General features: G+C 42.3%; 3 protein-coding genes across 12 annotated transcripts in view; 1 reads left to right on the top strand and 2 right to left on the bottom strand.

Moving 5' to 3' along the window:
• Positions 1-6,897: 6,897 nt before the first annotated feature.
• LOC114554313 (DDB1- and CUL4-associated factor 1) lies at positions 6,898-39,877 on the bottom strand. Of its 5 annotated transcripts, none has more exons than XM_028576068.1 (31): positions 39,650-39,877; positions 39,211-39,407; positions 37,817-38,001; positions 36,354-36,460; positions 35,293-35,366; positions 34,070-34,183; positions 33,072-33,209; positions 31,971-32,579; positions 30,188-30,289; positions 28,002-28,160; positions 26,704-26,883; positions 25,460-25,569; positions 23,987-24,086; positions 23,688-23,857; positions 21,751-21,875; positions 21,586-21,662; positions 20,015-20,179; positions 19,467-19,622; positions 17,986-18,651; positions 16,643-16,920; positions 16,315-16,513; positions 15,842-15,924; positions 15,530-15,614; positions 13,667-13,900; positions 13,072-13,165; positions 12,536-12,640; positions 11,977-12,050; positions 11,400-11,489; positions 10,603-10,764; positions 9,989-10,112; positions 6,898-7,214 (listed from the first exon to the last, which is right to left on the bottom strand). In XM_028576068.1, the coding sequence occupies exons 2-31, from the start codon at positions 39,244-39,246 to the stop codon at positions 7,147-7,149; spliced, it is 4,869 nt and encodes a 1,622-aa protein (XP_028431869.1). In that variant the 5' UTR covers positions 39,247-39,407; positions 39,650-39,877; the 3' UTR covers positions 6,898-7,146. The 5 variants fall into 5 exon arrangements, with proteins under 5 accessions (XP_028431869.1, XP_028431871.1, XP_028431870.1 ...); XM_028576070.1 differs by having other exon boundaries at positions 39,211-39,293; XM_028576069.1 differs by having other exon boundaries at positions 39,211-39,270.
• Positions 39,878-55,612: 15,735 nt separating this feature from the next.
• LOC114554958 (ribonuclease) lies at positions 55,613-56,065 on the top strand. Its single transcript, XM_028577067.1, has one exon. It carries the CDS (start codon positions 55,613-55,615, stop codon positions 56,063-56,065), a length of 453 nt encoding a protein of 150 aa, XP_028432868.1.
• A 4,152-nt stretch (positions 56,066-60,217) lies between these two features.
• Positions 60,218-65,567, bottom strand: part of smpd4 (sphingomyelin phosphodiesterase 4) — a 27,269-nt gene continuing 21,919 nt past the window's right edge. For 5 of the 6 annotated variants that reach the window (XM_028575567.1, XM_028575569.1, XM_028575568.1 and 2 more), the window contains 4 exons: positions 65,368-65,567; positions 64,862-64,993; positions 64,348-64,476; positions 60,218-61,841 (listed from right to left, as the gene is read on the bottom strand). The exon at positions 65,368-65,567 is cut by the window's right edge and continues 25 nt beyond it. In XM_028575567.1, coding sequence (XP_028431368.1) covers positions 61,521-61,841; positions 64,348-64,476; positions 64,862-64,993; positions 65,368-65,567 — 782 coding nt within the window. In that variant the 3' untranslated portion in view covers positions 60,218-61,520. The remainder of the gene's footprint in view (positions 61,842-64,347; positions 64,477-64,861; positions 64,994-65,367) is intronic. The other variant, XM_028575571.1, reaches the window with a different exon arrangement.

Genomic DNA, 65,567 nt, shown 5'->3' with positions numbered 1-65,567 from the left:
ATACTGTATCTGAAGTCTCTTTTATATAGACCTTAGTGGTCCCCTAATACTGTATCTGAAGTCTCTTTTATATAGACCTTAGTGGTCCCCTAATACTGTATCTGAAGTCTCTTTTATATAGACCTTAGTGGTCCCTAATACTGTATCTGAAGTCTCTTTTATATAGACCTTAGTGGTCCCATAATACTGTATCTGAAGTCTCTTTTATATAGACCTTAGTGGTCCCCTAATACTGTATCTGAAGTCTCTTTTATATAGACCTTAGTGGTCCCCTAATACTGTATCTGAAGTCTCTTTTATATAGACCTTAGTGGTCCCATAATACTGTATCTGAAGTCTCTTTTATATAGACCTTAGTGGTCCCCTAATACTGTATCTGAAGTCTCTTTTATATAGACCTTAGTGGTCCCCTAATACTGTATCTGAAGTCTCTTTTATATAGACCTTAGTGGTCCCTAATACTGTATCTGAAGTCTCTTTTATATAGACCTTAGTGGTCCCCTAATACTGTATCTGAAGTCTCTTTTATATAGACCTTAGTGGTCCCCTAATACTGTATCTGAAGTCTCTTTTATATAGACCTTAGTGGTCCCTAATACTGTATCTGAAGTCTCTTTTATATAGACCTTAGTGGTCCCCTAATACTGTATCTGAAGTCTCTTTTATATAGGCCAACTGCCACTTTGCTCATTTGAAAGCCATGATGTGTCTCTCTCATGGGCGGGCCAAATTCTCTGGACGGGCAAAGCAGAGAAAGGGGAGGTAACCTTTCCCCTTATGACATCATAAGGAGAAGATTCCAGATCGGCCCATCTGAGCTTTCATTTTCTCAAAGGCAGAGCAGGATACCCAGGGCTCGGTTTACACTTATCACCATTTCTAGCCACTGGGGGACCATAGGCAGGCTGGGGGAACTCATATTAATGTTAAAAAAACTCAAAGTGAAATTTTCATGCCATGGGACCTTTAAGGTAAAAAAATAAATAAAAAAATCCTAGTTTCTTGGTTTTCTCCTGTTCCTAGTTTTCCCTCGTTTTCTTTTTTGGTTGATCGCCTGCTACTTAGATTGTACGTTTATTTTGTTGTTGTTCATTAAATCATTCAATTCTCCATTATCTCCTCATCTTCTCTCACTGCATTTTGGGTCCAAACCTGCCTCACCCTGACGTGATTATACTTTGTTTAATATTGTTACCTCCAAAACTAAATGAAAAATGGAAATAAAATAAACCATACAAACTTGGTCACAAAAATAAAACATTTTTTAACAACATGCTCTTAAAGTAATACAATGAAGTCAAAGTACCTGTAATGGGGACACAGTGTTAAACATGCAGCAACTCCATCTTCATGTAAAAGACAACACATTCACCAACATTAACCACTGAAGTATCACTATTCTGAGCAGCGGTGGAAGGAGTATTCAGATCCTTTATTACATCAGTAAAAGTACAAATACCACAATGTAAAAATACTCTGTTACAAGTTAGTAAGTCCTGCATTGAAAATGTTCCTTCAGTAAAAGTTTGTAAATCTCATCAGGGCAATGTAGTTAAAGTATTAAAAGTAAAGAAGAATCCTCCGATTTTAGAAAGTGTCAGGGATCCAACCAGTTGTGTGTTTAATGGTCTAATAGGGCTGGGCGATATCGAGAAAATCAAATCTCACGATATTTTTGACCAAATACTGTATTGTAGTGTTGACTATTGGTGCTTTCACAAAATATTTACACAATCAGAGTTTTGATAAATAATCATCAGTAATGTGGATATAATGACTAAGTGAGTAAAGGCAAATAATAGAACAGTTGGTCAGAAAATGACATCACTTTACTGTAATGCAGCATTTAAAACCAGGAAAAGACCACACTCATGCCATATTATGATATTACGATATCCAAAATCTAAGACGATATCTAGTCTCATATCACAAAAATCTGCTGCGGCATCAAATACAGATTCTCTTATTATGGCTTTGTATTAAGTGTGACTTTAGGTTGTAAATGGCCACAACACAAGCATTATGTGCATAACGCAAATGTGCATAAAACCCTCCATTCACAACCCAAAATCGAAGACGATATCTAGTCTCCTATCACGATATTGATATAATATTGATATATTGCCCAGATCTATAATCTAATCATTTCAGCTGGACTTGTAGGCCACACCACGTGGCTGAAAAAAGGCTGAAAAACGGCACACGCAGGACGCGATCCTGGCTCTCCTGGGTAAAACTCCTGTGGTTTACCCATCCGCAGACTTACGTCCCTTCATACTACTCGCTACGGCAAAAATTCACACGTAATGTAGGTCAACGGTGGCCGAAAAACGCGCTAAAAAGCGAGTATGCATCTTGATAACGCGCCAAAATGGCATACGAATTGGCGTGTCATACACACGCCACTTTATGAGATCAGTCTGTCAAATCTGGTTAATTAAATTAAAGGCAAATATATGACGTGTGCCTCTGAGGTGTAGACCCGGTGACGTTCTGTGCCTGCCAGAGAGACAGCCCAGGTTTCTCTCCCCCTAGTCACACCTCTGCACAGCAACAGAGTCAGAGACTGGCCCGCGTGGCCAACAGCCTGAGGGGTTGGCCTGGGAAACGTGAAGTCAGCTAACAAAAAAAGATCAGAGTCAGCAATATAACATCAACAGAGGTCTTCCCTGAGGAGGAGGTCCTTAGACTACAAAGTAGCCAATTGGATTCTTAAGCAGCATGTCCTGAAAACGGTTATTGGAGGATTTCTTTTTTTCTCTCGTTTGGCAGATATAAGGCAGCACTAGACAAAGGAATCTTCAGTAAGCCGTCTGGAACTTATTCGGGGTTATTTTGTGTGTGTTTAACTCTTTTCGAGCACATTAAACTCTCTCTTTTTTTTTTACATCTGATTCTGACTCTTGTGGATTTTTCTAAGACTTTTGGGGATTTTGTCATACTTTGAAGAGAAACAGGAAAAGCATTTGAAAAGGGGCAGTTGGCATTTGTGGTCGGAGCCATTAATCTGGCCTTGGCGTCAGATTATAATTTACTACAATTTACTACACTTATTGTGACTGTTATTGCCACTGTTCATCACCCCCCCAACCGGCAGCGTCAGACACCGCCTACCAAGAGCCTGGGTCTGTCCCAGGTTTCTCCCTGACAGGGAGGTTTTCCTTGCCACTGTCACACTAAATGCTTGCTCTTGGGGGAATTACTGGAATTGTTGGGTCTCTGTAAATTACAGAGTGTGGTCTAGACCAGCGTTTCTAAAACGGGGGAACGTGTACCCCTAGGGGTACTCTGGAGGACTGTAGGGGGAACATAAGATCTTTTGCAAAATGTTTTTCAGTTACAAGGATGTAGTTACTTCTACTGTTTTTTTTTCTCCAAGTTTGTCGCTTTTTTCAAAGTTTTTGTCACCATTTTTGAAGTTTGTCACCTTTTTTTTTGAAGGTTTTGTCATTTGTTTTTTCCTATTGTTGCCTTTCTTCCTTACTTTTTTCTACTGTCTTTTTTCAAAGTTTTTGTCACTTTTTTCAAAGTTTGTCGCTTTTTGTTGCCCCAGTGTTGCCTTCCTTCTTTCTACCTTGTTTTTTTCCGAAGTTTTTGTTGCTTTTTTGAAGTTTGTGTCTCTTTTTCCGATGTTTGTTACTATTTTCGACCTATTCTTGCCTTACTTCCGTCTTTTTCCAAGTTTTGTCGCCTTTTCCCATCAGCATTTAAATGTTTTCCTGGTCCAAGGCTGTTGTTTAGTAAATCTATCTCTGACATCACTGTATTCTTCCACTTTATATGGACTTTTTTTCTACCAAAAATTATTCCCACTGGTTAGGGTGTACATGGCTTAAAACAACTGTTTAAAGGGGGAACATTATTGAAAAAAGCTTGAGAACCATTGGTCTAGACGTACTCTATCTGTAAAGTATCCTGAGATAACTCCTGTTATGATTTGATACTATAAATAAAAAGGGAATTGAAATTGTGTGTGCAAACATCTGAACGTGTAAAGTAACTAGTAACTAAAGCTGTAACAGATGAATGGAGTAAAAAGTCCAATATTTCTCTCCGAAATGTAGCGGAGTAGAAGTAGAAAGTGGCGTTAACAGAAAAGACTCAAGTAAAGTACAAGTCAACATTTGTACTTGAGTAAATGTACTTAGTTACATTCCACCACTGATTACAAGACAAGGCAAGAGTTTCCAGAAGGGAGAAGGGTCTTTTATTATTAAAGTAGAACTTATTAAATGAACTGTTAACCATTTACAACACTTTACACAGATTTATAAACAATGCAATCTATTATAAAACTGTAGATTCTATGGCTCGGGAAATCTGCTGTGGCATCAAATACAGATTCTCTTATTATCGCTTTTAAAGTGTGACTTTAGGTTGTAAATGGCCAACACAAGCATTATGGGCATAACGCAAATGTGCATAAAACCCTCCAGTCACAACCCAAACTCTGGGATCACAAATTCCTTAAACCCTGACTAAATGTTCATCAGCAGCCATGTTGACTGGTCTACCGCCAGAACGATCATTACCGAAGAAAAGAAAAGAAAAAAGGAGAAAACAAAACACACTCTCAATCCAGGCTCCTCGCAGCTTTGTGAAATCTGTTGCAGATTGTTTGACGCAGTTTCAAAAAGAGTTAAAGGAACATGCCGACTTATTGGGACTTTATCTTATTCCCCGTATCCCCCAGGGTTAGATAAGTCCATACATACCCGTCTCATCTCCGTGCGTGTCGTAACTCTGACGCCCCCACCGCTAGCCTAGCTTAGCATAGATCCTGGAAGTAACCAGCTCCATCTAGCCTACTGCTCCCAATAAGTGACAAAATAATGCCAACATGTTCCTATTTACATGTTGTGATTTGTATAGTCAGAGTGTGTACAAATAACAAGGTCACACGACACACAGCCATCTTCTAACCGTATACATACTGGGAACTATATTCTCAGAAGGGCGAAGCACTGCAAAGTCCCAAAGTCCCAATAAGTCGGCGTGCTCCTTTAAACGATAACTTACAAAAGTTAACATCCGTCTGTGGGCTCAAATAGTCAGTCACTGTTAAATACCGGCTGTGTTGTGAACCTGTAAAGATGACACGCACTAAGGGTCAAAGGTCGACCGCTCAGTGATGAGGTCAGCTCACTGCAGAATAGAAAAATTGTTCTAATACAAAATATAACTTTCCCACCTTGTGTTTGAAACCTTTTCACAGCTGATAATGAAATAATCGGAGGATAATGTCACGTATCACAATATCACAAATGTTAACACCCCATTTGAAGTAACAATAAACGGCATAATGTAATATAATTTATTACATTCACATGTTTGACTGTATTTTTGATCCCATTTAGAGGGATATTTATGTTAGCCAACATTATCAGCTGCTACAATCCTCCAAGCATTAGCCATTGCTCATTTACAACACTGGTTTTTAAACACTGATAACTCAGTATTTTCTCTAAAATAATCTCGCTGCCCATACTAACGTACTAAGAGTTCTGCGGGTTCTCTGCTCTCAGAAAATTGAGATTTTAAATGCATTTGGTTTTTAACCAAAAGCACACCGATAATCTATGGATTTTTCGGCGGAGTGCTGCCAGTTTAGCAATTAATTTATATTATTTTTAATTAATTAACAATCAGATTTTTCGCGACACGTAAAAGCTATCGACCCCTTTAAAGATGAGCTAAAATAAATTAAAGCAAACCAAACAAAAAGTCAAAAATAACTTAAATTAAAACAAGATTATACGACACCGCCACATCTCCGTTGTCCTCGAATAAATGTATTTTTGTTTGGGGAATTTTGTGGGGAAACTATATACAGAGTTAATGGTGAAAGTGGCTCATGGTGTCCCATGCACCAGCGCCTTTCTGCAGAAACCTGCGTTGGATGTTCGGGTTGACAAACTGCTGGGTTTTCAAGCCCGGCAACGGCGACGTGGATACGCCCATTTCCTCACAAGGACGGGATTTTGATTCTTCACAAGACACAGAAGTTGCTGTTTTTACCATGTGCATGGAAACATTTCCATTTCCAGGTAACCTCTGTGAGCCAACAGCATGAAGCAGCCCACCAGATCCAAGGCCAGGTTCATTGGGTAGATGCTAGATTGGATCTGCTGGACATGTCGACGGCCCGCCTTATTTTTGCCCCTGATTGGCTAAATCCGTTATTCTTACCTTAACCAATCCCCAGTCCTCATGCCTAAACCTAACTACGTCGACATGTCTAGCAGATCTGATCTAGCATTTACCGGGAATCTTTCTTGGGACTTTACATTTTCTCTGAGTGATTGAACTGGTAACCACGTTTTTATTGGCTGAAAAATTAGAAGAGCTAAATGAGCCTCCGCAATTTCTGTAGTCCCACGCTGTTCACTGCCTTTAAGTGAATATTTTGGCTTTTATTAAAGAAGATCGTCAAAAAAAATACATACGTACGGAGGACTGTTGACTGTGGAAATAAGTTGCCTGTAGTCAAACTCTTCTACGGAAGTAAGAAAAATATGTTTCACCAGAAAGTGTGGCGAGTGGATAAAACAGTTTCATTTTTAAATGTACGGCTCTATGTTTTGTGTTTTTTTGTTGTTGTTTTTTTTAGATTAAACCTGAATGATTAATCCCTGGGAAAACTGGACAAAAAACGATGAACTTTCCGTGACATAGGTTTCCATTTCTCTGTGGTTTTGGTAAGTCAGTGAATGCGAGCTGTGAGCTCAACAGTGAGGTCCAAGTTCGATAACAAAACGTGAAAAAATGCGTTTCGTTCCGAGCAGAAAAACGTCAAATATTCCTTCAATCAGAGGCAGAGAGTTAAACATCATATTAATACTTTTCTTTCACAAATACTTTCTCTTAATGAAAGGAAGCAGAAAGCCAGGTCAAGCGAACAGTCAGCGTTTTCCATCTGAGCACCATGCTCTTTGGGAAATATTTATTCATCATCACGGTCATCTCTCTAAATATTTAGAATATATAGAGAGCTAATATGATAGACTTTGCTGTTGTCCTCAATGACATTTTTCAGTGTAATCACCATCCACTTGCCTGATTTTATGAGAAATTATGGTTAAAAAGGGGGTGTGGTGGGTCCTTGTTGAGGTTCATATTTTCAGCAGAGGAGGATCTTCTCCCAGGTCAGGAGAACCATCTCGCGCTGAGGGCCCGAAAGATCTCAGTCTCATCATCTGACTGTTCTGGGTAGTCTGCAGCATGAAGACACACACACACACACACACACACACACACACACACACACACACACACACACACACACACACACACACACACACACACACACACACACACACACACACACACACACACACACACACACACACACACACACACACACACACACACACACACACACACACACACACACACACACACACACACACACACAATATGCACTTAGACTGTGTAATTAACTTGCATTTTAAACCAATTATACTGTGGCTTACACTAAAAATCCTAATTTCAAAAAAATGAACATGAAAAGAAGGAAAATCAGATTTGTTTCCCTTATCAACTAATCGATTAATCGTTACAGCTTTACTCTGATTCAAACTCTGGGGTGTCTGCCCGTTCAGTGCAGTTTGTTGAGAACTGTCAACAGGATTCTGGCTGAGCCTGGGGGGTGGGGGTTGTTGCATGCTTCCAAGTGCGTCCAGAGCATGTGTGCATTGTGAAGCGGTGAGAAAATTGGCTCACTGAGCCATTTGTTCACTCCCCTGCCCCGCTCAAAGGTGGTCCCGGCTGCTTTTCAAAAAAATTGTTCATCCAAAAAAAAAAAAAAAAAAAAAAAAAAAAAGGGAAAAAAATGTGGTGTTGTATTCATCAGATGAACAGTGCCTTCCCTCCCTCCCTTCATGCCCGGAACTCCGCTAGCCGCCGGATGACAGGCTGCATGGGAAGGGAGGGCGGGCGCCGTTCATCTGCACGTACTGTGCTGCAGTAACACAGAGACCACCTCGGGCATGCTTAGAACTCATGGGGCACGTTCAGCCCGGACAGAACGTAGCAAAACGTTTATTTAAACTGACACGGTGGTGTGTTGAACACCCTGCTGTGTGCGCAATCGCACTCCCCTTGTTTTGTTTCCACAAGTTAAAGGACAATTCCGGGGCAAAATGAACCTAGGGGTTAATAACACACCGAGTCGACCGTTCTCTGGGATATGTTTTCATGCTAATCAAATGTGACCCGTTTTAGCACAAACCGCTAATTAGCTTATAACGCTAGTCGTCGGGGCACTGGTAAAGTAAAAAGGAAATCTCTATTTCCACACCACTAACAAGGCTCAAAACAGCACCAAACTTCAACGGCCCCTACATGTAAACTGAAGCACTGAGAACTTTTGTAAGTTCTGCACTGAGAACTTTGTAAGTGTACAGACAGTTTATTAAAAAGATAGTTTATAAAAATGGTACCGTTCACATATACAGGCGAGCGCCATCTTGGGATAACGGTCACGACCAGTCGATCGACAAACGCTGTGTAACCAGTAACGTAGCTCAAGCACGGCATTCGTCGTTCGACTAATCGCATGAAAACAAATCCCAGAGAACGGTCGACTTGGTACACGTGTTATTAACCCCTAGGTTCATTTTGCGCCGAATTTGTCCTTAAACATACTGTCCACGTCGCTGGTGATTGGGTAACACCTCTGACACACCCACCAAACGAGAGAAAACATACCTCAAAGCTCATTGTACACCGTTCCAAGGAAACCTGTTGTTCAACGCGGAAACGGTAGCAAAATGATGCACACCTTTTAGAGATTGAACGTGCCCCTGGTGTGGGAGGCACTGGAGCCAAATTGAAGCGGGATAGAGCGGGAGAGAAGGAGACGCTACAACGTTTGAAAAATTCGCTCCTGGTTCCATCCAAAAACGTTGCGCTTATGCTCACCGCTCGCATGCTCAGGTCCGTGGTGTGAAAGCAAACTTCACCATTTGATTATTATTAAATCATATAAGCAATATTTACAATTTATTCATGCACGTAACCACGTGAAAGGGCCCCTCAGACGGTCACCCAACCATTTTACAAGTTTATGAATCTAAGTTTCCCTTTACACTTTAAGTCAGAGCTGGTCCACCAAGATCTCGTCTGAAAATGAACCCTGATCTGAGTTTTCCCTGTGTCTTTATTCTCTCCTCACAAGGGGGTGTCTCCTAGTTTCTAGACAGAAACTGTCAACTTCACAAAAACACACACGCAAGGTCGGGACCTTGTGGTGCAACTTCCTTGTCTGTTCTGTAACTCTAACTACCATCCCTGTGTTTCTGCTGATCTGTCTAGTACCCAATGCACTCTTATGCCAGTCCTTCCAGAAAAATGCGGAGTTTTTTTGTTATTGTTGTGGGCAAAAATCCTTGATTATGCGGCACATTTTCTTAAAAAATGCGATTGAATATGCGGGATATTTATGCAATGTTATGCGATGAAATTGCGGGAACTTGCAAAAACTGTGGTTTGATTCCCCCAACACCCTGCTTTTCGATGATGTTCACGTCGCGTAATTACGTCACTTCATAATGTCCCATGGCAACGGGAAAATGGCTGCTCTTGTGTGAAGTAAACGCAACATTTTTCATCTTTCTGCTAAGATATATGTGACTTTTTTGCAACAAAAATGCGGGGATTATGAAATCATGCAAGCCCCTCATATTTTGCGCGGAAATCTGCAATTTATGAGGAGAAAGTGTGGCGTATTTGAAAAAAATGCGCCCCCTGCATAAATGTGTGTACTTTGGCTGATTATGCATTGAATTATGCGATTGCATAATTGCGTTTTTCTGGAAGGATTGTAATGCCATAAAGGCTTAAACTATTGTTAAAGGCTCAAGCTTATCCTTCTATGGTCAGACACATTTCCTTGAGCCACTTCCTCAATGACTGCACACAGCTCTTTTATGAGCACCAGTACAACTTGAACTGCTAATATTCTACATGAACCAACAGTGTTGCTTACACATCGAGTCCCATCCGTCATCACTTCGGTTTGAATGTTCTGAGTCTGCTGATTCATCATCATCGTCGTTGTCGTCATCATCACTGTTGTCGTTGCTGCTGTTGCTGCCGAGAAGATCTGCGATCTGAGGGGGGGAGGAGTTTAAAAACACTAAACATCACAGCTGATCTTCTACAGCAAAACACCTGGAACTGCTGAGAGATTACAAAAAACATCTGGACATAGTTCTGCATTTAGAGTACATGATAAGAAATTAGTTACATTACATATAAGACAGGTCGCGGACTGTCAATCACATCATAGCCACACCCTAAAACACCCCCTGCTTTATCGTCAATTTTGAAATCAACGAGACCATAAATGGAAGAAAATGTTTACTGAGGTAATAAATCAAGTGAGAGGTGGGTCACTTTCTCATAGACTTCTACAGAAACAGATCTCCTTTTGCAACCGCACGTGTTGCCCCCTGCTGGAATTCAGATAGAATGCAGGTTCAAGGCACTTCCGCATTTTCAGCACTTCGCCGAACCGGATGAGTCGTCCATGAATATTAACAGTCTATGGTCTGTGCATGTAGGTTATAACTCAAAAACTTCAGCTCTGGTGTGAGTTACCTCTTCATCTGTGGGAGAGGGGGGCGAGTCATCGTTTTCCGGGTCGTCGTTATTGGCCAGTTCCTCTAACAGCGGGTCCGTCTCTATGTCGTCATCGTCGTCGTCATCGTCGTCGTCGTCATCCGTGTCCGAGGAATCGTCGTCGTCCTGGTCTTCATCATCCTAAAGATGACATAGCATGCAACACAACACTGCTGAGTCAGCATCAATGTAGTCTGGATCAACGGAAGTACATTTCCAGGATAAAGCCGGACATGACAGGATGTCTGCTCTGTGTGTTGCCGCTCTCAAGATATGTTCGCAAGGTTTTAAGAAACTTGCAAACTTACTTTCTTTTCATTACCCCCAATTAACCTTTCTACTACTAAACACATTTACGTGTAATTAAATGTTTACAATAACTCATATTGTAAGTCAGCACTCACATCACATAGCCTAATGACATAACGTGCTCTGGTGTATTGGCATTTCTTTAAACCAATCACAATAGTCTTGGACGGCGCAACGGCGCCTCTGCAAAATAGCCTCAGGAAGGAACTTATTTTGTGGAACATTTGTACGTTCAAAAGCAGTTAAGCATAGTCCTCATGAATCCACCGGAGTTTAGAACGGCAACACAAAGAAAGCAGAAGGTAACGGACATCCAGCCGAAATGAGGGACATCCGGAGGAATTTCCAGCAGCACCTGAACAATCCCGGAAGTAGGACGTCGTGGATATAGACTACCAATTACCTAACCACCAAACAAACAAAAAAGGTACAAAGACCGATAGTATACTAAGTCCTGTGCATCTCACCTGATCATCGTCGTCCCCTTCTTCTGCCAGTTTGTGTCGTCCGACTTCGTACAGACGACAAACCGTGTCCAAGCTCACCGTGTCCTGGTTCTACACAGTCAACACATGAAGGACAAGCACAAACAGTGTTGGTGTATCTGTGGTTTCAAATGTGCTTTCACTAGGATTTATTTTTTTCTGATAATTTAAACTAGACTGAAAAGCAACAAAGAAATCTGGTGAAACTTCTGTTTAATGAAAATGAATAATAATGAAATCATTATTATTTAATTAACAGAATCATCAGAAAATAATCAGCAAGTATTTTATAATTAATAAGTCGGAAGTAATTTCTCAAGCAAATGTTTTCCAAATAATTCAAAGTCTGGAGAGACCCAGTGACACTGAATCATCAGACAGAGGCCATATTTAAAGATAGTTTAGTTCTTTTTTACTGATGAAAGAGAGCGTAACAATATTTAATCTGTACTTGGTTTGTCCGCTAGACTCCCATGATGCCTCACAACATGCCCGCTGTTCAGGCTACTTCCCTGACATCCACACCAGTGAGTTTGAAGCTAAAAGTTAAGGAAAGTACCTCAATGACAGCCAGGTAGCAGTCTTTGGTGTCGGTGCACAGGTCAAAGATGTTCCTCTTTACATCCACTGTGGCTGAAAAACCAAACACAGTTCTGAGTTATAAACTAAATCCAAGGTGAAACAAAAGTCACTGTCCTACACGCAACTGGTCAAAACGGGAGAAACAAATCTGCAGAGGCTTGTGGTAGTTGTCTTAATTATTCTTATCAACAAATTGCATGAAAACCCAGAACAACAACAACTCTACCACAGGTAGGCATTACATTTGTTTTTCCTGTTTAAAAAAATTCAATAAAAATCAAGGTTCAGTAGGTCACAAGTGAGGTGCCTCATTAAAAGCCTGGAAATTCTAATTCTAGGACCTTATTGTGCTGTAAAAATGACTACATTGGCTACATAGCACGTATACAGAGTGGATGCTCTTACTTACATCTCTTACTGCACCTTTAAGAAATACGTTCCGCGGCACATCTGCTACGCAAACAGTCTGCATACGTTACGCGTGCAATGTAACCACAGCATAAAATTTAAGTCTGTAAACAGGATGTGCAGCCTACCGATGGGCTTGTACTCTGTCGCATCGAAGGTTCTGAAGGATGAACCAAAGGGACTCTTCATCTGCTGGTCCATAGCGTCATCCTCCTCATCGGCTTGCAGCATTGCTGTGTGTACACGTGTGTGTGTGTGTGTGCGCGTGTGTGTGGGAGAGAAAGAAGACCAGAACATGATTCAGCACATTAAAGATGTTCGTCACTGTGTCAGAAAAAGTTAGTGTAGCTCAAAACTAGGGTTGCAAAATTCCAGGAATTTTCAAAGTAGGAAACTTTCCATGGGAATTAATGGGAATATACTGGATATTTTTAATATTGCTTGTTATAATACTGTTAGTCTATAACAGGGAACTTAAATGTAGTTGAAAAAGAAACATCTTGCAGCATAATCTTGGTTAAAACAAATTGGAATGTTTCCAAAATTCCCCAGCTAAACTTTCCATGGAAAGTTTACGGAAAATGTACGCCCCCTTTGAAACCCTACTCAAAAACACACAGACACACAGGATGGGTTCAGAACGACGCACACAGACTGCCCGTACCTCCATACATGATGGTGGCGTTGCTGTTGAAGACCAGCCTGCACTGGTCCAGGGCAGGGACAGTGTGCAGCAGGTGGAAGGTCCTCAGGTCCCACTGACACCGGCTGTCAAGGCTCACAACCACAGATTCAAACTCCGTGTTTTCCCTAGGTTTGTGGAAGACTTAGGTGCACATATTTGGCGAGGGATTTAGGGCTCCTCCTTCCAGAAAACATGTTTTTTTAATTAAAAACAATGCAATATCACAAATCTGTCAAATCGGTAATTTCTTTTATGAAAAAAGAAAGGAAAAGTTCTGATTCCAGCTTGTTAAATGTGAGTATATTCTAGTTTCTTCTCTCCTCTGTGACAGTAAAATGAATATCTTTGAGTTATGGACAAAACAAGACATTTGAGGACGTCATCTTGGGCTTTTGGGGAAACACTGATCCACATTTTCTGACATTTTAGAGACCAAAGAACTATTCAATTAAATCAAGAAAATAAATCAAAAAAATAATCACAATAAAAAATGAATGGCTATTTTCAGCCCTATTGGATCATGATGTCGCAAAAGCAGTCTGGAGAATAAAAATGCACCAAGATCAGAGGATACAATCTCTGTGTTGATGATGACCTCCAGGCCGTTGGGATGGAAAACCCCGCTGATGTTCATGTTGAACTTGTCAAACTTATGGATGGCCTGCGACGCCCGCACGTCCCACAGCACCCCGTCATTCAGCACCAGGTCGTCGGTGGGGTTGAAGGTGGCGCAGTTCCTCTTGTAGTTGTTGGCCAGGGCGGGATCGTTCAGAGTCAGAATCTTCTGACCCGTCTGGATGTCGTAGATCTGCAGCAAACGCAACCATATGAATATACAAATATAATATTTAAAAGAGAGAGGAACAGAGAGTTCGCCTAGACTCAGAGTTGGAGTAATAATCACTGCGCCAAAGTAGCAGTGCTTCGCCTTCTGAGAATATAGTTCCCAGTATGTATACGGTTAGAAATTGGCTGTGTCTCATGTGACCTTGTTATTTGTACATGCTGTGACTATACACTGTAAGAAATGATCCTGTGGTCATGTAGATTTGAATTAATGTATTAGGTAAAATATATTCAATATGATTGTGTTTTTGATTTTGAGGCAAATATTTAATTCAAGTTCAAATAAAAATGTTTGGGATAAAATCCACCCATTGTAGTTAAATAAAACATAAGCATTATATTTATCTGATCCCAAATAGAGAGAATATTGAGTTAATTCAAATCAATGTAATCAGACAAATTTTAATTGAAAAGCACTTCCTGTCAACCTAGCTAGCTAGCAGCTGTAATGTTACCCAGCATGCCGTTCGGCTGTGTAAATGTGTAGGCTAAATGTAAAATTATTAGTGTTAGAAATTGTTAAAGTCACAAATAGTTGTGTGCTATGGTGTTTTATCCTGTTAAAGAGAGTTAGTTGTGGGTTATTAATTGTCGTTATGAATTTACAACCATGAGTGAGAAGGGTACGAAGTTAACACGGCTCCCATTCTGAAGTCAGTCGCAGATCAATTTGGCCTTGGCCGTAGCGTTCTCTGCGGCAATGCACTGGTATTACGGTATATGAAAAATTCATATCATATGGGAAATTAATACCTTTATACCGGTGTACTGCCCAGCACTACTACAATGAGTCGAAAGCACAAAAGTTAATTGTTAATAAAATTCTTATTTGAGTATTTGTTAAGTTCTGTACTTTCTGGGCCGAAGAAAGAATATTTAGATTTAATTCATTGCATTGATTAAATCCAAATCGATGTGCAGATTAATGTAGATGATTATTACTCAATTACATATCATTGATATGTAGAATTAAATTAATTTTATAAGTACCATTTAAACATTAGGGAGTTTATCTTTTTCAAATCAACTCAATATTTTTGTTTAGGTTATAAATAATTCCGTACGGTTTTCTATTTGAATATACTCATATTAAATGGATAACTATTAAGGGTCTCATTTAATTAATATTTACTCAATACCAAACCATGTGAAATTTAATTAATAATATTGCTTGTAATCTGTTGCCTCATTTTTATTGAGTCGACATGGTGTATCTTTTCTTACAGTCACACAACATGGAAACATGGAAATAGGAAAATGTTGGCGTCACTTATTGGGAGCAGTAGGCTAAATGGAGCCGGTTACCTCCAGGATCTGTGCTAAGCTAGGCTAGTGGTGGGGTTGTCTGACAGAGTTAGGACACGCACGGAGATGAGAAGGGTATGTATGGACTTATCTAACTCTGGGGGATACGGTGAATAAGACAAAGTCCCAATAAGTCGGAGTGTTCCTTTAAGGGCCAAATGGAGGTAGATATGAAAGAAATACACCCACTGGTTACCAACATGGAAGAATGTGATGCTGAAGAAAAAATGAACTCAAAGGCTGTTCAGAGGCACTGAAGCGTAGCAGAACATTTTGGGTAACATACGTGTGCGACCTGGTCCTTGGTGCCGATGACTCTGTCCTGAGTGTGTTTACTGAACTCGACGTAGTGGTCGTCTACAAACGAGTTCCTGGGACAGAAAGCAAAACACCAGTTCATACACCATGGCCAACAATGGACTCTTAAGATGGTGTGTAAAGTTAAAACGGAGAGAGAGAGAGAGACACAGAGAGAGAGAGAGAGAGAGAGAGAGAGAGAGAGAGAGAGAGAGAGAGAGAGAGAGAGAGAGAGAGAGAGAGTCATTGTGTGTGTGTGTGTGTGTGTGTGTGTGAGAGTGTGTTTGTGTGTGACATTTACTTCATGCTAAAGACTCCATCCATACTCCAGAGAGCAGATAAGGGGACACTCCAAGACGCAGAGGTGAGCAGCAATTTCCCATCCTGAGAAACACACACAGACAGGTTTTAATTTGCACTCATTTAAATTATTTCATTTTTATAAAACCTCAAGAGAAAAGACTAAAAACAGGTGGGTTCAGATGGCGGATGTGAATCATTAAAGCAGCAAGAACTGGCAATGGAAAAAAGTCGTGAACACAAAATTAACATAACCTTTTAAACTTTAATATGATGAAGTTGTTATCAAACAGTTGCTTATTTCTACATCCAATGTCAGTCCAATATTCTCTCATTTAGCCGTTTTTGCTCTCTCTCCCTCTCAAGGCACTTTATTCACACAAATAAAGCTGCCTCGGCTCACACCATTGGACTTCCAGCCTTCAACCAACGTGACAGATTTGATTCTGATCCGATCTGAAATATGAAACATACCCTGGAGGGTTCCAGGTGTGTGATGGCCGACGTGTGGCAGGTGTAGTTGGCCTCCTCCTCTCCAGAGAAGACGTTATAGAATTTGAGGTGACCGGAGCAGGTTCCCAGCATCAGGAAACGCTCGCGGGCTGAGAAGGCACAACAGGTGAAACCGCTCTCGTCTCCGTCGCCCTCGTGGAAGACCGACATCGGACGAAACCTGAACACAGATTTAAAAAAAATAAAATAAATAAATAAATAAAAAAGGAGTCACAGACACCAGCAGAAAAATGATAAACTGGACTCAATTTACAGTAGCTATTTATGCACTCCTGAGTGTGTTCATAACCTGCTGAATATCAGATGTCTATCCAGACACCCTCTGTCCACGCCTCCATATTTGGGATACAGCACCCTGCTGCCCAGGCGGGCGGTGAAGTTGGGCGATGCCTGTCGCCTCTGCTTGGGCTCGGGGCAGCGGTGGGCGGTGAAGAGGGAGAAGGGGGGGCAGGTGGTGACAGGATTGGGGCAGCGGGCGTGCTGCTCCCTCAGGTACTCGGTGATGATGCCGTCGAGGCTCGGGGGCGAAGGAACGTGTCGCTCCAGCTGCTTCTTCAAGACTGGAGTCTGATCGAGAGAGGACAAATGGTTAGGAGTTGACCCTGAGTCGGAGCCAAGCTCCACATGTCACTTTTTGAATGGATAAATATTTGTTTGGACTGATCCATTTCCAATCCTGTGATTGTTCCCCCATTGCACTCAGTTTCCTGACATTACAAAGAAAATTAAACATGCTGAAAGCAAACTGTGCCTATTCCTCAAGTAGATGTTGATATATTTCACTCAGGCCCAAAATGGTGGACTGACCCACTGGCCGACATCAACAGAGCTATGCTACCATCACCCTTAAAAACTGCGATGCAGGGTTTCTTTTCTTATGCAGAGCTATAAAGCGAAATCATTTTCAATTTCAATGCAAGCCTACTTTTGCCGCTCTATACAGGAAAATCATAAGCTAAGATCAAAAATAATCAGAGGACTGTAGAGTCTGCAACTAAAGATTATAATTTTTTATTGTCATTAATCTGTCAATTTTCTGGATTAGATGTTTGGTCTCTAAATGTCTAAAAATTAAAAATGATGAAAAATGTGGATCAGTGTTTCCCAAAGTCCCTAGATGATGTCATCAAATGTCTTGTTTTGTCCACAACTCAAAGATATTCAGTTTACTGTCACAGAGGAGTAAAGAAACTAGAAAAATACTCAAGTTTAACAAGCTAGAATCAATTTAAATTGTTAACTTTTTTTCCATACAAAATGACTCAAACCGATTTAAAAATAGTTGCCTATTAATTTCATAGTTGACAGCTAATCAATTAATCTTTGCAGCTCTACGGGCCTTGTATCTTTATTGGGGGCAAAATATACAACAAACATTTATCATTTGTAATAAAAAGGCAGACTCTAAGGATTTTTAATTAATTATTTTCCTTATTATTAAATAGTGAAAAATGCTCAACATAGCCAAAGACGACCCACAGTACACTTCAAATTACACTTTGACTACCCTAATCCTAACCTAACAATCAAACAACTGGAAGGGATTATCAAAGTTGTGGCTGATGTTGTCGATCACGAACGGTTTCAGTTTTCATAAATAAACGATTGCAGACACACACAAACATCACTGACCTGTATGAAAGCACCGTGGTCAGACTTCTGTTTCAGCGCTCTAAGTTTTTTCCCTGAGTTGCACTGGGCCACGGGGCGTTCCCGCGTGAACAGAATGCGCCCGACCAGATGTGAGCCATGAGCTGCAGGATGAGGGGGAGGAAGAGAGGGAGTAGAAGGAGGCAGAGGGAGGGCAGGGGTGGACGAAGAGGAGCACGGGGGGTGAGGACTGGCGAGGGAACGAGAGGACAAGGGAGTGGAGGAGGACGCCACAGCAGCCGAGGACACGGGAGAGGCTCCGACGTGGCCGCCAACACGAGCCGCCATCCCGCCGGCAGACCGGCAAGTCCTGGGAATCACGGCGGAGGAGAGGGGGGGAGGGGTGACGCAGGAGGAAGAGTTGGGACAGAGGGATGTCACAGACAGGTTGGCCTCTTTAACGAGTGTGTTGGCCGTGTCGTGGAGCCCTTTGGCCACCAGGTGGTTTCTGATCAGCATGAGGAGCTCCTTCTCGGGGAAGGTGATGCGTGATTGGGCGACCACGTTCGCCCTCTGCAGACGAGCCAATGAGACGTCGGTGCCCATGAGGAGAGGCTTGCCCGACACCCGCTCGGTCAGATCGGCGGCGTATCGGCAGAAGCGGACGTGCTCGCTTCGTTTGTCCTGCAGCAGTGGCTCCTTCATGAGCTAGGGAGGTAAATAAAAGACAAAAAAATACATGAGTATTTGTGGGTAAAACCCCACAGCTATTGCTTTAGTTTATTTGCCTGCTATGCCCTGCTACACTCTGCAGTTCCCTGCTACAGCCCGTTATCGCCCTGCTATGCCATGAACTACTACAACTACTTATTTCTAGTCATAGTTCCATTATCTTTATTATGACTGTTATTGCCACTGTTCATCACACCCCCAACCGGCAGCGTCAGACACCGCCTACCAAGAGCCTGGGTCTGAGGTTTCTCCCTGAAAGGGAGTTTTTCCTCAACACTGTCGCACTAAATGCTTGCTCTTGGGGGAATTGCTGGAATTGTTGGGGCTTTGAAAATTATAGAGTGTGGTCTAGACCTCCTCTATCTGTAAAGTGTCTTGAGATAACTCTTGTTATGATTTGATACTATAAATAAAATTGAATTGAATTCCAGCTGTCAATCATGAAGTTTCAGCACGTTTTTATAAAACCAAATAACTAATAAAAACCAAACTGATCAAAAAAAAATCAACACTAAAACAAACATCAGCATGATCAGACCTACCTAATATGACAGAAACCATCTTTGGGAAATTTAAACCCAGTACCTTCTTAGTTAGGCCCATGTCCTATCCATTAACATGGAGGGGGCAGGTTTTATGACCTATACTGCAGCCAGTGAACGTAAAAATGCGGAGAGCCGGCGCGCAGGACGGGCACCAATATGCAAAATACACATGACGTCATTTGCACCTAAGCCCTCTTAAAAAAAAACACACACAAACCCAGGGCAAAGCCTGGATCTTGTCCTCACCTGTTGAATGTGGCTGCTGGTGAAGAGGGGCAGTTTGCTGATGATTTGCCTGACCGCTGAGCTGCGGGAGAGTCCGACCAGAGCCTTGCAGGCCAGAGCACGGATCAGGTCGGCGTCAGTGATGGGCATCTTCACCGACAGCAGAGACAGAAGCACCTGGGGGAGACAGACAGACACGGGAGTGTGGGACGGTGAGTGACACCCCTATCATATAAAGTATTCATAACTTTCCCACGTTTTCACGTAACAACCACAAACGTAAATGTATTTCATTGGGATTTCATGTGATAGACCAATACAAAGTGGCGCATAATTGTGGAGTGGAAGGAAAATTATACTTTTTTATTTAAGAAAAATCTAAAAAGTAGTCCGCCCCCTTTACTCTGATACCTCTAAATAAAATCCAGTGTAACACTGAAATCCCAATAAAATACATTTACGTTTGTAGTTGTAAACGTGGAAAAGTTCAAGGGGTATGAATGCTTTTGCAAGGCACTGTAACATCTCATTCAAGGAGAAGAAAGATGAAAGCTTCTTCCCATTCTTACCTTTATACCGTTGTTATTCTGCACCATTTGCCACATGTGGGCGAGCACGCCGTTGTGTGGAGCGGACGTCTGCTGGGGGTGGAGGGACGGCCTGAGGGGGGTGACAGCAAAAGCACCCACAGTGTTCAGGCTCCGGTCTGGAGCGCACACGCAGTTTATTATCACCTGGGGTGGAACAGGGAAGAAGACGGGAGTGTTTGGATGGTGTTAAGGATGGCAGACAAACAAAACAAAAAATGAAAAAGAAAATATTTGAATTACACTGTTGGACAAACTGATAACTGCCCTGAGAGGCTGTACTTGTAAAATCTGCAGAATTGAGTGGAAAGTTTTTGTGCTTGGGGTGGAGATGTGTTAACAATCTAAGGTTTGTCTGCAGTCCGCAGAATTAATTGTTATCAGATTATCAGTAAACACAACGCTGAGACTGAAGGGAATATCATCCCTTTGCAAGTATTTAATAATAAAAATTGTGAAAAAAATATATAATTTTTACCTCATTATGGCACTAGACGGAAAGTCCACGATTATTACAATTCCTCATGAAAGGAACATAAATGTCTGCAAAAAATGTCATGGCAATCCATTCGATAGCTGTCGAGACATGTCACTAAAAAAACAAACATTTCAAAGTGCTGGTGGCGCTTGAGGAAAAGTCAGAGGATCACCAGAGACGATACGATTCATCCTGAAATGTTTCAAGAACTGTTCATTACAATCCAATCAATAGCGGAGATCATTTAGTCTGGAAGTGGTGGACGGGCCGACCGACATGCCGCTACAGTGTTTCCTCTGATGATTTTGTAGCGGCGGCCCCCCATGGCAAAATTTCTGCCGCCACAGTATCAGAAATAGGGCAGACGCACAATGTAGTCGCGGTTGCCTTTTAAATTATCCTGCCGCATATGTGCCGATACCGTGGGTGCTCCAGAGCTCGAGCACCCACGGAAAAAAAAACTGGGCACCCACGTGTGCCAGACTGCCAGTAGGCTACATTCATTTAAAATTAAACATTGCAGTTAGTGCTAAGTGGAGCATGTGAGCGCTGATCGCAGTTACGTGTCAGTTAAACTTTTCATCTCCAATCCTATCTGTATTTCTGAGAAGTGGGTTGAAAGACAGCCTACTTTACAGCTTTATTATCGAGTTAATAGGCGTGTGCGTTTGTGTCGTCTAATATCTGAATGAAACCCTGAGAGTCCTATTATTCTAAGTTTAAAGTCTTGGTAGTGAAGTTAAATCACGCGAACATTGTCATCAACCAATGGGTGCTCTCCCTTTAGCACCAAACAGGAAGCAGCAAACGGCTAGAGCCAGTGTTGTTTATGTTTGCTATGGCGCCCTGCTAAGCTAAGCGCTAAAGAGGGAAAGTAATCTGCAAACTTTCACTCAAGTTAACAGCTAACTAGCTTGGTTAAATGAATTTAGTTGTAGTCTTGCAATTTATAACCCTGCAAGTCTTACATATTATTAACGTTAATGTTAGATGTGAGATGGTGTCAGACTTTAGTCTTTTCAAATTCTTCTGGTGTATAGTAGGCATTAGTCACTGATTAAAGCCATCTTCTTACCTGTAGGGCAGACTTTTGGATCTCTGCATCGTTGACAAACACCTCACCCTCAGCAACACCCAGAATGATGCTCATACCTGCAGCAGACATAACAGACAATCAATGCACATCCAGGACAGAAGTTCTAAAGGCTGAAACTCGGAGGAGAGACAGAGTTTTACTGACCCACAGTGGAAACAGGCGATCTGGTTTCATCCAGAACCTCTACGGTGTCCGCCAGCACCAACTGGACCTTTGGAACCACCACCAGTATGGCCAGGATGTCCAGGACATAACGCACCGTGTCACTCCTGGACAGACAGACGGACAGATACAAAGAGAGGGAGACAGAAATTGAAGAAAATGGGTGCAGTTACTTATCAATGTTGTAAATGTATCAATATAAGTGCACACAGATGGACAGCAGAAAACAAACAGCATTGAAAAAGCCTTGATTTACTGTACATAAAGCAACTGAGTAGGACTAGATTAAAATAATCTATTTTCCAATTAAAATTCATCTTTGTTTGAGTGATATTGATTAATAAAATCCCAAAATCAAGAGGTTAGGAGGAAAACACGAGATTTGTACCCAGGAAAGAGGTACTACTAAAGGGGACCAGTGTTTCAACCCTAGTCTATACCAACGACCGGTCACTTCCGAGATTGCTCCGGTGCCGGAGGTTATTCTGCCGGCTATCATATTCGGCCAGATGTCAGTTACCTTCCACTTTCTTTCTGTTGGCGTTCTAACTAGAGCTAGGCGATTTGTTTCCCTAAAAAAATCTGTGATTTTTTAATAAAAAACTTGATTTACGATTTGATTCCCCCCTTCCATTTAAAACCAAATAACTGCAAACTGTAAATATATTTTAAAAATATATATTTATTGTATTTAATTACAGTGCATCAACATAAACAAAATTGCAAAGGCAAACCCTTTCTCTAAGTGAAAAGTCACTGTGCAGTGTACAACAAAGATTGTTAAACATCCAAATTATTTATACTGTATTTGGATTAAAAAAAAATATAAAAAAATCGATTTTTTGAAAATATGAATCGATTTGACCTACCAACTCGATTTTTAAATCAAATCGATTTTTTTCCCAGCCCTAGTTCTAACCTGGATTTGTGAGGACTATGGTTAACTGCTCCTCAGATCTCTGCAGGGTAAATCCAGACAGCTATCTGTCCAATCGGAGTTTTCTGTTGCACGACTAAAACAACTGTTGAACGTACACATGCTCCACCAAAACAAGTTCCTTCCAGAGGCTATTTTGCAGAGGCACTGTGGCTCCGTCCGGCACTTAGCACCGCCTAAGATGACTGTGATTGGTTTAAAGAAATGCCAATAAACCAGAGCATGTTTTTCTCCCATCCCAGAATGCTGTGTGGACTAGCCAGACCCTGAAGTTCTTGTAATGTGAGACTATTTTAACCCTAACCACCATCTTTCTTCTAATCTTAACTAGTGATTTTGGTGTCTAAACTCAACGGTCGTCATAGCATGACGGTCACCTTTTGTCGGCCAAATTTAACTGTAACAGCCGCTAAAACAACCGTAACCTTACGGTGTTCTATACTCGGCTCACAGTCACCTTTTCTCGGTTAAACTTGTCAGAGAGAGAGCATTTTATTTCATTTTTTTCCATGGTATAGCAGTTGTTTTAAGAATGTTCTTCAACATGGCCACTCTGCTCTCTGGCTGAAGTCGAAAGTTTCACTATATTGTGTCGACGACTGCTGTAGTTTGTCAATGACTGTCATGTTAGTCCTGTTAAGTAAAAGTTACTTAAACTAGGGCTGGACAATTCATCGAAAAGTTGTTTGTACTTTCTTTCTTTTTTAGGACACTTGCATTTTACATTTAAAGTTAAATGTGACTTTTTTATAAGATGTTTTCATTCCAAAACAATGTGTGCTTCATTTAAATTGTTCGAAACCTTCAATACATAACTATAAATAGTCGTACTGCACCTAAGTACACATTTGAGGTACTTGTACTTTCCACAAAACAAAATCATAATCAAGGTAAAATGTTCAATTAATTGTGATTTTAGGTCATATTGTCAATCATTAAATATACCCAGCCCTACAACAGAGGTATCCCTTTGCAACTTTACCTGCCGTAGTACGTCCTCCAGTCGCAGGCTGTAGATATGAGTTGCAGCATTAAAGGGACACAGGACAACTTGTGGAAAACCTCGACCGGTTCCCAGTAGATCTGAGGAGGTCCACACTCAATCAGAAACTCCATCATCTCAATAACCTGCTCTCTGGTGTACGTATATGCCTGGAAACACAGACAGACAGACAAACACACACAGGTTTATATGTAAGAAGATGAACACACTATTTTATAATAAGGTTTATCAATTCCTTCTTTTTTAACATTTCTGTACAAACAGGATGATGATGATACCTTGTAAAATGGCTGCTGGGGAACAATGGTACCTCCGTCTGACGTGTGCAGGGACTGTTTGACCTGTTCCACCTTCACTGCCAGGTGAGCCTCAAAGTACCTGGACAAAGTCATCAATAACATCTGTAACACACCTGGCACTGAAAGTTTTTCAAAGAAGGGTGTTGGTGCATTTTGCATCAAGGAAGATTTAAAGGGTATTTGAGCTTTTTTTCAACCTTGACCATATTTTCCTGTGCATTAGAGTCCAAGTGACTAATATGAACAAAACTCTCGAAATTGGTCCAGAATAGAGCGAGAACGCTGTAACCGGCAGCCGTGAACCAGGCTGCAATGTTTACCATCAGTTACTTTCCGTCAGTTTTTTAAAGAGAAAGATCATTTTTGTTGAACATGAAACAGCCCCGACATCGCCATCCCCAAACTCACCAGACTCCATTTAAATAAACGATACTTTTAGCGTGTAGTCTGGGAAATTTGGCAATGGTGATTTTGGAGCGGTTAATGGTTAAACAAAAAGGATCTTACTCTTTAACAAAAATGTCCATCTCTGGGATCCTTTCCATAATGTTGTCAGACACTAAGAATAATAATCTGAGTCTGTCAGCGGCAAAAACAGAACTTTTAGTGGATGCAAACTGAAAGCTAATAACTTACATTCCAGCTTATTTCGCCGATGGCCAACTGCCGCAATCTTGCTTAATACTGAACCAATTTCAAAGACCCATCAGTCACTTAGACACTTTTCTATTTCGATGACGTTTTTATTTTTCCAGGATTTCTCTGGTGCCGCCAGAAATTCCGTCAGATGTCCTTCATTTAGGCCGGATGTCCGTCTCCTTCCTCTTTCTTTGTGTTGGCGTTCTAAACTCCGGTGGATTTCTGAGGACTATGGTTAACTGCTCCTCAGATCTCTGCAGGGTAAATCCTGACAGCTAGCTAGACTATCTGTCCAATCGGCGTTTTCTGTTGCACGACTAAAACAAGTTTTGAACGTACACATGTTCCACCAAAACAAGTTCCTTCACTTTTGCAGAGACACCGTGGCTCAGTCCGGCGCTTAGCACCGCCCAAGACGATTGTGATTGGTTTGAAGAAATGGCAATAAACCAGAGCAAGTTTTCCTCCAATCCCAGAATACTGTGTGGACTAGCCAGACCTTCTTCCGCAGCGCTGTCGAGGAAGGTCTGGCTATGCCAAGCTACTTAAGACACAAAAACATGGGAAAATAGGGTCCAGGTTAAAAAGAAACACTGAAGTTACACTTTAAGACTTTCAAACCCTTTTAGAACATCAGCATGAAGTAAATGAAAGACCAACTGAAAACTGCAGACAAAAAAGTTGACTAAATAATAAGAAGTAATACTGAAACGCTGGCCTCAATTTGTCAGACAACAGTTGTCAAGTGACCACCTTCCGTTGACTTGCATACATTTATATAACCCTCTACCGATCTATCCATCACTGCAGTACCTGCGCAGGGCCATGCAGGTATGTTTGGCTGTCTGTCGGTTGGCGAAGACTTGGTCATCACTCATTATGGACACCTCATTCTCCGTGTTAAGGATCTGCAAAGTACTGACCTACAGGGAGAGAAGGGGACACAGTTTAAGACAGGTACCACAATTAATTCAATATTATACTGTAGATATTTAAAATGCCAGAGCTGACGCCATTGGGCATTGATTTGAAAAAACTTAAATTATAATGTAATCCTAATTATAATGTAAGCCTTTTAGTCTCCCTTACATATTCTGTTATTATACATTTTGCTTGGTTAATGTTCTTTTTTATGTGCTATAATATAAGCAAAACAAAACAAAATGAAATAAACTGCGTCTGTCACCGGACTTTTAACTGCGTTGGGTGGCAACGCGAAAATATGTTTTCTAAAAATAGACAGCAAAATAGCACATTTTACACTTCTAGAAGTACAGTATATCAGTTTTGCGTGGGTTCAAGCTGTTGGATAAGATATCTGGCTGTGTGTTCTTGCTGCTACAGAGATTAACACAGCGCTACAGAGATAGAGAAGGCTGGAACGTCAACCAAGACAAAAGGATACAGATGCTATTGGGCTACATCTTCCCTACTACGTTTTGGTTTAAAAACTAATATCTTTTGCTACGTTTACGCCTCATGTCCACGCTACTCCGGCGTTTCCAAACCCCTAAAACTGAGACATTTGGAAACACTGCCGCCCCTGTTTTGGTTTGAAAACTCCAGGGTTGCTTTGTAGTCTGGACGGACACAAAAGGAGACCTTTGGTCAGTCGGTCTTATCGATTGGGTAGCTTACAGACCTTTCAGTAACAGTTCCACCTCGTCGTCGCTCCAAGTTATTAATTTCCTGTGCTTACTTTTCACCATTGTTGTTCTTTCTCCAGAGTATTTTCTCTATTTTCAACTTCTACATCCATGATTTTCAACTGCAGAGTAACGTCAGACAATCTGCTTCCTGTTTACACATGCACACGCATGCCCAGTGTGTGTGAATGGTCATGCTATATGTGTTGTCAGACGTGTTAATATGGACGCAGATTAGTTCTGCTACTGGAGCTAAAACTCTTGTGTGGACGGAAATCGTTTTTTTTTTGTCAGAAAAATGCTTAAAAAATAGTGAAGATGTAGCCTCAGGCGGTATAGTATCCCTAAAGTGTCTGGTGGTGTTAGTGTTAAAGCATTTAGGCAACGTCAGATGAAAGATTTAGCACTGACCAAGTTGACGAGCCTGCGCAGGCCGTCCTGGTGGTCGAAGAGCTGCAGCACCGCCCTGAAGGAGAAGGAGATGGAGAAGAACATGGTGGCGTGGCAGACGCCTGACGCGTGGGACGACTCCAGCAGCCACAGAGCGTAGGACACCATGTCGGACAGCACGCCATTTGGGAGCGTGCACACCTACAAACGCACACACACACACATCATCAAATACACCTCAATGTTTGAAGGGCGGCAGTTAATTATTATTTTCATTCTGAATGGATGGATTAGTTGTTTGGTATATAAAATGTGGATCAGTGTTTCCCAAAGTCCCAAGATGACATCCTCAAATGTCTTGTTTAGTCACCAACTCAAAAGATATTCAGTTTACTGTCACAGAGGAGAGAAGAAACTAGAAAATACTCCCATTTAAGAAGTGGGAATAAGAGAATTGTTTACTTTTTTCCATTTAAAAATGATATATAATATTACCATTTTTTACAGTTTGTTTTTGCCATGTTCTGTAGCTATATTGTGAGAGTTTATATTAAGTTATTAAAACAAAATGAAGCGACCCAGCTGGCATGCCAGCAGTTCACAGTCCCCCCATGAATTATTGATCAGTGCACCTCGGAGACACACTGCATGTGCTACAGGGCAGCTAGTCTTCTCTCTACATGTTCTGCAGATATTCAGTTTACTGTCACAGTGGAGAGAAGAAACTAGAAGATACTCACATTTAAAAAGCTGACAGAGGATTTTTATATATTTTATTTTTGAAAAAGTTGGCAATTCATTTAAAAGTTGACAACTTGTCAATTAAACATTTACGGAGGGGCGAGCTTGCTCTGTTGTCTTTGGAATTTACTTGGAACGTCAACAGAAGTGACATCATTCAGGAACTCATAGTGCACCTTTAAAACAGTTTGGCTTGAATCATTACCCACAATGTACTTATTCCAACAGTACTTTTAAAGAGAAGTATCTTCTAGTTGACTAATCTTTATGGTCATTAAAATGAGTTGTCGATTAATTTAATAGTTGACAACTAATCAACTTATTTATGCAGCTCTAAACATTTGTAAAGATGAACCCAATCAAACCTTTTTCACTTAGAAATGACTGAAAAGGTTTATCGATTATCAGATTCAGAAAGAATCTATTTTGTCCGTTGATCATCTACTTGACTAACAGTTTTAGCTAAACGTTAAACCCTTAAATTAAGTGCTTAAAAAAAAAACAGTGGCAGCCAAAACCTGACGAGTAAATTTGCTAAATCATCTCGGTCTGAAGGTGTAACTGCGTGTTAAGCGTACCCTCTCCATGGCGTCCTGGTTGTACGCCAGGTAGTACAAGCAGAGTGAAACTCCAGTTGCTGCCATTGAAGGCCTGGGGATCTCCAGGAGTTTCTGCACTCCTCCGTGAGTAATGAACTCTGCCGCAAACTTCTTGTGGAGGAGCAGCGAGGAGAGATACTGAAGAGACAAAGAAGAGATGGACTCAGTTTTGAAATGATGACGTGAGGTAAATGTGTATAGCACGCCACGATCAGGACCCACATTTCTTTGTTTTGAGAAATCCACATGAATGAGAAATCTACATTTTTAACTACAACATTGAGTTGACAGCGAGGTTGTGGGGTTTTTAGCGGTTCCTACTGTAGGAGTCCTGGGTTCAAGTCATGAAGGTTGAGTCTGTGTTGAATCCCAAGTAGGGCTGGACAATATATCGATATTATATCGACATTGATACATATGATATATATCGTCTTATGACTAGTCTTGCACTTTTCACTTTACATCCCACTCCATGTTTACTTCTTGATATAATGCCTTATTTGTATATTTGTATACTATGTTGATAAGTGCCTATATGTATATTGTTGTCTTTATTGTACAGTATGTGTCTATATTAATATTTGTCTACTGAATTTCTATTTGTTGAATGTATAGAGAGTTAACACCTACCAAAGTCAAATTCCTTGTGTATGTAAGTATACTTGGCCAATCAAACTCATTCTGATGATACAAGTGTTGTCTTTTCTTAGTCTCGCTTTGCCAGACCTTCCTCCACAGCGCTGCGAAGGAAGGTTAGTCCACACAGCATTCCAGAATGGGAGAAAAACATGCTCTGGTTTATTGGCATTTATTTAAACCGGTCCCGGTGCCTCAGAGGCAAAATAGCCTCAGGAAGGAACTTGTTTTGGTGGAAAGTGTGTACATTCAAAAGTTGTTTTAGTCATGTAACAGAAAACTCACATTGGACAGATAGAGAGCAGAGATCTGAGGAGCAGTTAACCATAGTCCTCATAAATCCAGCAGAGTTTAAAACGCCAACACAAAGAACGAGGAAGGTAACTGACATCCGGCCAAGAAAAGGACGGGGCAATCCTGGAAGTGGAAGGTCGTGGATATAGACTAGTCTTTTCCTGGTTTTAAAGGCTGTGCGGTAAGGGGTTTCCTGTCTATTCTTCATCAATAAGCAAGCAACAAAAAAAGAATGTCCAAAATTCACTTAAAATAATTGATCACATTCAGTGGTTGTTAGAGCTGTAACAATTCCATACGTTAGACTTCCTTAATCAAATCAGAAACTAGGCAAAGAAATGGACAGTTTCACGGTGTAAAAGATGAAACACTACTGACTAAAGCACAGCACCACCCAGAAAGGTTTTTATCTTATCAGTCACACACAGACGCTCCTTTGTGGGGAGGGGCTGGAGGCTGGAATACAAGCCAGATAGACGACTGCTTGGATGGTTTAAGGCTCAAATTAGTACTTCTCTAACTATGAAATATTATATTTACAAAAGGTAATTGAAGAGGTTGATTTGTAAATAAAAAAATCAAGCAGGTTGTGTGTTTCTCAACAGAAAATCCAAACCCGTTTTACTGCAGTTTTTTTACACTTAACTGATGTAAACAAACTTTTAAACACAATCAGGCATTTTAAAACTAGAATTGTTTCGATACAAATACCAGTATCTGAAATGCCTTAGATTCTGCCTGAAATGCAGGTATCGGCGAGTACGCGAGTCTATGCACAGTTCGATATCACGTCATTTTAAATTAAGTAGTTTCAGCAGTAGATGCTCTCCGTTAGGAGACCGAACCGGAAGCTCTAAAACCAAAGCCTACACAGCAATTACATATTTATATTATTTTTTTACACACTTCAGGTATTGGAATTGTAAAATGAAGTTTACTTTGTCTAATTTTAATAAAAAGAACAGAGTTTACTTTGATTAAATGTGTTATACAAATAAACTTGAATGAGCTTACTTGAATATTGAATCATCTAACTAGATTAAATATTAAGCTGACTGAACAGATATCTAACTAATTTCTGACTGCGCTCTCTCTTTTATAAATATGATGTAGTAGACTCTTGTACTCAAAGTACACTAAGCCATCAGATTAAAGAGCAGTGATCAGAAGACAGGCAGTCTATGGAACTCTAAATGAATAAACCTCATAACTTGTTTTGAGGCCAACAGTCTTACCAGTAGGGCATCGAAGGTGAGCTGGACATTTTTGGTCTGCCTGAGGTCGATGTAGTTCATCAGCAACGACCGCGTGTCCAGCTGCATGAAGACGGCGAGCAACTGCGGAGGAGAGAAAGATTATTGGCTCTACGGTTGATTTAAGCAGTGGGAGCAAAAATAAACGATTTAAGATGGAGGGCTGGGTTGCAACAATTAAGGTGCGTAAAATCCTCGCACTTCCACAGTGTCCTCGCGTCACTGACACAATAATTCTCACTAAACGGATCATCTGGGGGTTTGGTTACGTCATTCAGTGTTAAAGCGTAACTCTCGTCAAAATGCAACCTAGGGTCTTTTTGTGAATGGACCCGAGTCAAACTTTCGTTTAAAAGCATAATTAGGACGGAAACAACACTTTTAAGATTTACCATATTGTCGTTTTTCGGTCAGTGCTAGGGGCACTAATATGATAGCATCAAAATCACTATTTTTAAAACACTAAGAAGGCTCAACACAACATGAGACTTTGCTCCAAGTATCACCAGGGGCTCTACACATGAACTCAGCATTGAGAACATTGTTTGTGTACACAGAGTTTACTAAAAAGAAAGGTTTTAACAACTCACTGTAGCTGTTGGTTTTTCTGGTCGCGGTCCACGTAGATCTCCGAATGCAACGTAACAGGGAGGAGAGTAAAGATGGAAAGCTCCTAAAGCTTAGTTCCATATAAATGCACAGATAATTCATTGTTTTGTCGTAATGAAAAACAATATTGACCTTGTAGTTGAAAAAGGAGCCTCATAAGAAGGACATTTCCTCCTATGGAGTCCGTTCATTCAAATTCGGAGACTAGATTTGACTAGCAAGATGGCAGATAGCGTAAACAACAACTGCTACAGTGAGTTGTTCAAAACCTTTTTTTAGTAAACTCTATGTACACAAAAAATGTCTTTCAATGCCGAGTTCATGTGTAGAGCCCCTGGTGATACTTGGAGCAAAGTCTCATGTTGTGTCGAGTCTTCTTAGTGTTTTAAAAATAGTGATTTTGATGCGACCATAGTAGTGGCCCTAGCACTCCCATTCTAAAGGCCATTTGACCAAAAAACGATCTTAATCTTAAAAGTGGCAGTTCCGTCCTAATTATGCTTTTAAACAAACGTTTGACTCGGGTGCATTCACAAAAAGACCCTAGGTTGCATTTTGGTGAGAGTTACGCTTTAAGTAAATGATCAAACTAAAAAAAGAGCACTCGTGATTCCGTCTTCTTTAAAACTAAGATATCTTGCAAAAGTTGGTGCCGAAACCAAGGAAATGAAAACACATTTAAAGATGACAAGTCTGGAAAAGGTCACACGGTGCATGAGAAATGTGCACAAAACAATATGATGACAGCATCTGCACTTTAAGCTTTTAACACTGCAATGTGATGTCTGTGCCTGACAAGCAAGAGAAGTTGAAAAAAAAAACAAGGATGGTTGAGAGGCACTTATGTAAGAAATGTAACCGACAACATCACAAAGCCCTCTGCTCCTCTGATGGAGAGGAGTCAACAAAAGTTAGGTGAGCTGGCAAAACGTAGTGATTTCAGTGTCTCCCAGTGAATCTAAACGGGAGACATTTCTTCAAGAGACTCCAGTGAAGGCTGAAGATACTCAAAGAACCCACTGCAGCCTAAGGAGGAAAGCGTTTCCCCTGGTTCTGGAGACAAACCCTTTCACCATATGATCACATGTCATTATTTTAACTACTGCTGTTGTTATTTGCATTATTTGGCAAAGCAGTGGTTTGTTCAGAGTCTCACCTCCTGTAAATCTCCGAGCGGCGTCAGATACTGCAGGATGAGCCTCTGCTCCATGGCGGGACTCAGCGGCGAGAGGCGGTAGTCGGAGCCGATCACCATGGCGCTCATCTCGGACCAAGAGGCGCTGTTGGCCGGCTGGTCGCTGTGGTCGCTTCCCTCCGCCTCGTCCTCGGCCCTGCACGAGGACGTCGAGGCAAAGTTGAGTTTCTGCTTCGCCTTCCTCCCGTTCTCCGTCACCGCCCGTCTTTTCCGCCCTCGTCCCCCCTGCCTGTCCTCTGCCTCCCTGGCGGCGGCGGCGGCGTCCGGGCCCGCTTGGTAAACAAAGTCTGGGAGCAGTCGCGTTGAGCTGCCACCTCCGCCGCCGTTTTTCTGTCTCGAACTGAGAAGCGACAACGGTTTGGAATTGGCCTTCGACGCCGGCGGGCTGCTCTCTCCGTCTCTCTCTTTTCTCTCCCTCTCGTCCTCTCCTGCATCGTTCCCCTCCATCTTGTCATGCTGGTCTGTTGAGACGCTCGAGGTTTTGAGATTTTTGGGTGTTGTGGCGGGACTAATGCGACTCTTGGCCTCTTCGGTTTGCAGCTCGTGCAGCCGCTGAATCATGATTGGTACCTGGAAGTTTGAAGGACAGAAGTGATGTTATAAGAATGAAGAGTTTTGTGGGTGGTGGTCATCATATCTTATACCTAAGCTCTATTCACACGGGACTAGTATACCAGGAGACCTAGTAGTAGTTGCAGCCCTAGACTTCATCTGATTATACTAGTCCTGTGTCGCCACATTCCTCGGTTCTCCATCAAGAAATATCTCCCTTTTCGTGTCAGATTCTTTCTCAAAGGAGAACACAAGACGTGATTTACAGTACGGAGCAGATAGTGTTTGTTGTAGAAGACAAAAACCAGGCCATTTAGTTTCAGTTGGACATCTTCTACGAGAAGGTGATGTATTTTGGTTTGAAAACATTTAAGGAATCAGCAGAGATCGAGAAAACTATTATAAAAGGGGAGACCTGCAGCAGCACGTGATGTGCAGTGAATGACATAACGTTTGAATGTATAAACGTGTGTGTGTGTGTGTGTGTGTGTGTGTGTGTGTGTGACCCACCAGCCGAGCGTTCTGCTCTCTGTAGCTGGCCGCCACTTCCTGGTTGCCCATGGCTCTGGCCAGCAGGCCCGCGGCGTAGACACACAGCGGTCGCTCGGCTTCACGAGCCCAGGTGAACAACTTCTGAACTAGACCTTCCTGAGAGAGAGAGAGAGAGAGAGAGAGAGAGAGAGAGAGAGAGAGAGAGAGAGAGAGAGAGAGAGAGAGAGAGAGAGACACATTGAGCATTTATAAGCAGTATATAAACATTTAATAAATGGCTTATAACACATTATAATGTAGGTTAATTCAATTCCGTTTCAGAATCAGAAAAGGGTTTATAGCCACAATAAGTTACACTTATGTGGAATTTGCCTTGGTGAATGGTGCATACATAAACAAACACACAAACATATTACACATTAATAAATATCTGTTGCATAAGATGCAATGGGCAGATATTTTTTCAAGTGTATTTAAGAAGGGTACAGTGCGAATTAATAAAACGCTTGATCATACATGGGTTTAAAATGCCAGAATTTTTCATCCCTTCTTTGAAAAGAAGATTTTTTAAAATACAAATAAATAAAAAAAGAACACAAGCAGAGAAGAACTTGGCACAAAAGTTAAGATTAAGCAGAGCCATCGTTTCCTCTATGTTAATTTTGTAGCGGCAGCCCGCCATGGTAAAAATTCTGCTGCCACGGTATCAGAAATAGGGCAGACGCACAATGTAGTCGCAGTTGCCTTTTAAATGATCCTGCCGACATAATGCACCCCCCCCCCGTTGGCTGCCGCTCACATTACAATTTAAAAACAAGTAGAACTATTCAGAGGTTACTGGGCCCGTCCAGTTTAATTCAACATAAAGTTGTGTTGATGGAGTTTATTGTTAAAACGTTCGCTTCCTTCCTAGTCGACTATTATTGTTCGGACAGACCTGCCCCCCACTGCTAAAAGAAATCCTAAAGGAAACACTGCATACAAGTCTATAATTCATCTTTTTCTGTAGGTCTGACCTTCTCTTGGAAGACGACGGCGGTCTCCAGGCCCGGCATGATGTTCTGGAGCAGACGACAGGCGGCCGTGTTGAGGCTCAGCTCTCTGCTGGTCATTATATACGTGTCCAACAGCTGGAGAAACAAACACACAAAACATTAACAAAAAGGCGTTGGTACATTTAGATCCATGTTTCTCAAACTTTTTGACAACTCCACAGTTTGACAACCAGATCATGCTTGTTTGAAGTTCTGGATTTTCAAAACTCTGTGTCCATGAAACAACATAGCAATTAAGTCCGATTATCGGACTAATTTACTGTTGTTATAAGGTTCCAATTAGGGCTGCACGATGAGGAAAATATGCGATGACGTTGTTGAATATCACGATAACGATATTACTAGCGATAAACATATTAAAGGGTACACAGTCCTGCACTTCTGCTGCTTTCAGTATTCTGCTAAAATACAACAAAGTGCTTGTTGAGATTAAAACAAATGAAAGGAAATCATTTCCAACATCCTTTTTTTGAGCAAATTTAACATTCAATTGAACATAAAAGACACCACTACAAAAAGAATGACAGTTGCTTACATGGCAGTTTTCTGCTGATATTTTCTTTAGAGTGTCTTTAGCGATAGGTCACGGCCTTCCGCAATGCGGTTTTTGCGGCAGTTGATATCACGATAACGATTACAAAAATAAAAGATATATTGTGCAGCTCTGGTTTTAATAGTTTTTCTACTCAACTATGGACAGAGCGGATTGTGAAAGGAAATTTTAGGATTGTGCACGACCTGCAAAGACTTTGTCTGTTGCACGACTAAAACTACTTTTGAACGTACACATGTTCCACCAAAACAAGTTCCTTCCGAGCCTATTTCACAGCGGCTTTTCTACGGTGCTTAGCGCCGCTCAAGACGATTGTGATTGGTTTAAAGAAATGCCAATAAACCAGAGCACGTTTTCCTCCCATCCCAAAATGCTGTGTGGACTAGCCAGACCCTCCTCCAGCGTGCTTTGGAGGAGGGCAAACACGTATGTTCATTTTAAGGAGTAAATAAAAGTCCATTACATCCTTCAAAAGGACCAAGAGAATAATGAAATAAAACAAAATAATTGTGTGTTTGTGTGCGTGCGAGATTCATACATGCTTTGCTTTGTCAGAATGAGAAAAGAAACTTGTCATCACACTTTGAGATTAGCACAATAGTATAAAAGAAAAGAAAAAATAAGTTCTCACTGCGTTCGTGAAGTCGTCATTCATAAAGAGCATCTTCAGCAGTTGGCCCAGCATGCAGTCTGGGTCCGCTCGTCCTGCAAAGTTACACAGGAGTCAGAAACTCAAAAAAACAATGATATGAACAGAAGATTGAGTTTAGTTCAGAAAACCCTGACTGGCACTAGGGCCGCCCCCTCTCAGTCAACTAGTCGACTAATCTGGCGTTTTGGTCTCAGTCGACTACGGCTTCTTTAGCTGATTAGTCTTTTCCTTAAGAGTGTTTTTGGCGTTTTTATTGCCTTCATTGATAGGAGAGATTAAGTCAGGAAAGTGGGAGAGAGAGTGGGATGACATGCAGAAAAGGGCTGCAGGGCGGAACCAAACCTGCGGCCGCTGAGACAATGACCAAGCCTTAGTACACGGGGCTAACCTAACGCCCCTAATTAGTCATTGTTAGGCTTTTTTCATGTTGAATGACATTTTGATTAGACCGCTAATTAGCTTACAACGCTAGTATTCGGGGCACAGCGAAAGTAAAAACAGATCGCTATTCATATTCAGTATTAAAAGTAAAGAACAATCCTCCCATTATAGAAAGTGTAAAGGATCCAAACAGCTGCGTGTTTAATGGTCTAATCATTTCAGCTGGACTTGTAGCCGTTATATTGTCGGCTAGTTTACTTTAGAATCAAACATCAGATTTTATAAATTACATGTGTTTTGTGTGCAGAAATCCTAATATGTAAAGTAACTAGTAACTAAAGCTGTCAGATGAATGTAGTGGAGTAAAAAGTCCAATATTTCTCTCTGAAATGTAGCGGAGTAGAAGAAGAAAGTGGCATGAAAAGAAAAGACTCAAGTAAAGTACAAGTCACCATTTGGACTTAAGTACAGTACTGGAGTAAATGTACTTAGTTACATTCCACCACTGCCCATTATGTGTGTTAATTTCACCAAAGAGATGATGCCGCTATGGGCTGGCCCCTCTTAGTGCTCTTTGGGCACATTAACAGTCATTTCAAAACACATTTAAAAATACAATCTACTGTATGATAACCACATCACCAACACAAATCTAGTACTTTTGAAACTTTTGGGGTTGAAAATAAAACCTGGATGACGGTCATCAAACGGATCGGGGTCGGCTTTGTGATACTCTCCCGTCTCCCGCTCAATCAGCTCGGATATTCTGCAGGAAACACAGAGAGGAGACACCACACGTTAGACGTACAGTAGGGGTGGAACGGTACATGTATTGGTATTGAAGCGAAGCGGTGCGGGCATCACGGTTCGGTGCATGAATTTACACGGAGAATACACGGTATAAAAATAAATAAAACTTGCGTGCAAATTAATTAATGTAATGCGGAACTACCGTTAGATACGCGGGTTCTTTAGGGACACCTAATCTGTAGCCCCGCCTTAGCTCTGAAGCTCTTTGCTGCGTCGCCTATGTAGCCGAGCTCCAGCTATGTATGCAGTTTTAGTCACTTTAAGATCGCAAGTTTGGGAAAATGTTGGTTTCCCAGTCAGTTCCAGTAGTACAGGCGAACAGGCGAGAGAGTGGAGGATAAGACTGCTGTTGTAGATTAGTGTTACGTTTCTAGCGCCGCATCTCCGAACCGTAACTTTAGTTGGGACAGACGCCTCGTTTCTTCGGGCTACCTATATTAGCTTCAGCCAGGCAGGGAGCAGCTTTCTGGGGCCCGGGACACGTTGTGATAACGTTGCATTAATCAGGTGATTTAGTTGGTCTTTGCAGAGAACAGAGATGCTGTATTTTCTGTTTCATAGCTGATTGTCTTATTTTGTTTACAAGTTCCAGATGGAGTCTGGAGAAGATCTGGGGTACTTATTGTTTACTGTTTACATCTTACTTTGCAGCTAGCTCAGGGGAGAGACTGTATGACACTACGTGGTACAGCCTGAGACAAAAAAATGGCCTTCTGCATTTTTGATTTGCTTTTCCCTCCATTGTACCGAACTCGTACCGAACCGTGACTTCTGTGTACCGCTCCACCCCTAACAGAGAGTGTCTGACACTAAGCTCCATCTGCGTCTGATACAACAAAACAAATGATATCTGGCTGCTTTTAACCTCTCACCAACTCAGCTGTTTCTATTGCTTTCTCTCCTGTTTCTATGCCGCTTTGCTGCACCTTTTTAATAATTTATCTCGAGTCGTTATTGATGTTTTCATATTGATCTTGTTTTTATTGTTTTTCTTAGTTCTTAAGCTGCCTACACACGATAGGCGGCAAAAGCGCTTTGCGCCGGCCGGGGGATGCCACACAACTATGAGCTGCGCTACCCCTGGCGTCACACACCGCTTGGATTTGCCGCTTTGCGCTGCGTTCAAAGTTTAAAAAAACTTGTTTGCTCTGTGCGCCCTACCTAGCGGCGCGCAGAGAGCAAATCGCGTACCATGTGTAGGCTGCTTTAGCTTTTTTAAGTACCTCCGAGTAACTTTTAAAGCACTATGTAAAATAAATGTATTATTATTATGTTTTACAGCTTTTTAAACAAAACAAAACTCCCTGCTAACTTGGTAAGGATGGACACCAGTTGCTCCGTGGTGCCCTGCTGCGTTTCCTCCCATTCGTCGAGCAGCGCAGTGAGCTCCGCCTTAGCGTCCACGGCGTTGGCGACCGCCATGGCGGCCGACACGGCGGCCGACACGGCGGACAACATCGCAGCCGCCTCTTCGTCTTCTGGAGAGGACATTGCTGCCTGGAAGGCGGATTGGGAGGGGGAGAAAAGGGAACAAAAGAGTGAAGTCTGTAGAAGAGCAAACAATCGACATGTGTACACTTGCATCATGTAGCAGTGTTTGTATTAAATGTATACAGGTGTTCCCTGCCATTAGAAGTCTTGGTTGCAGCACCTAAGCTGAATTAATGCGAAATGCAGCAAAAAGAAAGAGCCAAAAACAGCAAAATAAAAGCATCAAACTACCTAAACGACTTTCCCCAAATCTAATGATTGTAGCTGGACGTCTTTAGCAAGTTTTGTCTTTAAGTTTTTTCAGTGTTATCTTTTATCTGTTCTAGCTTTTTCAACATTTTAGACATAAACTTCCGCCAAATATTGAGGGTTAAAATTAATCAAATGAAATCATTTCGACCATTTTATTGAACAAATTGAACATTGAATTGAATATAAAAAAGGAACCGATGAAAAACAGTAACAGTTACATTTTAAAGTGTAGTTTTCTACTGTTAAAATGTCCGAGTGTCTTTCGCAAGAGGTTTATTGCGCCAGTCAACATTTAAAACAAACAATATACTGTGCAGCCCGATAAACAGAATATTGAAACAATAGCTCACCTTTTTATTATTATTATTATTATTATTATTATTGTGAAATATCCAAAAGATTTGACAGATTTGGAGTCTTACTTTTTTTTTTTACTTTGTCTACACCTTTAACCTTAAAGATATCGGTTTCTACGATAATTCCGATAACGCTGCTCTTGAGTGTCTAATTCATTTCATCATTCTGTATGCCAAATTTTATATTCACGAGCAGACATTTTCTAACTCATCTCCTAGTTTTGTACCTTTTCTAGTAGAATTTAAATCTCTACTGAAGTCACTTAGATTGTTGGATAACAAAAAAAGTATTCAAATTGTGGAAACTATCGAGCTTTGCCTCCCTGAAACCTCTGACTAATTGTAAATTTATGTTTTCATGTAACTTTTTTATGTAATAATTCTGTTATTTGTTAGTTTGTATTGCTTGGTATGTTATTTGTATCGTCATAAGTTTGTACACTAGATGTTCACGTGCTATTATTATTTACTTGATTCTTTGTCTATAATAAAAAAATTTAAAATGTTAAAAAAATTATAATATTGTGCAGGCCGAGTGTGGTATTAGTACTTTGTAAAGGACCTGAATACGTCCTCCACTAACGTTAGTGCCTAATATAATACTTACCAGAAGTTGTTCGAGTGTGGCTCGGCGTTGAGGCATCACACAGCGGGCTGTTGTCAGATACTATGAGAGATATTACAGCGGTGCTGTGTGTGTGAGTGTGTGAGAGAGAGAATCAGCAGCAGCAACAACAGGTGGCCTCCTCCGGCCGAGACAGCTGGCTCATCAGAGGACACTTTCTGCTCTGTGTGAGCTTTCAGCTAACGCGGGCAACAAGGTGACAGTTAGCTTCAACTTAGCTAACTCGGCTCAATTCACGCAGCCTCATTAGCATTTCCTCTTTGTGTTAAAACACACACTCAGTCCCTCCTCCCCGTGTGTTAACGCTTTGGTAAGTTAAGATAGTGAAAGCGGCAGCGTGTTGACATCAGTCGCCTCATGTCAGAGACACACAAACAGCTTCAGCTAGCAACTTCACAGCCTTTTAAAATGTGACACTCACCTGGAGGTACGAGCCGCTTCTTTGTTGCGTTTCTCAGTTAAACTCCTCGTTGGAAGAAAATCGGCTTTTTGTTTTTGCCGGGAAAAACCCGAAAACGTTAGTGAAACAACGCTGATATTAAACGTTTAGGAAAAATTAAAAAAAAGTATCACGTTTATTTTCAAAACTTCTCCCGGCGGCTGCGCGCTGCGTCATCGAACGTCATGTCGGTCGAAGTTAGATGACGAAGGACGGCGAACCTGCTCATGGGACTTGTAGTTCAAAATGTATTTTCAGGGTATTATGTGATAAATGTACTCATTATTTTAACCAAAGTGTTTTTACATAAGTCAAAAATGAAAAAAATGAAAAAAGGAGCTTTTTTGGAGCTGGCTCCCATATCTATGTGTACAAACAAAAAACCTGTTAAATCATATGACTTTTTTCATTATTATTTTTTATATTCATTTGAATATTTTTGATTTTGTTTTGGTTATATTTTATTTTTGGTAACCCCTTAACTTCCCTGGCTTGTTTGTGTGTGATTGTAGACTCAAATATGTTGTTTAACTGCTGTGTGTGTGTGTGTGTGTGTGTGTGTGTGTGTGTGTGTGTGTGTGTGTGTGTGTGTGTGTGTGTGTGTGTGTGAATAAAGATGGTAGAAGTGGCAGAAACCACTATCTATATTTAGAATTGCAAAATTGCAACAAACAGAACTTTTTTTAAGTTAAGCTGATCAGGTTCTCAGGATATCCTTCCTTCCTTCCTTCTTTTTCCTTTCTTCCTTCCTTCTGCCCTTCCTTCCTTGCTTCCTTCTTCCTTCCTTCTTTTTCCTTAAAGAAAAAGGTGCTTAAGCATCCTAGTACTGGTGTTAGTACGGAGGGTTGAGGCCACCGTCATGTCTTGGAAGTGGTATGCACTTATGGATGCAGCAACTGGGAGCAGGCTGTCTGTGGAGCCGCCTATTCTCTTTGCTTCTTCCAACCCGGAAGTGGTGAGGGCCTCACCCCCTCCCGTGGCGACACCGGACAAGGGTTCTTCCTCCAACGTGTCTACCCCAAAGAGGCGCCGGGTAGAAACAATGGAAATCCTTAATGGCTTAAAAGATAATGAGCGGCAGTACGATGAGGGATTGCGGGAGATGGAGCGAGAGCACCAGAACAGAGAGGAGACCAGAGAGAGGCAAGAGAGGCAAGAGAGGCTGTAGAGCATGAGGAGAGGCGGCACCGTGAGGCTGTAGAGAGGGAGGAGAGGTTTTTCAGGGATCTGAAGGAGTGGGAGGAGAGGAGGGAGAGGGAGATGGCTTTCCAGGGACGAGCACCTTCACATCTTTTTGTTTTTGTTTTTTCAGGTGAGCCTTATTCACATTGTGAATATAGTCTGGCTGCTCTCAATTGGTAAAACCTTTACAGGAATTGGTTGTATACTTGCGTGTTTACCTTAACTAATTGGTAAAGTCAAATTCATCATTGATCAAAAATTCCTAAAAATACTCCCTACTTTGTCAAACTTATGAGAAATGTCACGAGGGACAAGTAGACAATGTATGTTCTGGTGTATGAATTGAAACACTTTTCTGACAAAAATTTGTTGATATTTGCTGGCTTTGTCACTTTCAGGCTAATTGTAGGGTCCGACAATGCTTAATAATATTGAACACACATTACATTTGCCAAATGGTCAAATTATTTATTTAGATTTTTTTAAATGTAGCCAGGGTCAGGGACGTAACACATCATCGCTATCCTCTGTCTCTCATCTGCACCAGAGACGGCTCCTGGAGGTGCTGGTGCTGGTCTTCGATCTCTGGGGCCCAACCATGGTCACATTCCGTGACCAACACAGCCAAGAGTGCATTAAGGACTCCCTTGAAAGGCGGTAGTCAACCTTCAGGTCACTGTGGCCATCAAAGTATAGTGCCAACAGTGGAATTGATTGATCTGGCAGTAGTTTCTGGGGCTGGGAGGATGCTGAGTGGAGAGAGAAGAGCAAATTAATTATGATTTTTTTTGTTTATAATGTTTATCTGGTTCTGTTACTATTCCTGTGTTTTCCTTATTTCATTATCTTTTCCTAACATTCATCAGAATTAGTACATGATAGATCATATCAATAGGCCTGTATTCTGTTGTCTATTGCTTGGTGTATGTTAGTGTAAAGATCAACTAGTGAAGAGCATTAAAAAAAACATGTTTCACGACACAAATATATGTTATTTGTGTCCTGAAAAACAAATAACATGATGTATTACTTAAAGTAGTTAAAGTTAGACTTTGCAACAAGAATAAGACATTTGATACGCGATTTTAGATGATGGATCAGAACGTACTGTGGGAGTGCAAAAAAAATTAGATGGAGAAGTCAAATTCAGTTGAGTCTGTTTACTCCCACTTTTTATCCACAGCTTACAGCTTCAGGTTACACTTCCAGGTTACACAGCCAAACTCACAGTCTCCCCACAACACCCCGTCTTCCCAGTGAGCTCCCTACTTAAAGGAGCCGCAATCTCCAGTGAATGTCTCTATATTGTGGGTCACCACACAGGCCCCCCCAGAATTCACTCGCAGTGGCTGGCCGGAAACCATCTCAGCAGATGAGCACTGCAGGTCCTCCTAAGGCGCAGAATGCAGGCCAAGCATGACCCATGGGAGGCGGTCAATCCAGTTGCAATCTGTTAGGCTGGCCCGAAGAGCAGCCTTCATAGAACGATGAAACCGCTTGCACAGCCCGTTGCCCTGTGGATTATACACTGTGGTACGGTGGAACTTCACCCCCAAACCCTCAGCAACTGCATTCCAGAGCTCCGATGTAAACTGTGGGCCAGTGTCGGAGGTGAGATCAGCTGGTGTCCCAAAACGGGCCACCCAAGATCCGATGAATGCCGGGGCCACTTCCGCAGACGTGGTCGAAGACAGAGGAATGGCCTCTGGCCATCTGGTGGTCCTGTCCACCACAGTAAGGCAAAACCCAGTGGAGGCAGGTAAAGGACCCACCAGGTCCACGTTGACGTGGTCGAAACACCTCTCAGGAACCAGAAACAGCACCATGGGTTCTTTGGTATGATGGTGTACCTTGGCCCGCTGACAGCCAAACATCTTTCCTGAGGCCAGGTCAGACAAACTTTACATCTACCAGCCTGGTAGATGGCTTCACACCAGGGTGGGATAAACCATGAATCATGGCCAATCTGCTGGCACCATGGGGTGGAGCTGGCCAGTGGAGACATCGCAGAAGAGCGTGGTATTGGACTTATCAAACACCACGTCCTCCAACTGCAGCCCAGTGGTGGCTGTACGGTAGGCCTGCACCTTTGAGTCAGCGGCTTGGTCAGCAGCCATAGCAGTGTAGTCGAGCCTCAAGTGCAAGGACCTTGCAACCGCCCTTGAGAGGCAGTCGGAGACAAAGTTGTCCTTACCAGCCACATGCTTAATATCCGTGGTGAACTCCGAGACGGCGGAGAGCTGACACTGCTGGCGGGCGGACCATGGCTAAGAAGTCTTGGCCATGGCAAAAGTCATTGGCTTGTAGTCCAGTCCAGAGGCCCAGGAGCTCCCGGACGAAAGTACTGTACTTCCTTTTATTGTCACAAAGCAAAAACTTCTGTGAACCCGCTGGTGTGTGTATTTAGTTAATCATCAACTTAGCGTGAGGGACTACTCCTGAAGGCCTCTTTACAGTCGACGTTCCCGACCTGTCACGTGACAATGTGACGTCAAAATCGCTGGCGCGCCAGGATTTAAAGTGCGCGACCCACTCTATTTTTTTCAGCGGTAAACAACAAAGCGGAAACAGGAAGCATGGACGAGTTTGAGGGCAAGTTTTCCAAGCAAGTGCACCAATAGCAACTGCATTCTGACTGGTACCGGATGCCAGGACTAGAGTGACCGCAAGTCTCTCTTGTAAACTTACTGGGTTAAGACAAGTTCCGACGAAGTAGGTCATTGAATGGTTATGGACCTACCTTGTGTAAAACCAAATGTCCTCATTAGACCTTCAGCAAGACGCTCTAGACCAAATCTTGATTGCAGTTGCAGAGTTTCAATCTGTTGTTGCAGCTCCTGGACTTTTTGCTTAAACGTTTCGTTCTCTTCCACTAACTCAGATGGAGTCGGAGTTACAGGGGAGTCATGCTCCAGTGGTAACGTTACTTCCATCTCGCAATCAGAGCCAGCAGTCTCAGACGCCGGGTCCGGCGGGGTAGAGGGGCGTTTAGGGCAGCGCTCCCAAACACTGCACCTTGGCGGTGGTAAACAAAAATTGTTCCACTCAAAAAGACATGGCACAGCTCCTTGAATGAGTTTTTCGACATCCTGTGGATGTTGTGATGACATCTTCTAGCTTAAAATGTCAACTGCACCAGTGTTCCAGAACTGACCAGTGTTTCTGAGCCTCAGTTTACCGGTATCCCAGAGTCTACGCCATTGTTAGGCACCCCTGAGGTTTTGTTAGGCACCTCAGACTGTGCAGTGTGGCCCCTCAGCGACTGTGCCGTTCCCCGGTGTTCCAGAGGCTCCTGTCTCCAGTGATTTGTCGGTGGTATGGCCGACTCCTGCTCCCCGTGTTTTGTCGGCGGTCCGGCCGACTCCTGCTCCCCGTCCTGTCGGCGGTCAAACCTACTCCTGCCCTTCTTGTCCTGTCGGCACCCCAGTTTACCTCTGTTCCCGTTGCCTGGTCGTCTGACTGCAACCCAGCTGACCCGCCACCTGACTCCAGCCCAGCTGATCCGGCGCCTGTCTTCAACCCAGCTGACCCGTCGTCTGCCCGGCCGTCAGAGGGATTCCGCCTTCACCGCCGGCCTCCAGAGGGGTTTTGCCTTTGCAGCCGGCCTCCAGAGGGGTCTCGCCTTCGCCGACGGCTGCCAGAAGGGTATCGCCTGCTCAGCCTCAAGAGGGTCTTCACCTTCGCTGTCCTGTGCAGCCTCTGGCGGGGTTCCTCTGGCCGGCCGCCTGTGCGTCTTCGCCGTCCTGTTTGGCATCGTGAGGGTCTTCGCCATCTGGTTCGGCCACCGGAGGGATTCTGCCTTCGCCGCTGCCTGCGGCCCCGGGCCCCGAGTCCTGCTCCGATTTTTGTTCGCTCTTTCTGGGCTCTTTGCTCCTTTGTGGACATTGGTGAACATTTCTTGTTTTTGGGCCGTCTGGTGGCCGTCCCTTAAGAGGGGGTGCTCTCACGATCATGACTTTGTGTTTCCTGTTTTATTTTGAAATCTGTTTGTCCTCCCTAGTCTTGTCTTGTTTTACTTAGTTTTTCCCTCCTGCTCTGATTGTTCTGCCCCGCCCCCGCCCACCTGTTGTAGCACCTGATCCTTGTTTGTTCATTACCTGTTGTATTTAGTCTCTTTATCATTTAGTCTTTTGTCGGATCATTGTTTCTTTTAGTGTGTGTCTGTGTCATGGAGATCTGTCGTGTCGTGCTTTGCTGTCTGATCTGTGTTTATTATTAAATCCTTGAACTGCATTTGGGTCCGAGCTTCACCTTCCACCTGACAAAAGGTTTCAAACACAAGATGGGAAATTTTGTATTAGCACAACTTTTTCCTTTTCCTTTATTGTGTTATATATCTTTTTTGTGCACGTTATAGGTTTACAAAGTGAAAAAGCCCGAAGTCCCCCCCAAAGGGACTTACCATCTCCAACAGAAAACACTGTTCACAAGCTGCTCCAAACAGCTCTATTGTAGTCCAGCCTTTACTTCATTATTATATATATATTCTATATTATAATGCTTGCCTATCTGCTAGCGTGGCACTCCCTCATACTCTGCTTCTGACTGGCTAGTAGTCCTTACCTAGGTACTGTCAGGGCATGCCCTCATACTCTGCTTCTGACTGGCTAGTAGTCTTTACCTAGCTACTGAGCATGTGCGACTACCAACAAAGATGGAACAGAAGTGAGATGTCTCACTCTGTAGCTAAAACAGAGAGCTCGACACACAGGGTGAAAAGAGGAGCTGCAGCAATGTGCAGCACAACAAAAATATGGTGTTTTTTCTTTTTAATTAAACCATGTAAACTTATTCTGGTACAACCTAATTATGAACCTGAAAATGAGCATAATATGAGCACTCTAATTTTAAACTAATTTCTGGAAGTCTGAAACACAAGTATGTAGCCTACATACTACATAACATTTCTCTAATGACTGATACAAATTGTATTCATCATTAGGGAGCCATGAAATATTAAATGTACACTTGCCTGGCATTATTTAAAACATCAGATTCAAACTCTTGAACTCTTTGTTCAAACATAAAAAAGGTTGAAGTAAACGGAGGCAGTAGAGAGGGTGACATTTAAAAAAGCCTTTAATATCTTTTTGGCTACAAATCATTAAAACATGCCTATGCTTTAATGTTTTAATGACTTTATAGCCAAGAAGATATTATAGGCTTTTTAAACGTTACCGTCTCGAGTGCCTCATGTTCCTTCAACCTTTTTAACTAGTAGGATCCCCAAACTGAAAAGCACCAGAGGCCCTTTGCTGCATGTTATTCCCCCTCTCTCTCCCCCTTTAAAGTCTTAACTGTCCTATACAAATAAAGGCTTGAAAAATTGCCAAAGAAAATAATATTTAAAAAAAGTGAAAAACATAATTTCAGATAGCTGGCAAATAAACATGGAGGTAAAGACGGAACGGGGGGAAATGAAGATGCATACGTGATGGTTAACAAAATCCCTTGACATACAGTGGTGTGAAAAAGTGTTTGCCCCCTTCCTCATTTCCTGTTCCTTTGCATGTTTGTCACACTTAAGTGTTTCGGAACATCAAACCAATTTAAACAATAGTCAAGGACAACACAAGTAAACACAAAATGCAATTTGTAAATGAAGGTGTTTATCATTAAAGGAGAAAAAAAATCCAAACCATCATGGCCCTGTGTGAAAAAGTGATTGCCCCTAAACCTAATAACTGGTTGGGCCCCCCTTAGCAGCAACAACTGCAACCAAGCGCTTTGCGATAACGTGCAATGAGGCTTTTACAGCGTCCTGGAGGAATTTTGGCCCACTCATCTTTGCAGAATTGTCCTAATTCAGTTACATTAGAGGGTTTTCGAGCATGAACGGCCTTTTTAAGGTCATACCACAACATCTCAATAGGATTCAGGTCAGGACTTTGGCTAGGCCACTCCAAAGTCTTCATTTTGTTTTTCTTCAGCCATTCGGTGGTGGACTTGCTGGTGTGTTTAGGATCATTGTCCTGTTGCAGAACCCAAGTTCGTTTCAGCTTGAGTACACGAACAGATGGTCGGACATTCTCCTTCAGGATCTCTTGGTAGACAGCAGAATTCATAGTTCCTTTTATCACGGCAAGTCTTCCAGGTCCTGAAGCAGCAAACAGCCCCAGACCATCACACTGCCACCACCATATTTTACAGTTGGTATAATGTTCTTTTTATGAAATGCAGTGTTCCTTCTACGCCAGATATACTTGGACACACACCTTCCAAAGAGTTCCACTTTTTTGTCTCATCGGTCCACAGAATGTTGTCCCAAAAGTCTTGGGGATCATCAAGATGTGTTCTGGAGAAATTGAGACGAGCTTTGATGTTCTTTTTTGCTCAGCAGTGGTTTTCTCCTTGAACTCTGCCATGCAGGCCATTTTTGCCCAGTCTTTTCCTGATGGTGGAGGCATGAACGCTGACCTTAACTGAGGCAAGTGAGGCCTGCAGTTCTTTGGACGTTGTTGTGGGGTCTTTTGTGACCTCTTGATGAGTCGTCGCTGCGCTCTTGGGGTAATTTTGGGCGGTTGGCCACTCCTGGGAAGGTTCACCACTGTTCCATGTCTTCGCCATTTGTGGATAATGGCTCTCACTGTGGTTCGCTGGATTCCCAAAGCTTTGGAAATGGCTTTATAACCCTTTCCAGACTGATAGATCTCAATTACTTTCTTTCTCAATTGTTCCTGAATTTCTTTGGGTCTCGCATGATGTGTAGCTTTTAAGGATCTTCTGGTGGACCTTACTGTGTCAAGCAGCTCCTATTTAAGTGATGCCTTGATTGTGAACAGGTGTGGCAATAATCAGGCCTGGGTGTGGCTAGAGAAATTGAACTCAGGTGTGGACAACCACAGTTATAGTATGTTTTAACAAGGGGGGCAATCACTTTTTCACACAGGGCCATGATGGTTTGGATTTTTTTTCTCCTTTAATAATAAACACCTTCATTTACAAATTGCATTTTGTGTTTACTTGTGTTGTCCTTGACTTTTGTTTAAATTGGTTTGATGTTCCGAAACACTTAAGTGTGACACACATGCAAAGGAACAGGAAATGAGGAAGGGGGCAAACACTTTTTCACACCACTGTATATTAGCGCTGCGTTACGTCAACAGCTACAGAAAATAAATTCTGCGTTATGTTACTTTATGGCAAAGAATCACATAAGATTACTGTAAAATTCCATAACTTTTCCAGGTTATCCATAACTGCCAATGATTTGGTTTTTTGGGGGCATTTTAGGCCCTTATTTTATAGGACAGCTGTCATGAAAGGGGAGAGAGGGGGAATGACATGCAGCAAAGGGCCGCAGGTCGGAGTCAAGCCTGCGGCTGCTGCGTCCAGAGTACACCTCTATATATGGGCGCGCGCTGTACCAGGAGAACTTCTGCTGTAAAGTGTAGAAGCAGAAACCAACCCTCTGTGTTATAATGCACCAGGTTCATGTTTACATTAAGAACTGAGCCCCAAAAAGTTAGTTTAAAGTACTTCTTACTTCTACATCCATGATGAAAAGACAGATGTTAAAAGATCAATTTCTGGATTTCATTAATCGATGCCAGATCACTCAAACAGAGATTGATATTAATTGGAAAATGTATTATTTGAATCCCGCCCTAGAAGGGGACAAAAAGGTTTCTTCATAAAACCAAAAGTCTCCATCTTTTTGTCTGTTCTTCAGGTCATGAAGTTAATCCAGATGGTTTTCGACTTTCTACATATTTGTTTAAACAGCTTCTTCTTAGTTTCCAAATGTATTGAAAGCTTCGGGCCACTACTGAAATGTAACCCTGCTCTTGGGTCAGGGACGTTGTTTGCCACGACGCAAAAGTGGAGGAAGCCGTTCATCTGCACAAACTGCCACAACACAAAGCTGGTTAAAAGTCGGACAGGTATCCCTTTAAGTTTACGCTATAGTTAGAATATTTTCAGGGCTATACCTTGCTGTCAGACAGCCATTTACAACCGGGAACTGACGGCGTTATCTTTGCTCTCTTCAAAGACACCAGACTCCTTTTGACAATAACAACCATTTAACCAACTAGAACACGATGGGAGTTGCTGCCTCCATCACTCACTTAGTTTATTGTGGGACTTTGGTCATTTAAAGGGTTAGTTCAAATTCATTGGGCCATAATCTTAAAAGATTGAGCTTGGTCTGGTGATAGCCAGACTAGAAGTTTCCCCTAAATTGGTGTAACTTTGTGTTGAGAACCAATCAGGTTGGTTCAGTTTGAAGAAACCAGAAGCTGTGGTTTGATGCCGAGAGGTGTGATCAGTTTGTGCGGAGATTGACAACATGAAGGCTTTGTCGTTCGTGTCTCCGCTGCTCGGTGAGTCTAAATTCGTTCATTCGCCACTTCATCACAACTTCAACTCTCTCCTCTGGATGATTATATATATGTTAAAATCAAAGTTAATAGATATTGATGTTCAAATGCTAAAAGTGGAACAGGCCGGTTGATAAAACCTGTTGATTATGAAACAATAAAGAAGTCGTTCCACAGTTTTGACGGCAGGAAATAAAAACCGATCATTGCTTATTGACGACTTTAATAACTTATTTTATCGCTTTTTGTATAAGTTATAAAGATCATAGAAAAAAACACTGACAGTAAGAAACGCACATTCATCACACTTTAGATCTCTAAGCTCTACTTTCAATATGTCGTTATTTTAATTGAAACAGTGTAAGTTATGGGGAAGAGATGCTCTCCTCTTCCCGCTCTCTGTAATCAGATTACTTGAGTTTGAAGGTAACATTGCTACCTGTTCAAACTCAAACAGTCAACAGTGACTGAAAGGTCCGAGGCAAAAGCTTCTGTAACGTTTCTATTACCGTCTTTCCTTCCTGAAATATATGAACTCAGATCACACTTTAACTACTGTTAGTGTCTCTTCTCCTTTTCTTCCTTCAGACTTTAAGTTTTCATAGAGATGAACGTCTTCATGAAACCTGATCAACACATTAACAGTTTTAATATTAATAATGATATGTTGCAGGTGTGCTGCTATCTGGACTGACTGTGTCTGCAGGTGAGCTGACACTAAATAATAATGAAAATATAAAATTATAAACATACAGTATCAAAGTGTAAACTCAAACAGTAAACCGACTGAAAAGGCAAAAGCTTCTATCAGTCCTTCCAGAAAAATGCTGAGTTTTTTTGTGATTGTTTTGGGCAAAAATCCTTGATTATGCGGCACGTTTTCTTAAAAAATGTGATGGAATATGCGAGATATTTATGCAATTGTATGCAATGAAATTGCGGGAACTTGCAAAAACTGCGGTTTGATGAAAAAGAAAAAGAAAAGTGATTTCCCCCCCCCAACACCCTGCTTTTCGATGATGTTCACGTCGCATAATTACGTCACTTCATAATGTTCCCATGGCAACAGGGGAAAATGGCTGATCTTGTGTGACGTAAACGCAACATTTTTCATCTTTCTGCTAAGATATATGTGACTTTTTTGCAACAAAAATGCACGGATTATAAAATCATGCAAGCCCCGCATATTTTGCACGGAAATCGACAATTTATGCGGCGAAAGTGCGACCCCCCCCCCCCGCATAAATATGCAGACTTTGGCTGATTATGCATTGAATTATGCGATTGCATAATCACGTTTTTCTGGAGGGACTGTTCTATATGCCTCTCCTCTGTTACTATTACTTAATAATACATAAAGCTGTCTGTCCATCTGTCTCTCTCTGTCTCTTTGGTAATACATACACTCTGTCTCTCTCTGTCACTCTGTGTCTGCCTGTCTGTCTCTATGCCGGTCTGTCTCTCTCTCTCTCTGTCTCTCTCGCTCTGTCTCTCTGCCTGTCTGTCTTTCTCTCTGTGTCTGTCTGTCTGTCTCTCTGTCTGTCTGTGCTGCAGTGTTTGTGGATGTCAGTCCAAACCATCATCAGTTCCTCCGAGGGGAGAGTGTGTCTCTGAGGTGTGCAGGAGGACAGGTCTCTGCTGGATGGAGGCTGAAGAGGGCCGTTGGTTACGGGGGACAGACTCAGTCATGTGATGAAGATCAACAGGACTTTGGGACGTTCGCTGGTTCCTCCTGCATCGTCTCCGATCTCTCTCCAGCTGTAGACGACAGAATCTACTGGTGTGAAGACAGAGCTGGGACGAAGAGCGGCCATGTCCAAATCCATGTGTCTGGTACAAAAACCAAGTACTTGTACCATGCTAGCATATTCTAACATATGCTAACATGCTCCATGTGTCTCTGTTGTTTAGCTCATGTGATCCTGGAGATCCCCACTCTCCCGGTGATGACAGGAGATGATGTCATGTTGCGCTGCAGGTCAAGATACGAAGTCCGGTCTATCCAGAGAGAGCGTGTGATTGGAGAAGAGAGGAAAATAGATCATCTGCCGCCAGAGTTCACCATCAGCAGCGTCCAACCGTCTGACGAAGGCGTCTACAGCTGCAGTGCTGTGGACTATGACATGGTGATGATGTCCAGAGAGAGCAGGCTGACTGTCAGAGGTCAGGACAACTCAAACATCGTCATGAAAACGGTTTAACGCAGGGAGACAAACAACAAACAGACACGCTTTCACAACATATCATATACTACGAAATCAGGCGACTGTCAGAACTGTAGACAGTTGAGTTTAGCCGAGATAAAGTGAGCAGCATGCAGCGACGACTGTTAAGTTTAGACACCAAAACGACTAGTTAGGATTAGAAAAAAGATTGGGTCAGTTCCTCCGTACATATGGAATATGTAACTGTCGAGAGGAAGTCCAAACATGCCCAAACAGGGGGAATGAGAGTGGGAAACACCAGTGCAGGGGGAATGAGAGGGGGAAACGCCAGAGCAGGGGGAATGAGGGGGGAAATGCCAGAGCATGGGGAATGAGAGGGGGGAAACACCAGAGCAGGGGGAATGAGAGGAGGAAACACCAGAGCATGGGGAATGAGAGGGGGAAACGCCAGAGCAGGGGGAATGAGAGGGGGGAAACACCAGAGCAGGGGGAATGAGAGGAGGAAACACCAGAGCATGGGGAATGAGAGGGGGGAACGTAGCAGAAGATATTCCTTTTTAAACCAAAACGTAGCGATGTAAATGTAGCCTCAGAGACATCACAGATTCTGGAAGTCCTGAAATAGAAACACATTATTAACTCACTCTTTTTGTCCACAGATCCTCCTGCAACCACCTCCCTCCCTCCTTCCTACCCTCCTCCTTCCTCCCCTCCTCCTTCTTCCCCTCCTCCTTCCTCCCTCCCTCCTTCCTCCCCCCCTCCTTCCTCCTCCTCCCCGCCTCCCCCTCTGTCTGTTTTCAGAGTATTGCTCCACCTGCTGGTCTTCTGTCTGTACTGCATCTCTGCAGGTGTGATGGTGTCCATCTGCTGCAGCAGGAAGAAGACAGGTGACACCAACACCGACACACACACTCACACACACACACACACACACACACACACACACACACACACACACACACACACACACACACACACACACATCCATGAAAACACATAGATAAACACAGACACACACACACATACACACACAAAAGGGGAAGTTGAGACGTTTGATGGTTATTAGAGTCGAGGTGTTTTAACACCTAACACTGGCTTTCTTCTAAATGAGGCGCAGCGAGAAACAAAAACATGTTGCCCAAATCTTCTCCAGCACACAAACACTTTATTCACCAACAGCATGGAGGCCCAATGGTTAGCACTGTGGCCTCACAGCGAGAAGGTTCTGGGTTTGAATCCAGGTCCGGGCCTTTCTGTGTGGAGTTTGTATGTTCTCCCCATGTTTGCGTGGGTTTTCTCCGGGTGCTCTGGTTTCCCCCACCATCAAAAAACATGTACTAGGTTCTCCAGTGTGGGCTCTGTAAATGGCTGCCCACTGCTCCCTTGAGGGATGGGTTAAAGGAACACGCCGACTTATTGGGAATTTAGCTTATTCACCGTAACCCCCAGAGTTAGACAAGTCCATACATACCCTTCTCATCATCGTGCGTGCTGTAACGCTGTCTGACGGCTCCAGCAGCATCAGGCCATCACACAGATCCTGCAGGTGAATGGTTCCAGTAATCCTACTGCTCCCAATAAGTGACAAAATAACGCCAACATGTTCCTATTTACATGTTGTGATTTATAAGTCTGGCGTGTACAAAAAACAACGTAACATGAGACACAGCCGTCTTCTAACAGTAAACAAACCAGGAACTATATTCTCAGGCGGAAGAATATAGTACTTGGGCGGAGTGATATGCTCGCAGCAAGCCTGTCTGAGAATATAGTTCCCGGTTTGTTTACTGTTAGAAGATGGCTGTGTTTCATGTTACGTTGTTTTGTGTACACGCTGTGACTCTACAAATCACAACATGTAAATAGGAACATGTTGGAGTTATTTTGTCACTTTTGTCACAATTGGGAGCAGTAGGCTAGTTGGAACCAGTTACCTGCAGGATCTGTGCTGGGCTAAGCTAATGCTGGAGCCGTCAGACAGAGTTACAGCACGCACGGAGATGAGAAGGGTATGTATCGACTTGTCTAACTCTGGGGGTTACGGTGAATAAGCTAAATTCCCAATAAGTCTGCGTGTTCCTTTAAATGCAGAGAGTGAATTTTGCTACGTGTATATGACAATAAAGTACCTTTAACACTGAGCCCTAAAATATGTACACATCGAATCTGAGAGTTAAACGGTCTTTACAGTTAAATATAGCCGAGCGCCATGCAGCGGCGTTTAGACACAAAAAAATGACTAGTTAAGATTAAAAAAAGATGGTGGTTTGGATAAAAAACCCTCTCGGGACATCAACACCCGTTTCGTGGGTGAAAGTCTTGTTAACGTTTCTGGAACACGAACATCATCATCATCATCCTCACCTCTTGGCTCCGCCCACAGGAAACCAACCAGCCGTCTCCATGGAGATGACCGAGCGTGATGATGGTGTGGAGTATGATGACGTCACCACTGAGCATGCCCAGTGAGCCGCTCTCTGTCCCGTGTGTCTGCTGGTGCCGATAAAGCTTTGATTCAAACATTTACAGTTGAATAAAGAGTTTGATGCAGTAAAAGTGTTCTTTCTTTGCCTCAAACCGACCGAAAACTGGCCTTAAACAAGCCGTAATATAACAGAAAATCTGGCCATAAAATTACCAAAAACAGCCCGGAAACTGACCGAAGACTGGCCGAAAACTGAGCTTTTTTTGTGCACAAAAGGACACAAACGTCAAGAAGAAATGACAAAGGACAGACTGAAAACTGACAAAAGCAAATTCAAAATGTAATTATTTTTGTCATTTTTTCTCAATTTTTTGTAGGTTTCTCAAGATGTTTTTATCGACGTTTTTGTCATTTTTTTGCGTTTTTGTACCAAGAATTATGGGGGCCTTATGTTTCGATTTGTAATATAAAACAGTGTTTTTCATGTTTGTCTTTTTTTTGTAGGTCATCATTTACAGTCAGCGTCTGCACTGAACAAAGTGTGAAAACGCCCTAAAAGTAGACATCTTAACTTCCTCTTTTACATTTCCTGTGTTCGTCTTTGACCGCCAGTGAAGTGTGTTTAAATCTGGATCAGTGTGGGCGTAACGCCTGGACCTGTAGCTGATTGTTTACTGTATATGGAGATGATATTCAGCTGTTTCCTTCAGACCCAACCTCTCTCTGTCGCAGGATATAAAACAGCAGATGATTACATTTCTAATTCTCTTCTCCTTCAGACTTTGCGCAGTTTAGCTTTTACATACATTTACTTTTACACTTCATTTAATCCTTTTTACTGAACGAAAAGCAGAGGACTGAAGGACAGAACTTCTTCTGTTTTTGGATCTTTGCACCTGAAGCTTTTCTGCACCAACTCTTCGGTAAGAAAACCCTCTCTGACTCTCTTCTCTAACTTTATTTTTATTCTTTATTGTAAGAAAAGTCTAAAGTATGTGATGAATCTGCAGCTCTTCTCTAATCTCTTTGCTCTGTTTGAACTGAACCCAAACTGTCCGGTTGGTTTGAGGCGTTTTTGTTTGTTTTTTTCTCGAAAAATCACTTTTTTTAAAAGGTTTTCTTTACTTAATTTTAGTTTGCTGCACGCTTTTAATAAAAACCCTGAACACAATATGTGATAGATTTCTCTGCATTTTGTAATAAATCATTACATAATGCTGCGGATCTTGCAGAAGGTGAAGGGTTGTAATAACACGGTGCATCAGTCTAAGTAATAACCAACCAGAACTGATGTTTTCTTCTCTTTTGGCTTTGAAAGACTTTTAAAGAAAGAAAATCTAAAAGTAATAGATAATATATACTATATAACATAATAAAACCTGTTTCACCACAACATATTTTAACTGCTTATATGTCATTGTATCTTACACACATTTTGAAATAAGCACACAAACATGGAAACGATTACAAATAAAATGATTACAGTGCAAATCCTCCATCATAACAGCAATGCTCCAAGGTCCAAACGCGCCTGGCTTTTAAAGGGAATGGGAGATGATCTCTGATTGGTTGATTGCATGTTACGCTCAAAACACACCTCTGATTAATGAAGACACTAAGAACAACCCTTTAGAACCATGCGCCCGGCGCACGGAGCCTTTTTTCCACCGTCAAACTAGCAAAAGTGGATTTGGAAACGCCCTAAACACATCTGCGCCAGGCACTTCACGCCGTGCGCTTAGATCATTAAAATAGGGCCCTATATGTTTAACTGTTTCACTTTTTTTTATTACACCTTATTACATAATGCGTTGTTACAAGGTTTTTCTCACTTTGTGTTCCCCAGACAACCATGAAGATCTCTGTCATTGCCGGTGTGCTGCTGCTTTCTGCTGCCGTGATCTCTCTGGATTTTGTGAGAGAAGAAAAAACTCTGGCTGCAAAGTTTATAAATCAGCATATCAACGAGGAGATGAACAATAACGACTGCACCAAAGTGATGAATGACAGAGGAATCACGGACTACAACGGCAACTGTAAGCTGATGAATACCTTCATCGGGGCGCCTATTGGAACCGTCAGAGACATCTGTGGGACTGGAGGACAGAAATACTTTAATAAAAAGAAACCTGGCGTTCGTGATCTCAGAAAAAGCCGAGCACCCTTTAACATTGTTGTCTGCAGACTGAAGGATGCTACTGCCGCTCCTTGTGAGTACGAGGGTGCAGCTTATAACAGGCACATTGTAGTCGCATGCGATGTTAAAGGAGATCCTGTTCACTTTGATAGGTTTCTGTCTTATTAACCAGCTGATGAATCAGTGGAACTTGGGTCTCTTGTTGAATAAAACCCATCTGACAGTTTACACTTGTGTCTGTTTTTTTAATGCAGTCCTGTTTAATCATTGAGACATCCATGTTTGTAGTCTCTTACAGCCAGACCTTCCTCTACGGCGCTGTGCAGGAAGGTCTCGCTAGTCCACACAGATGCAAATAAGCTCATTTCCCAAAAATATTTAGCGATTGCTTTAACACCACAGACAAAAACACCCTCGACCAATTAAATTAAATGTCTTACATTCTCTGGCAGCTCCAGTCGAGTCGACACTTTGGACGGTTTGAAGAAACTGTAAGTTGCTTGTTTGGAATAACATAAAACACAAGACTTTCACACACTCGCACAGAAGTCAGTGTCAGACCAACCGTCAGTGTGTGTGTGTGTGTGTGTGTGTGTGTGTGTGTGTGTGTGTGTGTTAACATAGTATGAATCTGCAGCACTTCTCTAATCTCAGGTTTCTCATTTTCAACACGTTAAGACCTTATTGCCACTTCTTGTACAGGTTTTCTTTTTATGCTTTTGTCACTTTATAACTGTGTTCTCCAGATAACCATGAAGATCTCGGTCTTTGCTGCTGTTCTGCTGCTCTCTGCTGCTCAGATGCTATCACGTTTGGTTAGAAGCATATCATGACCAGGATGACTCCTGCTGAATTTTTGCGATGAAGGACGGACAAATCAGAGACGGCATCAACTGTAAGAGATCCAATACCTTCATCGTAGGGAGGTTTGATGACGTCAAAGCCGTCTGTGGAGCAGGAGGAGCGGCGTACGGTTGGGGTTTTAGAATTAGCAATGCTACTTTCCCAATTGTTGAATGTGAGCTGGTGGATCAGATTCCACGAGTGCAAATTTCAATTTACAAGTTCAGATTTTTCTGAACTTGTAAATTCAGATCACGTATGTGTGAATATTTTTTACAAGTGCAAATTCTATTTTTTTACAAGTGCAAATTTTAACATATTCTACAAGCTCTCACATTTTGCACCATATTAACCATTCAAATAGCCAGTGTAGGCCTTTTGTGATGATACACAAACATTTCACAAGAATGTCAACAGGTGTGATTAGATGGCCGTGTGAACACAAAAGGCCTACACTGGCAAATTGAATGGGCATCATGAGCAAAGTTGTCTGAATGCCAGTGCAGACCTTTTCTTATTATAACACAGCCATCTAACCACCACAAAAGGGAAAAGAGCCTGCCCTGAAGTAGGAGCTGAAAGAGTTACAGGGAACTGCGGTCAGACCAATTTAATAATCCCCAAATTGGTCCAGTCGGAACACGAGGAAAAAAAGGGTTCTAAGAATGTTATGTTCTAGGAACTGCAAAAATCCCTCCGGTCGGAAAGGGACTATGTAGTAGGGTTAGGGAGCCCGTGAATCATGCACTTAAAGAGCAAGAATGCAGCGTTAAGTGTGTTGTCAAGCAAGGACAGCGAATGGTTGCGGTGTCCGATTGAAGAAGAAGTGTATGCGTGGCTGTGAGGAACAAAAGAGATCCTGGCCGAAACAGGAAAAGTGTAACACCTGATATCAAATTTGTATAACCTATTAAGTCAGAAACTTCATCCAATGTCCGATTTTATATATCCTCGAGTCCGAGTCAAGTCCTCAGTCCGCGAGGTCAAGTCACGAGTCCAGAGAATAGATTCTCGAGTTGGACTCGAGTACTCCATCACTATGTGTAGTGTAGAGGTTACATGGCCTAATGAGACATTATGCAACCCTAATAGCAAGCAAACCCTCCATTGTTGAAGAAAACGGTTGAAGAAGAAATTAATTTATTTATATTAGGACAATGCACATTAATTAACATTTCTGTAAATGCGCCAGTGTTAGCCAGTCGGCTAATTTTCAACTGTAGTCCTAGTTGCATGCATGTCTTTATGGTGGGAAGAAACCGGAGCACCCAGAGGAAACCCACGCAAGCACAGGGAGAACATGCAAACTTCACACAGAAAGGCCTGGGACGACCTGGGTTTGAACCCAGAACCTTCTTGCTGTGAGGCAGAAGTGTAACCACTGAGCCTTTTATGAAAACTTTATGTACGAGACAAAGTTAGCAGAATAAAGCTGAATTATCAAGTGTTTGGCAAAGTATATGATGTGCAATGTCTCTTTGCTTCTTTACATTACATGTCATTTAGCGGACGCTTTCATCCAAAGCGACTTAATATATATATATATATATATATATATATATATATATCTACAGTGGGGGAAATAAGTATTTGACCCCTTGCTGATTTTGCAGGTTTGCCCACTTACAAAGAATGCAAAAATCTACAATTTTAATCATATGTACATTCTAACAGTGAAAGACAGAATCCCAAAGAAAATTCCAGAAAATCACATCATATGAATTTATTAAAATTGATAACCATCTGATGAGGAAAAACAAGTATTTGACCCCCTGGACAAACAGCATGTTAATATTTTGTAGAAAAGCCATTATTGGCCAGCACAGATGTCAAACGTTTTTATAGTTGGTGACAAGGTTTGTGCACATTTCGGCAGGGATGTTGGCCCCTCCTCCCTGCAGACAGCCTCCAAATCATTCAGGTTCCGAGGTTGTCGCCTGGCAACTCAAATTTTAAGCTCCCTCCAAAGATTTTCAATTGGATTCAGGTCTGGAGACTGGCTAGGCCACTCCAGAACCTTGATGTGCTTCTTCTTCAGCCACTCTTTTGTTGCTTTGGCGGTGTGCTTAGGGTCGTTGTCGTGCTGAAACACCCATCCTCGACCCATCTTCAGCTCTCTCACTGAGGGAAGGAGATGTCGGTCCAGAATTCCACGATACATGGCCCCGTCCATCCTCCCCTCAATACGATGGAGTTGTCCCGTCCCCTTGGTTGAAAAGCACCCCCAAAGCATGATGTTGCCACCACCATGCTTGACGGTGGGGATGGTGTTCTTTGGGTTGTACTCTGTGTTCTTTGCCCTCCAAACACAACGAGTTGAGTTGAGGCCAAAAAGTTCTATTTTGGTCTCATCTGACCACATCACCTTCTTCCAGGCCTCTTCTGAGTCGTCCAGGTGGTGAATGGCGAACTTCATGCGGGCCTGTACATGTTTCTTCTTGAGCAGGGGGACCTTGCATGCGCTGCAGGATTTCAATCCATGACGGCGTAGTGTGTTACCAACCGTTTCTTTTGTAACTGTGGTCCCAGCTGCCTTCAGTTGATTCATCAGTTCCCCCCTTGTGGTTTTGGGATGATTCCTCACCGTTCGCATGATTAGGGACACCCCACGAGGCAAGATCTTGTGTGGAGGCCCAGACCGAGGGAGGTTGGCGGTGGTGTGGTGCTTCTTCCATTTCCTGATAACTGCACCGACAGTTGATCTTTTCTCTCCAAGTTGCTTTCCGATTCTCTTGTAGCCCATCCCAGCCTTGTGCAGATCAACAATCTTGTCCCTGATGTCCCGTAGAAAGCTCTTTGGTCTTGCCCATGGTGGTGATGTTGGATGCTGGTTGTTTGGGTGTTGACAGGTGTCTTTTATACAGGTAACGAGATGAGGCAGGTGTATTTGATGTAGACAATTGGTTCGTATTGGGGCTGTGTCTTAAAGAAAGAATAACTGGCTTGTAGGAGCCAGAATACTTGCTGTTTGTCCAGGGGGTCAAATACTTGTTTTTCCTCATCAGATGGTTATCAATTTTAATAAATTCATATGATGTGATTTTCTGGAATTTTCTTTGGGATTGTGTCTTTCCCTGTTAGAATGTACATATGATTACAATTGTAGATTTTTGCATTCTTTGTAAGTGGGCAAACCTGCAAAATCAGCAAGGGGTCAAATACTTATTTCCCCCACTGTATATCTATATATCTCTCAGAGGTCGCAGACCTCTGGAGCAACTAGGGGTTAAGTGTCTTGCTCAATGACACATTGGTTGATGTATCACAGTAGGAATTGAACCCAGATCTCCCACACCAAAGGCATCGGCCATATCCACTGTGCCATCACCACCCCACCAATAAATAATCAATAAAACTCAATTAAAAAAATATATAAAAACGTGTTTGGCATACCTCTATTTTGCTTAAAATCCTTGTCTATTAGATCTGTACACTTCCCATTAATAAATGAATGAATTAGGAACCAACAGAACTACAAACGAGTGCAAACTGTTTATTGAATCTTTTGGACAAAAAGGCATTCTGCTCTCATGGTGAAAAACGTTTAATTACATTGAAGGTTTTTTGGCCGGCATCTGTTTTCAGATACTTGTCGAAAAAGAAAGAGAAACTCTAGCAACAGAGCAACAAGGCTCTGTGTTTATGTACAGGGTTTTAAGAACCACCTTTAAAACAGTTAGGCAGTCCCATCAGAAAGCAAGAACAAAAGAGCTGCCAGTCTACTGCCAGCAGGGTTCCTACACATCTCGTTTCAAAATGCTGTCCCTTTAGATCAGGGGGGGGAGGGGTCAAACATACAGCATGTGGGCCACAACCAGCGTGCAAAAGGGTCCAATCAGTCTTACTCGATGACGTTGAAAATTGCAGAGAAGTAATTAATTCCAATTCCAAATTTACCACTTTAATCTCAGAGAGTATCAGTTATTTTTCCGTAAATTTAGGACTTTAATCTTAGAAATTAAAAAAAATGTTCTCTCAGGTTGTTAGCCCTCTCTCCCGGGTCCGTAACATTATTATATGTTCCTATAATGGCCTTACAACGCTGTCGGAGCAGAAGCAAACTGTATGCCAACATCAAGCAGATAAAGTTTCTAATCTTCCTGGAATGGTTTACTGGTCTGGCCCACTTGAGGTTAAATTAGGGGGGTGTGGCCCATGAACTAAAATGAATTTGACCTCTTGAAATCTCAAGAGTCTGTGTTCAGAAACAGAGTACTTACACTATTGGGAGTACTTAGACGATAGGGAGTACTTACAATACAGAGAGTACTTACACTATAGCCAGTACTTACACTACAGCGGGTACTTATACTTGACTATAGCGAGCACTTACACTGCAGAGAGTATTTGCACTTCAGCGAGTATTTACACTATTCCTCATGGGGTCGGCAGAAACTACGCACTATAGCTTTAAGCTTCTAAAATGTGAAAGTTAAGTTGTTTTCTTCTCATCTTTACATTGTAGTAAATCTCATATTTTGGGGGTTTTAGGTTGGAAGACATTTGATGACACCACTTTGGGCTATAGGCATTAAATAAAAAGTTGATATAGTCTAAACGATGATTAAAGAAAATAACTGACTTATGAACTTATGACTTGTTATGAAAAATCATCCGTTAGTTGCAGCCGTGCATCAATAACAAACATTATTCACCATCCGTTGTGCGACACTTCATTGGATTTCACACATTTTTGCTTAGCAAAAACATTCAAAGCTGGACTTGATGAAAGTGATGATGTGCGGATGTTTCCGACGTGTGTAGGGACCCCGCGGCTCAGCTAGTGTTTTTTCAGTTTGTCTCCAAACAGAGTCATCACGAGTCCCAACAGGAAGCAGCCGCTGAGGATGAGCAGAATGCTGGAGACGGGTCCCAACGACAGGACGCCTCCGAACGCGTAGAAGACCAGCAGCAGCAGGATGGTCCGGTAGCTGGCCAGTGGCCGCAGGCTCAGCCGCGGCTGCCGGTTCCTCTCCAACGTGCGCCGGGAGAGCGGGCTCTGCTTCAGTTGCGTCGTAGAATCGGGATCCGCCAAGTAGTGACGACCCAGGCGACCCAGGAAGTCTGGGCGCGAGCAGAGCGCATTCATGTGCCCTCCGAACTGTGGGAGATATGAACATTTTTCTCAGGTTAAAGTACTATTAGTTAAAAGGAGCATGCCGACTTACTGGGACTTTGTCTTATTCACAGTAACCCCCAGAGTTAGATAAGTCCATACATACCCTTCTCATCTCCGTGCGTGTTGTAACTCTGTCAGACGCACCCACCGCTAGCCTAGCTTAGCACAGATACTGCTCCCAATAAGTGACAAAATAACACCAACATGTTCCTATTTCCATGTTGTGATTTGTATAGTCACAGCGTGTACAAATAACAAGGTCACATGACACACAGCCATCTTCTAACCGTATACATACTGGGAACTATATTCACTTACACTTATTGGGAGCAGTAGGCTAGATGGAGCCGGTTACCTCCAGGATCTGTGCTAAGCTAGGCTGTTGATAATGTTTAACTTTTTCATTGTTTTATCCACGGTTTAACTCTAAGGGCCCTGTCTAGCACCAGGCGCAGCACGGCGCACAGCCTGACGAGTGTCTTTGCTATTTTAAGGCCGTCCAGCGCCCGTGTCGTTTAAATAGCAAACGCACCTGCGCCCATCTGTGCGCCCATGGGCGTGCTGGTCTTACAGGGAGGTGTGTTCAGGTGCATTCTGGGCGTATTGAAATCTTGAGGCAGCGGGAAGTGATCGCGCCATTGACCAACAAAAAAACGGTCTAAAGTCAATAACGCAGCATTTCATTGTTATTTTAACAGAGCATTAGTAAAATGCTCCTAGGCTCGTGTACAGCGCACACACACTATGCTTGTTACACACACAGGGACGCACAGCAGCACACACACATGCAGAAGATTACAAATAAAAATATTACAAATGCAAATCCTCCATCATTACAGCAATGCTCCAAGGTCCAAACGCGCCTGGCTTTTAAAGGGAATGGGAGATGATCTCTGATTGGTTGATTGCATGTTACGCCCAAACACCCCTCTGATAAATGAAGACACTAAGAACAACCCTTTAGAACCATGCGCCCGGCACACGGAGCCTTTTTTCCGCCGTCAAACTGGCAAAAGTTGATTTGGACACGCCCTAAACACATCTGCACCAGGCGCTTCACGCCGTGCACTTAGATCGTTAAAATAGGGCCCTTAGTAAATAAATAAAACATCTTTTCAGAAGTCAATGAGTAATCGTGTTAAATAATCCTGATTATGATTTCTTTTCTCCATAATCGAACAGCACTAAGTGAACTTTAGTTTGAAAGAAAAAAAGCTTGTTGATTGTTAAAGTGGACCTATTTTTTCTAATATTAACTGTCTGTTATCGGTCTTACATTTTACTCTCTCTAAGCCCCTCCCCCCACAAGGGAGAATGAATGCGTGTGCCTGAGCAGTGATTGACACACAGTTAGACCCCCCCCATCCCTGATTGGTGCATCTGAACAGGGAGCGGTGGATTTTTGCAAATCACACTCCAGGCTGTAGGTGGTGCCAGAGGAGCTGGATTTATTTTTAAATGACCTGCTTCATGTAGTTCTACTGGAACATAGGGGCAGTTTCAGCAGATATGACAGAAAGGTAGTTTTATAACTCATGTTTTGGCTACTTGGGGGCAGCGTGAACAAACACAAGGCTGACTGTAACCGAGTATATACTGTAAAAAAATCTGCGTTAAAGCTTCTAAACTAAAAACTACACAAGCAGATATATTCCAGCAGGAATGTGATCAGACACTGGGGAGAAAATAACATCTGTAAAACCAAGATTAAAGGTTTCGCTGACGTTAGCATGTAGCTACGTGTAGAAGTGTATGTAACGTAAACACAAACTCTGGAGAAGATGACTATATAATATAATGAAATAAAATGAGTTGACATCACGTTGAGCCGAGAGTAGAAAAAAACTGTTGAAACCAGATTGTTCTGAAGGTCTGAAATCTAGAGGAAACTAAAAAGGAACTATTTTTATAGTTCAAAGGAAAATACTTTTTTAAATGTATTTATTGTTAGTTTATCTTCAGGGTCTTGTACTTTTTCCCTTATCCCTTGCTTCAGCAAAGGATTTTGAATCTAGAAATTCTTCAATAATATAAATGTTTTAGTAACAGCAGTGTTTCCTCCATGTTGATTTTGTAGTGGCGGCCCACCGTGGCAAAATTTATGCCACCACGGTATCAGAAATAGGGCTGTACAATTTTTTTTGTTGTGGTTACCTTATAAATTACCTTGCCGACATAATGCATCCCCCCCCCGTTGGCTGCCGCTCACATTGTAATTTAACAACAAGTACAACTATTCAGAGGTTACTGGGCCCATCCAGTTTAACTCCACATACTGTTGTGTTGATGTGGTTTATTGTCAAAACCTTTGCTTTCTTCTGAGTCGACTATTAAACGAACAGTTCCACCAAAAACGTAACCGCAGTGGGTCCGTTCTAAGTGTAGACCTGTTGTAGATGTTAAGTGCCCTATAGTTCCTCAAAAAATGAAAATATGCCTCATTGTGTGTGAATAGAATAAATATATTTGTTTGTGTTACACCACTTACCCTGTCGTTAATCAGAGAAGAGATCCGGTAGAGAAGCCTGACCAGCAGGGCGTTCTCATAGCTCCTAATGGGCTGCAGCTCCGGGTCTCCTTGATACTGAATATCAAACCTGCGCAGTCCACTTATAATCTGCACAAAAAGACAGACACACACTAGCTTTCAGCAGCAGTTGCATCCAGATTGCCAGTGAAAGTGTGTAACGTAGAGTGTAAGCAGCGTTGCCGACTCTCAGCTAACATCACAGTCAGATAGCGCCCATCAGTCTATGGCTCCTCCCTCACGTCTAAAATCATCACATCCACGATGGCTGCGCCCGTAACGGCAAACTCGACGGCTCGTAGCAGATCTCCACAAACCAACGGGTGACGTCACACAAGCTCTGTCCATTCATATTTACAATCAATGGTCATATCAGAGGGGAGGAACCAACGACCGATATCGTGGTATGGTTTGGAGGACTGGTTGGTTCTAAGACCTGCCCTCTTTCTCTTGTACGATATTTTGAAATACGAACCTGCTTCCTGCCGAGGTCAGTTAGAATGAGTCCGTTCTCTCCCTGGATGCAGTCGGGCAGCTGCTTACAGTTGCCGTCGTCCTCCGAAGAGCCAAGATTGGATATCAGCTGAGTCAGCTGACCCTGGTTCAGCTGCAGCAACAAAGAAACGCAAAATGAACCAGGTGATCAGCAACAGTCAAGACATTTGAGGACATCATCTCGGGCTTTCTGGGGAAACACTGATCCACATTTTTCACCATTTTCTGACATTTTTGTGACTAAACTACTAATCCATTCATCCAAAAAATAATCCACACATTAATCAGCGATGAAAATAATCGTTAGTTGTCGGGATGTTTTACACGAATAAGTAGCTGAAATGTTCCTCTGAATGTTCAAGATTTTCTGTCGGCATTAATAACACATGGAAATTATGAAATAAATCATAAAAAATTAAATCTACAAGTTTAGATTTATCAGGTCAAAATCCCTCTGATACTAAAAATAAGTCAAACCAAACGGACCTTAAAGATTTGACACAAGTTCTCCAGAGCTCTGTCCAGGAACTCGTGGGTCTTTTTCAAGCATTCCCCGCTGTCCTCGGCTCCGTTGAAGGTGTTGTTGTGATCCGAGGAGCCCAACCCGAACCAGGACATGAACGAGTTATTGGCCGTCGCCACGCTGGAGTGATCCGATATCCTCTTGGCTGTCTGTCTGGCCTGTG

The sequence above is a fragment of the Perca flavescens genome, chromosome 4 (assembly GCF_004354835.1).
Source record: "Perca flavescens isolate YP-PL-M2 chromosome 4, PFLA_1.0, whole genome shotgun sequence".
Classification (NCBI taxonomy): Eukaryota; Metazoa; Chordata; class Actinopteri; order Perciformes; family Percidae; genus Perca; species Perca flavescens.
The sequence above is the reverse complement of the archived record's forward strand: the minus strand, read 5'-3'. Positions and strand labels throughout refer to the sequence as shown.

Excerpts from the sequence above, each read along its gene's own strand:
- LOC114554313 (XM_028576068.1), bottom strand. The coding sequence starts at position 39,246 with ATGCCTCAACGCCGAGCCACACTCGAACAACTTCTG. Across the intron at positions 25,570-26,703 it reads TGCGCAGGCTCGTCAACTTG|GTCAGTACTTTGCAGATCCT; the intron begins GTCAGTGCTAAA and ends CTCTCCCTGTAG. Across the intron at positions 15,925-16,314 it reads CACACCTGGAACCCTCCAGG|GATGGGAAATTGCTGCTCAC; the intron begins GTATGTTTCATA and ends TGTGTTTCTCAG.
- LOC114554958 (XM_028577067.1), top strand. The coding sequence starts at position 55,613 with ATGAAGATCTCTGTCATTGCCGGTGTGCTGCTGCTTTCTGCTGCCGTG.